The following is a 72089-nucleotide window of genomic DNA, read 5'->3' as shown; positions in this document are numbered from 1 at the left end:
AACATCTGGTGAAGCTCAGCTTACGCTGCTGACGTGCTCATGCTGTGGTTTCTTATTTTAGCAGACATTTCATTGTGTTCTGCGCCTTGTTTCCCAGGAACCTACATGTATGTGATATTGTGTACCTTTTTTCCTGGCCTGTGAGATGATGTCAGCAGCGCTCTTGCTCATCACACGGGTCACGTAGAGCGGACAGTTGGTTTGACTGGCAATAGTGACCGCTCGAAACACCGCTTCAGCCTCCAGCTACACACACACACACACACAGATTCATCTCAAAAGGTCCCCTCCCCACTTTCTTGGCTGACCTCAAGAAAGCCATCTTATCTGCAAAATATCACTGGTAGACTCCTGCCAGATTAATTAAATCTGTTAGGCAGGACGATTTTCAACAGGAAATCAGATTGATGCAACTGATTTAACACAAGTTCTGTGTCTTATTGTGAGTTTTGCATTGAGAACCCAATATTTCGCAGGGCCTGCAGTGATGTTCTAGCACTACCAAACCCCCACAGAGAAGAGCATACAGCTGTGTTTGTGCTCTCTGACCTCCTCTGGACGGCTGAGAACGTGTCCCTCGGGTCCGGTGATGCCCATCTCCAGCATACGGTTCTGCTCCTGAACAACACACAGACCAGAGTCGCTTTTCTGTCACTCTTTGCATTGTCCTTGTATTATTTGTGCTTTTTTTAACATACGTGGTGCATGAACAATGTCATTAAAGAAGACGTGAAAACTGTGTAATCATTTATTTTGAGGAACACCGACATTTTTTCAGGAAGTTCAGCTCTTTAACTCTTTCCCCGCCGTTGATGAGCTATCTTGTCATTTAGAAGACAACGCTGCACCGCCATTAACGAGTTTTTACAGCTTTTTGTGCACTATTACACATCTTCAGCACGAGTATAAAAACACGTGAACGGGACGGATTATGTAAACAGATGCATATTAAAAATAATGCAGTCGTCAGCAATAGGACTAGCACTTATGTGCAATTTAATCTTAATGGCTAGATTTTTTTTAACACGCTTAAGTAAAAGGGATTTTAAAAAAGTAACTTTTAATAAGTGCACTTTGTAAAAATCTTAAATTAAAATCTGTACATTTGAAATAATTCATTGATTAGTAATATTTTGTTATGCTTTAAAGAAGTACACTTATTTCCATATGTTGACTAACGTACTAAAGCACATGTTAAGTACTGGATTAAAATTTTAACTGTAGTGCGTTTTATGTGATATTACATTTAAAGATAATATATTGTAAATGTTGTAGATTGCAACTATCGTTATAACTGTGTACAAACAAGTATATTTAAATACACAACAGGAGATTCGTTTCTAAATCTTGCAAAGTTTTTTGTGTGGCTCTTGTGATCGATGGACTCCATACGCCGAAGACACACATTAATGGTGACGTCTTTTGATTCTCCATTTCATAACCTCTTTAATATTCATAAGGTTCACATACCTCAGCAATTATTTCTCCATTTTCAGCGTGGACCTGTGCAATTCCTCCATGCTCTCCGAGGAATGTGAAGATCTCATAAAGCTGTTCATACACATATAGAAAAATAGAGAGAAAATCGCTTTAAAATGACTTTTTTGTAACAATGAGATCAATCTAGTCTAATCTTGTTTTTATAGAAAATTAAGGCATTTTTCATCAAATTAGGTAATGGCAGAATAACATTTATATATTGGTACTTAGAACTTTTATATGCACCAATATATCATTAATAAATGGCTAAATTCTTCTACGTAAAATGCTGTGAATGGAGAGATTTGTGAATTTTTTAATAAAAAAAGAAATCACCAACAAACGCAATTTTTAAGGGTCAGATCAGATCAACATAAAAAATGCATACATAAATAAATGATAACTATAATTTCTTGGGCTTACCTCACTGTTGCTCATCTGATAGAGGTCTTTATAGGCCATATAGACCTGGAAAGAGTTCACTCCTATTGAGACACAACACATAAATCAGAAAACATCAACTCTGCCAGCTTTCACAACCATTCTTTACTTCCATGATCTTATACTCAAACTAGAAAACAAACATAAAAACTAGGGAGGGGATTTTGTCCATCATGAATTAATAGAATGGAGAAAATACCAGAATGCATGGGGAAAAACATTTAATAATATAAAGTGATGAATCACGACCAGAGATGTGGAATAATTTCAGTTTTTTAGACTAGTAGTAATACACAGCAGAACAGATTCTGTGCTCAGGTGTATGTTAAGCTGTAATAAAGCAGCATCGCTGTCAGAAATAGTACAAATGACCAAAAATAACTTGTTAAATCACAGCACATTCCCTGTGGGATACTGTACTGCTTATATTTTTATCTTCAAATGGTTTTTTTTTAGTATGCTGGACCATTTTTGTACAATTCAGAATTTTTTTTTTATCTAGATGCTTCAACTCTTTGGTCAAGGGCTTACTTTTGTATTTTTTTTCACTAAAAGTCGTACTTGAGGCACACTCAGTGAAACCATTCACTTATAAAGCGAATCTTCAGCCCAAGTCTGTGAAACTGCGGCAGCTCAAGTGAGCTCCACTGCACACTGAACGATCACAAAACACATCTGTCATATCCACGTGCAAAAACTGTGCAAAAACACCATCTTCATAAGAGTCGAAATAGCTTTGAAAGAAGTGTTTCAGCCTCCACTCTCCACACAAACGATTGGATATGTACATAACGGCACATATTTATCTAGGTTACATTTTTAATTAAAATTGTGAAATGCATGAAGTGAACATGAACTTAATAAAGAAACTAAAAGAAATATTATCCAAAACTGAACTATTTTCATGGCTGCAAAAGCAGCTGTGGGCCTTGAATTGAGGGCTGTGCATGACTCTAGTCGTTCCCTCGTTTCAATTAATAGTTCCCCCTCAGCTCGGGCCGGCCCATATGCACCTGCACACCCAGACGCTACGCCCTGGTGTGTAAGCAATCTTAAAAAAGTGTAATAGTAAAAGATCTCCCACCTCTCTCCTTAATGAGACTCAGGACCTCTTGTTTGATGCCGTCGCTCCAGTGGGTGATGTCCACATGCAGAGAGTAATCACAGCACACTTTCTCATCGGCCCACTCTCGCCAGCGCTCGAACGCCTCCAGCAGACTAGAGCCCGGCTCCGGGATCACATGATCCACTGCAGGACACACACACACACACACACACACACACAGCTCATCTGTGACCTGGCAGTCTGAAGTCTCTGGGGTAAATCTGTAGCTATAGCCAACAATACATTGTATGGGTCAAAATGTATGTCAAAAAAATCTTTAGGATATGAAGTAAAGATTATGTTCCATTAAATATTTTGTAAATTTCCTACTGTAAATATATCAAAAATGTATTTTCATTAGTAACATTCATTGCTAAGAACTTCATCTGAACAACTTTAAAGATGATTTTCTCAATATTTAGATTTTTTTCCTCCCTCAGATTCCAGATTTACAAATAGTTGCATCTCAGACAAATATTGTTCGATCCTAACAAACCACACATCAATGAAGAGATAATTCAAAATGACCCTTATGACTGGTTTTGTGGTCCAGGGTCACGTATTTTGTTGAATAACTTACTAAATTGGTGTAAATTGGAGCTATAAAGCTATTTCTTGATGATTGAGTAAATGGAACTTGATTTTATTTTACATTTTATTTAATTCATTGCTTTAAATATAATTGCAATAAAAACTTCAGTGTATTTTCTGGCGTGGGAGGAAAAAAAAGATTCCTTGATGAACCACGAGGCTCTTTTGAATCAATTCTGAAAACTTTGTTCTTTTTTTGCATCCCTCACTGACTGTCCTGACTGTCTGGAAAACTTTAATATACTTACCTTGTGTTCATTGCTTGTAAAGTGTTTCTTTTGACCTTTTATTAGTTTATATTTGCTTGTATTTTTGTATATTTAGTTAGTACCTCATCCAGTTGTATTAATTCATTGTTCATTTTGATATCCAAAGTTGGTCAACTCATTAATATGAAAAAATGTTTATATATATGTGTGTGTAAAATCCTTTTTGAATCAGATTGTGTTTCCCAGAATCAGACTGAATATTTTCGGACCATTAGTCCAGGAACATACGATCAGATCCGGTGAGGAGTCTCTCAATATTTCACTGCTTCTTCATTGTCTCCATATTATCTGCATGTATAATCTAGCACACACTTCCTCTGGGAACAAAGGGACGTCTACAGCTGGATTTTTACTCTAAAATGTATCAGTGCTAACAGTCCCTGGTAAACACAGTGATTACTGTAAAACAAGCCACTCTTACACACCAGCTGTTGTCACTTTTTCGTCATCATCTGTAGCCTGCAGCGGTCCGAAAGGACTACTGTCTTTCCACTCAACTAAAATGTCCTCGTGGGCTGCATACAAGAGCTTTGTGTGGTTACCGGAAGCCTACTATTGTTGTCAATGTTTATCCCTTTTCATTCACACACACACTTTCTTCTGTGAAGCTTACAGCTTCACTGCAAAACATATTAACATTGTAGTTTTAGTGGTATAAATGAAGACACTTAGGTTCACTCAGCAATATTAAATCATATTTTTGCCAGTTAAATGACTAATTAATGTGCAGTTTCTTGCACAGACTGATCGTTTCGCTTCTTAAGACCTCAAAATATCAGCAGGAGTCAAACGGGTTTGTTTTGTCTAGCCTGATATGTTTTAGGCTCTCACGTGACAATAGCTAAAGAACACCTACATCTTGGAGAGCCAGAGGTTGAGTAAATTAGCAGCAGATAAACATGGCAGTCTTAGTCAGACCTCACCGATCATGGTGGTTCCTCCAGCGAGAGCAGCCTTGGTGCCCTGAGAGAAGTCATCCACAGTGTTCATCCCCCTGAAGGGCATCTGTAGGTGTGTGTGGATGTCAATTCCTCCAGGGATCACCATCTTCCCATCGGCCTCAATGGTCTTCACCCCTCCTGGGACTATCAGGTTGTCTCCAATTTGCCTTCAAGTTGACAGAAGACAGTAACTCAGAAAGTCGATTTAAAATTTTCTACACTTTGGTATAAATTAGGGGTGTAACGATTCATCGATATGGATCGATACATCGATACGATGTCTGACGATACAATGCATCGATGCCACATACAAAATATCGATATCTGTAGTATAAATATAAAGTACAGGCACCATTCTGAACTGTCCACATTTTCACATAATATCCGTCTATGCATTATCGCCAACGGGTGCATTCCTCGCTGAAACTCATGTATCTAGACTTGATATAAGGAGTTCCTCTGCCCGAATGCACAAGGTGAAGTATAAAAATGCTCGGGATTGTTGGCGGAACAGAAGTTTTCAGCGCACATGTCTAAAAAATAAAGACGGTTGTTTAAAATAGATATATAATATCAAAATATCGATATATCAATCGATATACTCCTGTATCGGATCAAATCATAATCGTATCGTATTATTTTTTGGATATCGATATCGTATCGTATCATGATTTACACCCCTAGAATAAATGTGAATTGATTGAGGATTGTATAACAGTTGTATAACTCTTCTTAGTGTAAAAATGATATATAATGCATGTAAAATACTTGTTTTATTGTTTTCAAAAAAGCTTTTTAATTTAACACATACAGTACACACTGTATTTTTGAGTTACGACGTTTTGATTGAACTCTTTTTTTTAATGGACAAGAAGCTGTATTTAGATCCAGTGTGGCTGTACTGTATCTGAACGCAGCTTACTTGATGACTCCGTCCTCCATATAGATGTCTGCAAAGAAGGACTGGTCATCGTTCACAATCCGACCACCTTTAATCAGGAGCCTCTCACTCTGAGAAAACATGAGAGAGAGAGAGAGAGAGAGAGAGATCATTTAGACTGCAAAAACATTTTCATACTTTTGTTTAGATTGCAAAAATGAAGATGGTTTTAATGCAACTTGCATGTGCATGCAGTCACAAGTTCTACACATTGCTGCAAAGATTGCTTTTCTACAACAATTTACTCTAGAAACTGTTCTCATTTTTGAGAATTTATGGACTGGATGCAAACAGATATCATTTAATTTAAGGCTCCAGCAACTGGTGAAACATAAAAATGAATAGCTACATAATCAACAGCAGATTTTATTATCAATTACTGTGATGTGCCAGTAGTGTAATAAAACATGCAATGTAATACAAGAATCAAAAACACATTGCATAAAAATCAATATAGCAGGAATCTCGAGTGCAACTTTAAAACACAGGCTAAATGATTGAGCTAAATCACATTATATTTCAAATCTCAACTGCTCGATTGCTTGCATTGTTGCAAAACTATATTATGACCCAGCTCTAATCTGCTAAACGCAGCTGTGAGAAGTGAGAGGTTATTAAGAAATCTGAAACATTTAGATCATAATAAAGCTGCTTTGAAACAATGTGCATTATTCACTCACACTCACTTCACTTCACTTCACTTCATTATGGATTTGGCTTGACTTGAAGGGCGCAGATTGTTACTATTGCATAAAAAGCCTTCAAATTAAACATTACCAAGACATTCAAAACTGATTTCCGTCACTACACAATTTACAGTTTAAAGTAAATTTAAAGTCCTGCTATTTCAAATTCAGTCACTACATGAGGTTTGCTGCTGTAGCTCCATGCATCACTTCAACTTAGGGTCAAAATCACCCGAAACACTTCATAACAGCACATCACCTGAGAACTCGAAAGAAGACGTAAGCCTCAGCAGGGAACCGTCTCGTCATTATTTGAACAAAGACAACTTGACAAGAAACATTCCGTGTCTTGAAACCACAAGAAAGCACTCCAAATCATGCAAAAGAGTGCTTTTACAATGCACAGGTTGCTCTGCGTAGATACAAAGTGACACATAAAAACAGCACAGAACTAATCGTTCAGTAATGCTTGTTATATAAATCCAGAGTGAAACTACAAGAATAGGTGCACCTTAAATCTAAAGAACATGATTCGTACATGATTCATTTGAATAAATGCATGTTTGTATAAATGCAGGTTGATGCTGATAAAGCAAGGATGTAGGCCTAAATGTACAGAAAGTGTATTACTTTGACAGACAGACAGTTAGACGAATGCCAGAGTCCACTCTAAGCCGTGCACGCAAACAGTGCAGTCATTTGTTAATGGGAAGACACAGCCAAAGAACACAGAGCCAGAGGACATTAAGGCGTGGAGCATTAACCGTTAGAAAACCTCTCTGTATGCATCCAGAGCTGCAGCCTTGTTGCCTGGTGAGCAAAATATTTACCATCCGCTCATGAGAGTTTCTTCTTTTCTGCCAACATAGCAGTCGAAACACTGGAGCTCATCCATCGACATGATGACCAGCCTCTGTTACACTCACGGCTGAGTTATCTGGGATGTTATAGTCAGGGGAGTCATGCTCCTAGGTTGTGTTTTGAGGGGACACAAGTAACAGGTCTTCCAGGTCTAGTGGTCTAATGCATACATAATGACTGGATTCAAATCTTTTTATAATAAACCAAGCAAACGTGCAACTGAACACGACTTCCAGCGATCATCCTCCTTTGCTGTATCGACTATAAAACCAATTCCAATCCCAAATGAAAATAACTTTAGTTTTAACTGTAATAATAACTACTTTTCTTCATGATGAACTGAAGCAAGAACACACTTATGAATATGCTATTGATTCGGTCTCCCATAGAAAGGCTGAACTGTACCTTATTTCTGCGATTGGAAGCACATTTTGTGACAGACTCCCATCCTTTGCACAAACTTAATTAATATTTTGTACAATTTAGGATGAAATCCCCCAAGGCCTTGCATGTTAAATCTCCTTGGTTCTGCACAAATCCTATAAGCAACATGGCATAGTTTGGGTTAAAAACAGACAGATTGACTAAAAGGTGACTTTGAACCAACAATAATCTCGAACGTAGAATATTTACTTCAGTCTTTTGGAAGTCAAAATTCATTTGTGAAAACCTGTGCTGAGGTTATAGGAACTAGATCCATGTTGGTATTCATAACAGCTTTTTCCATTGCCACATCTGTAATAATAGAAATATTTTTGGTATTACGATAACATCGATGTCTTCTTTTACATTTCATTCCAATCCTAAAGTAATATACTACATTAATCATATCGCACCATATGTATGACGCACTATGACTATGGTTTTATGTTTATGCGGTGCGATACACAACACATGTAAAAAGACAATATAAGTCATTATAATTAAGGCTGCACAATTAATCGAATTTCTAATCGCGATTACAATTATGGATGCCACAATTACGTAATCGTTCAAAGCAGCAATAAATCGTTCAAAGTCCACTTACTGTACGTTATTCTGCACGCTTAATATAGGTTTTTTTTTCTTTCTACATGTTATCTTATGGGTTTTTTCCATCGTTTTAGTTTATAACATTATAAAACCATTCGTATTTTAACTTTTTTTATAATTTAAAGAAGAAACCAATCCAATGTGTATTTGTCATTTGACGTTTAATATTATTGAAAAGCACTAAAAAGTTTTTCAGTTCGAGCTTGTTTATTTTCATATAAAAACACAGCATGCCGTTGCATCAAACAATGGTATTTTTAACATCATCCAATGTAAATTGTGATAATCGTAATTAATAATCGCAGGGAATAATCAACAATTTTGTGTAGCTCTTATTATAATCAGTAATTATGTCCCCACTGGATGCAACAAATGCCTCGTTTGTAATGGTTTTTATTGGTTTTATCTCATCGCTCTGGGACACACATCACAGTATGGTGAGGGGTGTAACATTTCCTTCACACGCTTGAGGTATTCAGCCAATCACAACGCACTGGATAGCTGGCCAATCAGAGCACACCTTGCTTTTCAGATCGATGAGCTATGTAAAATATATGCGTTTCAGGAGGCGGGGCATAGAGGAGAAACAATAATGTACAGTATGTGTTTTTGAACCTTAAACCACATAAACACATTACATTACACCAAATACACAAAATAATGTTCTTTTTAGCAACATCATACGGCCCCTTTAAAAACAGCCATTGATCAGAGCTCATTAGTTCCTGTCAATCAAAAAAGTACGTGCAAACTCGTGAAAGGCTTATAGACTAAAATATGGATTCTAATTTGTCATGCATGTGATTGGTTGATTCAAACCTGCAAAACAATACAAAAATAAAAATAAAATAAAACATGAAAATTATTTCTCACAAAAGCATACCAGAGGGTTTTTACCAGAAATTTGACTTTGAGAAAAAGCAATCTCATTCACTTTGGAAAGCAGCAAGTTTTAAATATATAATATCTTGTAAGTATTTAACTGGGGCAGAGGAGCAAACAGCACTGTGCATTCAGACAGGTCTGCAGGCCTGATGCTAATGTGCAGAGATGGATGGCTCTTTAGAGTAAGTCCCTGATGTCCAGAGAAAGAGAGAACCACACCTCGCCTCTCCGCACAATACAGCACACACCGGAGAAACGCATTCAAACATATCAATCTCTTGCGCGATTCTGGCACATTTTGCACACGTCTTTTCAAAATCAAAATACTAAAGAGAAAATAATAAGCTGTGCGCAGTCTAACAACAGCATCAGCACCGCGAGGATCTCCGAGACAAAGAACATCACTGTAAAAACCAATACACTGCACTGCAAATGATTAGAAAAACCTCTCGAAGACCCATGCACACGCACTCGAGCTTTACAAACATCTCTCTAAAATCAGCCTGAGGTCATTGTGTGCTGCTGGATGCTGGCAGTGAAGCAGGCTCAGTCATGGGCGTGATTTTCTTGCTGCAGTATACACCGGCTCAGACTCAGCACAACATTTCCTTTCTCTCTATAAAAGACTGTAGGAATCAGTATAATGATAAAAACACAACCACGGTGACTTAATGATTTAGGCATTGCACTTTGAATATGCTTTTTCCAAAAAACACATCTGAACTGGAATCAGTCTCAGCTCCTCACTATCAGTTCAACACAAGATTCTCCTGACATTCACTCCTGGCCACAAACCTACACTATCTATCTAGCCCACTCCAGAAAATATGCTTTCAAATATGAATATAAATGCATGAACTTACAGTGATCTTTGGGATATTCTTTTTGCCCTGGTAAGACATGGTTGGATCTCGGTTGATGCAGATGTCTTTATTCTGTTAGTGGTTGCGCACACTGGACTTGATCGTCTGTTCTGCTGGGCTCCTCCCTCCATGTCCAGCCGGGAGTCGTGTGGGACTCTAGCCACCAGGCGGCGCCAACAACACTCATTTATTCGAATCGGTTCTCTCGAACAGCTCTTGATACTGAACCGGTTCGAAAGATGATTCATATTTTCTTTATTCTTTAATCTTTGTTATATTTTCAAGTAATCTGAATGTATTTGGACCATCTCTTACACTGTTACAGTAGCCACAGTAAAAGCTAATAATAAAAGCTCACTGATTATCACGGCTACTGCAAGTTAATAACAGAGCGAGAAGGATCGGATAAGTAGAAGGATATTGATTTTGTAAAAATCGCATTATTTTTATCCATAACAGTAAAAGGATAATAACTGTAATGATTTGTGCTACTTTCTTCACCCGGATATCAACAAACTCCACCTTTATTACTTTGAGAACGATGTATGAACCGGGTTCATTTCAAAGAACCGACTCCAAAGAATCATTTGTTAATGAATCGGATATCAATTGCATGTAAACGCTGGTGTCAAGTAGAGATATAAATAGTTAAATATTTTTGTTTAGTTTACATATTTTCACTAACCTGTGGAAACAGTGGCACTTAATGTCAAATGCTTACTGACAACTAGGATAAATTAACAAAATAAATCTGATTTGCAAAACCCTTTGAAAAAGAAATAGCCCTACTTCCCCACTACTTCTTTTTTTAATGTAGGCCTATTTATTATGTATCTAAATAATAATACACTTAACAATAATACATATTATTAATAATAATGCAATAATAATAATAATTATAATATTGTGGAAGTGTGAATTGAATGTAATGTTTTCAGACACTTAACTGAATGCCAGAATTCAACGAAAACATATCATAGTTCACATTTATACAATAAATGCATGATTTCAATACGTTTAAAGTGAAATATGGACAAAGTTAAATGTTAAATGTAGGCAGCTATGGCAAACTCAAATTTACCGAAATGTAGGCTAATGTATTTAAATAGATTTCTAATTAAATATTTGTATCAATGAAGCTGCAGTTTAGTGCATTTAAAATATTACTGTAAATCCAATACTGAATAAAAGAGTTAAAAATACAAATTAAGTAGTTTACATTTGCTTTAATATGGTATTTAACTCACTAAGTGTACAGCTTTCAAAACACAACAAAATATTGTGAAAACAATCATTTATAATAAAATCATTAATATTATATGATCTGCATGTACAGTTTTTTAATATAGTTTTAAGGTTTGAAGTACACTTCAAGTGCCTGTTCAATACAATTAAATGCACTTCTTTCTCACAAAGGAGTTTTTAAAATAAGTCTCCTACAATCCTATAAAGTCTCTACAAAGCTGCTTCACTGTCTCTAAGACTGAATCCAGTGACTGGAGTGTGTTCACAGAGCAGATGCAGAGAGAGAATGCTGTCTAGTTTATCTGCTGGGAAAGTGCATGTTTACCAGTGGGCAAAGACTTTCCTAATCAAGGACTATACTGGGAGCGTCACAGTGATGATGAACAAAAGAGGAGTGTGGTCCGGAGAACAGCTGCTGAGCTCTACCCTGCCATGTGTCTCTTTGTCTGAGTACAGCCCACCCCCCTCTACACACACACACACCACACTCATACACACACACACACACATGCATACACACACAGAGAGAGACATATATAAACGTTCACATACACACATGTATGAACACACACACTCACATACACACATATATAAACACACACACATACACAGACATATATAAACATACATACACTCACACACATGCACTCAGACTCACACACACACACACACAAGCACACTCGCACACGCATACATACACACACACACACACACACACACTCTCAGAATCACACACACGCACATGCATACACACACACACACAGACAAAAATAAACACACACACACACAAGCACACACTTTGTTTTTTGTGAAAAGTATACACACATATAGACATATATAAACGTACACACACTCACATACACAGATATATAAACACACACACACACACAGACAAATATAAATGTACACACACGCACTCAGACTCACAAACACACACACACAAACACACACATATATAAACACACACATACACAGACATATATAAACATACATACACTCACACACACGCACTCAGACTCACATACACACACACACTCAGACTCACACACACACACTCTCAGAATCACACACACGCACACACACACACACACTCTCAGAATCACACACACGCACATGCATACACACACACACAGACATAAAAAACACACCCATGCATACTCACACACACGCAACACACACACAGACAAAAATAAAAACACACACACACACACACTCTCAGAATCAAACATACGCACATGCATACACACACACACAAAGACAAAAATAAACACACACACACCCATGCATACTCACACACACGCAACACACACACAGACAAAAATAAAAACACACACACTCTCAGAATCAAACATACGCACATGCATACACACACACACAAAGACAAAAATAAACACACACACACGCACACGCACACACACACGTTTGTTTTTGTGAAAAGTATACACACACATAGACATATATAAACGTACACACACTCACATACACAGATATATAAACACACACACACACACATACACATACAAATATAAATGTACACACACACTCACTCAGACTCACATACACACACACACACACACACACACATATATAAACACACACACATACACAGACATATATAAACATACATACACTCACACACGCACACAGACTCACACACACACTCAGACTCGCACACACGCAAGACAGACATATATAAACACACACACACACACTCCGACTCACACATGCATAGAAACACACACACACAGACAAATATAAACACACACACACACATAGAAACACACACACACACACACACACAGACAAATATAAACACACACAGACAAATATAAACACACACACACACACACACACAGACTCACGCACACACACACCCACAAACATATATAAATGTTCACACACTCACATACACACAGTATAGTGAAAGTGAAAGTGAAATTTGAAGTATAGTATAGTATAGTAGTATAGTGTACTGAACATTTCTTCTGCATTTGTCTCATTTTAGATCAGCTATACTGTACATATCTTCTCACATCAGACCATATTTACTGTGTGGATCAGAAGCCTAATTTATGTCCATACTATGTTAAGCATAATTACTCCCTTCTGATAAAGTGATATGTGCCAGTTTTTAAAAATTGCTTAAGACACTTAAATGGTACCTGAAGCCCACTTTGTGAAACTATTCGCTCATACACCTAATCTTTAGAGCAAGAGTGCAAAACTACAAGCACATTACATGCTTTAAACTTAGTTTGATATTGTAAAACAAACTTGTTGCAAAACACTAAACACAGCTCTCTACAATACACACATCATTTGAAACCAACAGCTCTTGTGTTTTTATTTGGGAAACACTGCCATTTAAAACATACAGTTAGGCCCATATACTGTACAGGTCCTTCTCAAAAAATTAGCATATTGTGATAAAGTTCATTATTTTCCATAATGTAATGATAAAAATTAAACTTTCATATATTTTAGATTCATTGCACACCAACTGAAATATTTCAGGTCTTTTATTGTTTTAATACTGATGATTTTGGCATACAGCTCATGAAAACCCAAAATTCCTATCTCAAAAATTAGCATATTTCTGTCACGTTTGGTGATACAGGAAACCACGGAGATAGATCCAATTGCAGGTAAGTCTTTATTAAAGGGTTAATCCAAAAGAATAACAGTCCAGGCAGGGGTCGAAACCAAAACATCCATCCAAACATAAACAGAACAAGAAGACAAGGCACAGGCAAGACAAATTGACGAACATGAATTCACAACGACTCCGTGACACATACTAAGACAGACCGGGTTAAATACACAAGGAGAGACAAACGCTAATGGGAAATTGGCAGAGTGAGATAATTGATAACTAGTGACAGCTGGGTGCACTGATTAGGCAGGGACGTGAGGAATGTGACTAATGAAGTGACAGACACCGTGGGGAAACGAGGACATCTAGTGGAAACCCAGGGAACACAACCCAGACACTGTGACACTACCCCTCCCTCTACGGAGCGGCTTCCAGATGCTCCACGACAGACAAAAAACAGAGACCAGGAGGCAGGCGGACAGGTGGAGGCTCAGGGGGAGGGACGGAGGGACAGGGAAAAAAAACACAGGGAACAGACACCAGAAGTGTAAACCTAAACCAGGGAGACCAGGAGGGAGGTGGACTGGAGGAGGTTCAGGGGGAGGGACGGAGGGCCAGGCTAACAGATTTGACTCAGTCCTTGAAAATCACCAGTGACCTGACCCGACTCAGAAAGGTCCACGATGACTAGCCTTGTCTCTGGGAAGTCCATGGTACGTAGCCCTGGCTCTGGAAGGTCAGCGGTGACTAGCCCTGACTCTGGAGGGTCATCGGTGACTAGCTCTGACTCTGAAGGGTCCACAAACACCTGACTCGACTCTGGAGAGTTCACTGGGACCTGACTCGACTCTGGAGAGTTCACTGGGACCTGACTCGACTCTGGAGAGTTCACTGGGACCTGACTCGACTCTGGAGAGTTCACTGGAACCTGACTCGACTCTGGAGAGTTCACTGGAACCTGACTCGACTCTGGAGAGTTCACTGGGACCTGACTCGGCTCTGGAAAGTCCACTGGGACCTGACTCGACTCTGGAGAGTCCACTGGATTCTGACTCGACTCTGGAGGGTCAACTGGAACCTGACTCGACTCTGGAGAGTTCACTGGAACCTGACTCGACTCTGGAGAGTTCACTGGAACCTGACTCGACTCTGGAGAGTTCACTGGGACCTGTTTTGGCTCTGGAGAGTCCACTGGGACCTGACTCGACTCTGGAGAGTCCACTGGGACCTGACTCGACTCTGGAGCGTCCACTGGAACCTGACTCGACTCTGGAGGGTCAACTGGAACCTGACTCGACTCTGGAGAGTCCACTGGAACCTGACTCGACTCTGGAGAGTCCACTGGATTCTGACTCGACTCTGGAGGGTCAACTGGAACCTGACTCGACTCTGGAGGGTCAACTGGAACCTGACTCGACTCTGGAGAGTTCACTGGGACCTGTTTTGGCTCTGGAGAGTCCACTGGGACCTGACTCGACTCTGGAGAGTCCACTGGAACCTGACTCGACTCTGGAGCGTCCACTGGAACCTGACTCGACTCTGGAGGGTCAACTGGAACCTGACTCGACTCTGGAGAGTCCACTGGGACCTGACTCGACTCTGGAGAGTCCGCTGGAACCTGACTCGACTCTGGAGGGTCAACTGGAACCTGACTCGACTCTGGAGAGTTCACTGGAACCTGACTCGACTCTGGAGGGTCAACAGGAACCTGACTCGACTCTAGAGGGTCAACAGGAACCTGACTCGACTCTGGAGGGCCGACAGGAACCTGACTCGACTCTGGAGGGCCGACAGGAACCTGACTCGACTCTGGAGGGCCGACAGGAACCTGACTCGACTCTGGAGAGTTCACTGGAACTTGACTCGACTCTGGAGAGTTCACTGGAACCTGACTCGACTCTGGAGAGTTCACTGGAACCTGACTCGACTCTGGAGAGTTCACTGGAACCTGACTCGCTCTGGAGAGTTCACTGGGACCTGACTCGACTCTGGAGAGTTCACTGGGACCTGACTCGACTCTGGGGGGTCAACAGGAACCTGACTCGACTCTGGGGGATCAACAGGAACCTGACTCGACTCCGGGGGGTCAACAGGAACCTGACTCGACTCCGGAGAGTTCACTGGAACCTGACTCGACTCCGGAGAGTTCACTGGAACCTGACTCGACTCTGGAGAGTTCACTGGAACCTGACTCGACTCTGGAGAGTTCACTGGAACCTGACTCGACTCTGGAGAGTTCACTGGAACCTGACTCGACTCTGGAGAGTTCACTGGAACCTGACTCGACTCTGGAGAGTTCACTGGAATATGACTCGACTCTGGAGAGTTCACTGGAACCTGACTCGATTCTGGAGGGTGAACAGGAGCCAGACTCGACTCCGGAGGGTCAGCTGTGACTGTAATCCCGTGCAGCGGTGCTAGGCAAGCAGCCATCTTGGGTCCTGACCCTGGACAGGCGGCCTTCCAGTACTGTGGTGCTGGGCTGGCGACCATCTTGTGCTGTGGCGCTGGATTGACGGCCATCTTGGGCCATGACTCTGGACGGGTGGCCATCTTTGACCGTGGCTCTGGATCGGTGGCCAATTTGGGCATTGGCACTGGGTTAGCGGCCATCTTGTGCTGTGGCACTGGGCTGGCAGCCATCTTGTGCTGTGGCGCTGGATTAGCAGCCATCTTGGGCCATGACTCTGGACGGGCGGCCATCTTGGACTGTGGCTCTGGACCAGTGGCCATCTTGGGCATTGGCGCTGGGTTAGCGGCCATTTTGTGCTGTAGTTCTGGGCTGGCGGCCATCTTGGGGCAGGACTCTGGACCAGTGGCCAACTTGGGCATCAGCGCTGGGTTAGCGGCCATCTTGGCGGAAGAGACAGGAGTGGCTGGGGCATCCCACAGAAGCCTATGCTGCAAATAGTACATGAATTCCCAGAATTCCAGTGTCTCTAAATACCCCATCTCCTCTTGAGAAACTGGATCATCCAGCCTGCTGTTGAAATAATCCTTCAAGGCCGCATCGTTGTATCCCATACCCTCGGCCAGGGACCAGAACACCTGTGCCAGGGCACCCACCTCATTGCCCTCTTGGCGGAGGGCAGTCAACCGTAGATTGACATTGACAGACATGAATTCACAACGACTCCGTGACACATACTAAGACAGACCGGGTTAAATACACAAGGAGAGACAAACGCTAATGGGAAATTGGCAGAGTGGGATAATTGATAACTAGTGACACCTGGGTGCACTGATTAGGCAGGGATGTGAGGAATGTGACTAATGAAGTGACAGACACCATGGGGAAAGGAGGACATCTAGTGGAAACCCAGGGAACACAACCCAGACACTGTGACAATTTCATCCGACCAATAAAAGAAAAGTGTTTTTAATACAAAAAAAGTCAACCTTCAAATAATTATGTTCAGTTATGCACTCAATACTTGGTCGGGAATCCTTTTGCAGAAATGACTGCTTCAATGCGGCGTGGCATGTAGGCAATCAGCCTGTGGCACTGCTGAGGTGTTAGGGAGGCCCAGGATGCTTCGATAGTGGCCTTAAGCTCATCCAGAGTGTTGGGTCTTGCGTCTCTCAACTTTCTCTTCACAATATCCCACAGATTCTCTATGGGGTTCAGGTCAGGAGAGTTGGCAGGCCAATTGAGCACAGTAATACCATGGTCAGTAAACCATTTACCAGTGGTTTTGGCACTGTGAGCAGGTGCTAGGTCGTGCTGAAAAATGAAATCTTCATCTCCATAAAGCTTTTCAGCAGATGGAAGCATGAAGTGCTCCAAAACCTCCTGATAGCTAGCTGCATTGACCCTGCCCTTGATAAAACACAGTGGACCAACACCAGCAGCTGACATGGCACCCCAGACCATCACTGACTGTGGGTACTAGACACTGGACTTCTGGCATTTTGGCATTTCCTTCTCCCCAGTCTTCCTCCAGACTCTGGCACCTTGATTTCCGAATGACATGCAAAATTTGCTTTCATCCGAAAAAAAGTACTTCGGACCACTGAGCAACAGTCCAGTGCTGCTTCTCTGTAGCCCATTTCCTGCACACGCCTGTGCACGGTGGCTCTGGATGTTTCTACTCCAGACTCAGTCCACTGCTTCCGCAGGTCCCCCAAGGTCTGGAATCGGTCCTTCTCCACAATCTTCCTCAGGGTCCGGTCACCTCTTCTCGTTGTGCAGCGTTTTTTGCCACACTTTTTCCTTCCCACAGACTTCCCACTGATGTGCCTTGATACAGCACTCTGGGAACAGCTTATTCGTTCAGAAATTTCTTTCTGTGTCTTCTGTGTCAATGATGGCCTTCTGGACAGCAGTCAGGTCGGCAGTCTTACCCATGATTGCGGTTTTGAGTAAAGAACCAGGCTGGGAGTTTTTAAAAGCCTCAGGAATCTTTTGCAGGTGTTTAGAGTTAATTAGTTGATTCAGATGATTAGGTTAATAGCTCGTTTAGAGAACCTTTTCATGATATGCAAATTTTGTGAGACAGGAATTTTGGGTTTTCATGAGCTGTATGCCAAAATCATCAGTATTAAAACAATAAAAGACCTGAAATATTTCAGTTGGTGTGCAATGAAGCTAAAATATATGAAAGTTTAATTTTTATCATTACATTATGGAAAATAATGAACTTTATCACAATATGCAAATTATTTGAGAAGGACCTGTATATTTGGACACAGCCACAATTTGTATTATTTTAGCTGCTGTCCAAAAAAAATAAAAACCCTTTCACAACATCCAGCCAAGATAAGAACACTCTTCAGGAGGCAGACGAGTTTCTCTAAGTCAACAATCAAGAGAAGACTTCACCAGAGCAAACACAGAGGCTTCAGCACAAGCTGCAAACAAGACCAGATTAGCCATAAAACATCTAAAAACTGTCCGAGCACTTCTGGAAAAGCATTTTTTGGACAGGACTTAATTCATATATACTGTTCAGTATGATGATAAAATTACTATTGTTTTGCATTAACAAATGCAGTCACTAATAACCTTTATTTAACCAGAAAAGACTCTCTGAGATTAAAAATCTCTTTCACAGGAGTAACCTGGCCAAGATGAGCAGCAATACAATAGGTTTCATCACAGACTTACACAATACAAACAAACTAAACAGACAATTACATTTCACTGAATTATCTTCCATTTGCCGAATGACCTCTTTAGACTGATCCAAAGACAGCAAATTTTGTAGCTTCAGTTTCAATTGAACATGATTCCAGTCAGACGAGGCTGCATACACAAAAGCTTTCTTACCAAATTCAGATCAGAGGGAGTATAATAGTTTTGAGAACGCAGAAAATATTTCTCCACAGATTTCTGTTTTACAAGACAGCAAAGATAAGAAGGCAACATCCCCAGGATGGCTTTATAAATAATTAAGTACCAATGCATTTTTCTCCTACTAGACAATGAGGACCAACCCACTCTGTTATACAAGACAAAATGATGAGTTGAGGGTTTACAGTTTGATATAAATCTTAGAGCACCATGACAAACAGCATCTAATGTAGAGAGGAGATATGAAGGTGCAAACTGATACACTATGTCGCTGAAGTCAAGTACAGATAAAAAAGTAGTAGAAACTGATTTCTTTCTTGTGACAAATGACAAACAAAACTTGTTCCTAACATTTTTTTCCCCTTTAGTTGAGTAATATGTGAGCTAAAAGACATTGTCAAAAGTGATGCCAAGATACTTGTACTCTTTTACTAATTCAATCAATGTACCTTGTAAGGTCCGAAAAGATATTAAATTAAGTTTTTTGAGCCTGAAAACAACATATACTTGGTTTTTATCAACATTCAGAAGTTTTAAACTGGAAAGCCATGACTGAATGACATCAAAGGCTGACTGAAGCTTATACAAGGCTTGCTGCCCAGAAGAAGCACTATAGTACATGATAGTATCATCTTTGAAAAATGAAGGTTACCATCATACTCGAGACTGTTAATATAAATGGTAAATAAAAGGGGTCCCAAGACAGATCCTTGGGGAACACCTTTAGCAGTCTCCAGTGAATCGGATAGTTTACTTTCTATTTGTACACACTGAATCCTTTTAAACCAAAGAATAATATAACTCGATAAACTAATGATTTTCAATTTACGCAGCAATATTTCATGATACACTGTGTCAAAAGCCTTAGATAAATCAATAAAAAGTGAGGCACAGAAATCACCATTATCTATTGATCCCACAATATCATTTAGAACTTCATATCTGTATACAGATTTGACAGTAAAGCACTATAGGCTTGAGTTGGGCAGCTTACAAAATGTATTTTATTAACAACAGTACCATGGGCAAAATCTAATTTTTAGGTAGAAATGGTATATATTGTACTCTTATTAAATGTACAATTATTCTTCTATACTCTTAAATAGAACTGATCGACAATTTCAGTGATTCTGTGTGATTTAGTCTCAAACTGAAGAAAAGTTTGTTTTTCAAAGCACTTTGTGACTTTTCTTACCCCATACACAAAAAAGAGCAAAGCTCTGACCAAATCTGATTTCTTGTTGATCTGATATTTTATAATAGTGATTTTATAACTACTTTTAAAAAAGTATAAATGAATGACTAAGCCAATAATTGCTCCTCTGCTGCCATCTACAGGTTATAATGATGATTTGATGTATTTTTTTAATTTTACATTAGCGTTTGTTCACCACAGTATATTTTGGTAATCCCATTGAAAATAACATTTTACTATTTCTGCCACAGCACCATGGTTTGCATGGTTATCTTCACGCTAGACCATTTAAAAACAGCATTCAAGTAAGAAATGTCTTATTTAGGCTATAGACGTTATTCAGTCCAGAGAGCAGTAAGTGATTATCTGCTTTTATTTTATTCTTTGGGTCATATTAATAGCATAGATAGCAGTATAGGTACAGTATGGACACAGAGCACATTTAGGCCACGCCCACACCGGGCCAAACACAATCCAACGCTCTCCATTGACTTTGTATTGCGGGAAGAGGCCTCCTTTCATTTCTGACTTATTAAAAAAAAATAAAAACACAGACCAATGCCTAAAAGCTGCTGTGTGACAAGGTGTACAGTATAGTAAACAAGCTAAGAAACCAAACCTTAATTTTTAATTCTGTTCTGTTGGCATACAGAACTGAAATTATGACAATTGCATCACTCCAAATACAGTATATATGGAAATAACTGAGTACAGTACACACACACATTGAATATGCATGTGTGTTGTATGCATATTCAGTATATGTATATGTAAACATATATACACACACACACACACACACACTGAATATGCATACAAGCCAAGTCAGAACGCGCTTTATACAATATAGTACAATATGGATTGTCTCACAGCAGCTTCACAATAAAATCAAATACAAGTCAATATAGTCATTTTCCAGCTGTCAGTTCATGTGTGTGAGTGCTGCGACAAACCCCTGTGCTTCACTGCACTCTGGACAAGCAAAAACACACAAGAGTGTATCTGTGTGTAGTTTGGCGTGTACTGTATGTGGCTAAATATTTAATATTTGTATGTAGAAGTACAGGTGCATCTTTTTCTTCCACACTTTTTCCTTCCACTCAACTTTCTGTTCACATGCTTGGATACAGCACTCTGTGAACAGCCAGCTTCTTTGGCAATGAATGTTTGTGGCTTACCCTCCTTGTGAAAGGTGTCAATGATTGTCTTCTGTACAAATGTCAGATCAGCAGTCTTCCTCATGATTGTGTAGCCTAGTGAACCAAACTGAGAGACAATTTTGAAGGCTCAGGAAACCTTTGCAAGTGTTTTGGGTTGATTAACTGATTGGCATGTCACCATATTCTAATTTGTTGAGATAGTGAATTGGTGGGTTTTGTTAAATGTGAACCAAAATCATCACAATTAAAAGAACCAAATACATAAACTGTGTGTGTGCACTGAATTTATTTCATTCACAAGTTTCACAATTTGAGTTGAATTACTGAAATAAACTTTTCCTCGACATTCTAATTCATTGAGATGCACCTGTATTTCTATTAGATTTAAAATAGTTTTGAAAGAAGTGTTTGCTTTTGCAAGATGTGTGTGAACTTTTGTATGTTGTGTGTGTGTTTTGTGGTTTTGTGTGTAGAGTAATAGAGCCATAGGTTCAAAAACTGTAAATATTTTGAAAAACCTGTAATAAAGCAGGTTTGTTTTAACAATCGCAAAGGTCCAGTTGTTCAGAAAGTTTAATCCGGATCAGATTTATCTGAATTTGAATAATGAGTTAATTTGAAACCTTTATAAAGTGTTTTGGTAGTTTAAGTGCAACTGCAGTTGAGAAATGAAAGAGGGTTAGCAGAACAGGGATTAGCAGTAATTCCTGTCCACTAGATGGCGAGGCTTGATTAAGTCCTGTGTATGTAAAGACCTCTCTTGCAAATACATTTAACTTTGCATATACAGAAGACCTTACATTTACATTTGAAAGAAACACAGCCTTACTTTATAAAAATAAAGTAAAATTATTCTGCACAGATAGATATATACAGGTATGTACGAATATAAACTAATGAACACAAAAATAAATAAATTAAAATAAACCTTCATCTGGAGTATTCAACCTCATCACAAATAAATAAACACACACACAAACACACACACAAAAATAGTAACAAGTGAGCATGTGCAGCCAGCATGAATTTGATTATATGAGCAAATGATTAAATAATTTTGATTCTCTGGAAAGGAGCAGCTGCTTCCTGCTGTTTACTTCAGGAATATTAATGATGAAAGAGTTTCTTCTGCTGGTGAGCTGCATTCAGCCAAATGTCTATTAAATCAAGCCCATTTAATAAGAGTCTCCTGTGCATCACCTGACAGCAGTAAGTGTCTGATTCAATATCTGCACAAACAGCACTCTCAAAAACAAGCCCGAACTTTCTTCTGTTTCAATAGAATAGTGAAATGAAATATGAACCCACTAGAAAATGGTCTCACCTTTTAAAATAACCGGCATTTTCTATTAAATTAGGATATTAAATATGTTATTTATTTTATATGAAATTTTATACCACAATGTGGGACATATATATAGGTTAATACACGTATGAATTCACATTTGAATAACTGTGTCTTGTGTATTGTCAAGTAATAAACACTGAATATAACCTCTCTCTCTCTCTCTCTCTCTCTCTCTCTATATATATATATATATATATATATATATATATATATATCCCTCTGGGCTTCTTCGCCCGAAAACGGGCGAAAACTTGAACGTTTTGAAATGTTAAATTTTTTTGCTTCATCGGATGGGGATGAAACTTGGTGACTTTTGTTGTATTACCTATATGAACACACAAAAAAATCAAGGAGATGATTCTGATATGTTAAAGGGTCGTAAAAAAAAAAGTCACACTTAGCTTCCTCCCGCCCGAAAACGGGCGACATAGGAAATGAATGGGAAATACGAAAAAATAGGAAAACTCAGAGAAACTTTTGGTGGTACAAGCTACAGATCAGCAACTGTGCTGAAAAAAAGTGTACAGCAATGAAGGGGTGACACTCTAGAACATCAAGAGTGCAAATAAGACCCCCCCCCCCCACACACACACACACCCACGCACACAAACACACACACACATACACAGATAAACTGGCGACTGCAACAGCAAATTTGTAGAATATTCCACATAAAAATCAATAAATGAAAAAAAAAAACTTGCTCAAATGCACACACACACACACACACACACACACACACAGAGAGAGAGAGAGAGAGAGAGAGAGAGAGAGACTGGTAAGACTGCAACAGCAAATTTTGAGAATATGCAAAAATAAATAAATAAAAAATACAAAAAGAGACTCTCGCTCAAATGCAACACACACACACACACACACACATTCACTCACACATACACACACACACACACACACACATTGTGTTCCCTTTCTAACCAAATGCTATAGTTTGATTGTAATCATAATGCAAAACCTGTTACTTATCTAAACATTTTTGTTAAGAAAATAAAGTAATCATCTTTTAGAATATCTAAATGTATATCTAAATAAAAAAAACGAATAAGATAGAGAAATCATGTCTAAAACAACAAAAGGAATCAAAAAGCCTTTCTATATAGGATATATAGGAAGCTATAGCCAGCCTACAGGCTGGTACAGGACATTACACAAAAGTGGCTATTTTTTAAAGCCACTAGATGAAGTTCTTCTCCTGGAACATTTTTTTTTTAGGCTGGCACTCTATTTTGATGTGAAATGCTGCATTTATTGAAATTTTTTTTTTAAATAAATATAAAATAAAAAATGATATATTAATTCTAATGGAAAAAATAGCTCATAAAAATTATATAATTAATGCAAAGTATCATAAAAAAATCTAAAAATTCTAAATAATAATCAGAAAAAATTATAGAACAAAAATATATTTGATTGGTTATCCTGGGAAAAACTAAAGTACAATTTTAAGGCTTCGCCCGTTTTCGGGCGGGAGGAAGCTAAGTGTGACCCATTTACGAAGAAGCCCAGAGGGATATATATATATAAAATTTGTGCTGTCAAAAGATTAATCGTGATTAATTGCATCCAAAATAAAAGTTTTTGTTTACATAATAAATGAATGTGTACTGTTTTATAAATACAAACACATTCATTATATATTTTGAAATATTTACATGTATTCATATATTAATATCACTATATTTTATATTATATATAAATATATTTAATATATAAACAACATATTTTTCTTAAAATATATAGATGCTTGTGTTTGTATTTATATATACATAAAAATACACAGTACAAATTCATATATTATGTAAACGAAAACTTTTAGTGCTCTTAGTGCGGCGTTTGATACCGTGGATCACTGCACTATGATTGAGAGACTGAAAACAACTGTGGGCATTACTGGATCAGCTCTGGATTGGTTTTCCTCCTATCTTTCAGACAGGAGTTTCTCTGTGTCCGTAGGAACACATATGTCAGACTCTTCTCCTTTGTCTTGTGGTGTGCCCCAGGGTTCTGTGCTTGGCCCTCTGCTGTTTAGCCTGTATATGCTACCTCTTGGGAAGATTATTGGTAGTTTTGGAGAAATATCATACCATTGTTATGCTGATGATATTCAATTATATTTATCTTTTAGCCCTGATAGGTTGGACAAACTGTCCTTGTTGCACAATTGCTTAGCCTCCATTAAAAATTGGATGGCAGATAATTTTCTGCAACTAAATCCAGACAAAACTGAGGTGCTGATTTTTGCACCGGATAACATTATTACTAGGATTAGGCAGGCAATTGGGGCTCTATCATCTTCGGACTGTAATGTTGTGCGAAATTTGGGTGTCATTTTTGATAAATCTATGTGTTTTAGCAGTCATGTAAAATCTGTGGTTCGTTCCTGTTTTTTCCACCTCAGGAACATCGCTAAGATCAGATCTGTGGTTTCTAAAAAAGAGATGGAGATGCTTATTCACGCGTTTATTTCTTCTCGTCTTGACTTTTGCAATGTACTGTACTCTTGTTTAAACAAATCCTCTATGGACAAGTTGCAAGTGGTACAGAATGCAGCTGCAAGACTTTTGAATAAGACCAACAGAAGAACACATATTACACCTATACTTAAGGCTCTACATTGGCTTCCAATCAGTTTTAGAGTACAGTTTAAAATTTTAACCATTACTTACAGAGCCTTGCATGATCAAGCTCCCTCTTACATCAAGGATATACTGCATGTATACACTTCAGGTCGCTCTTTGAGGTCTTCTGGCCAAGACCTTTTAACTGTTCCTAGAACACGTTTTAAAACAAGAGGTGACCGAGCCTTTTGTGTAGTGGCTCCAAGGCTCTGGAACTCCCTTCCATTAGCCTTGAGAGCTATGGATTCAGTGGAATCGTTTAAAAATGCCTTAAGACGCATCTTTTTAGACAAGCATTTAATTAGCAATATGGTTTGTATGCTTTTGTGTATTTGTGTATACTTGTATGTTATGTGCATGAGTATATCTGTTAAGTGTATATTTTAATTAATTTTGTGAAGCACTTTGTGACTCTTTTGTCTGTGAAAAGTGCCATAGAAATAAAGCTTACTTACTTTTATTTTGGATGACTGGAGGATTTTATTTTGAATCACAGTCAACACTACATTTCTACATGATAAAAAAATATGACTAGAGTGTCACAACTTTATGCAAAGTTCCATTATGTGTAATGTAAAATGTGGTAACAGGTCTGTTTGCATAATTAAATGAAGTTTCATTAAACATACTGTAATTATTTACATAATATCAATATTAAAAATGTCAAACTATGACATGGAAGGTGTTCGGACAGAGTTATGATTGAAATAACCATATGCTCGATTAAAAGCTGTCTATTTTTAGAATTAACATCTAGTCCATCTCTTTAACCAAAAACAAAACTAGCTTAAATTGAGTTATAAATCGAGACCTTTAGTAATAAATCGCAGTTACAGTATAGATCTTCAGTCAGGACTGTTGCAAACAGCGCTATATTTCAAACTCACATTAGTCTACAAACACCTTTCATCCAGATCTCCAGAACAATTTACTGAAGATAATTAACATTTATTGTGTACAGAATGAGATAGATAGATAGATAGATAGATAGATAGATAGATAGATAGATAGATAGATAGATAGATAGATAGATAGATAGATAGATAGATAGATAGATAGATAGATAGATAGATAGATAGATAGATACCTTCTCAGGGTGTTCCGTGTCTTCATCTTCTCGGTCAGTGTGTGGAGAAGGAAAGTGTGTTTGACTCTTGGAAGGCTTCAGCTCTTCTCTGTTTGTGGCTCTTGGGCTCCTGGAGCTCTTCTGACCGACAGAGAGAGCGTCGAAATCGATGGTTTTGCTCTCATACGCTCCTTCTACGTTACAAAACAAGCCTCCGTGTTTCTGTCGCGGCACCTGGTCCGCGGTCCCCGGTCGAGCCAGATACACCGGCAGATCCCCGTCTCTGTCCGCGCTCCTGCGCTCAGCCATGATCCGGGACACAGTGAGGATCAGAAACACCGCCCGAGCAGCGCGAGCCCCTGGAGCACACGCCTCACCCACACTCACCTGATTCATTTCAAGTGACATTAATTCAGTGTCACTTGACATAATTTCTGAGTGAACATTTTTTTTTTACTTTTTTACTTTTTTTTTAATGGGTCTAGAACGTTTAACAAATCGTTAATTGGACTACATGCAAATATTCATTTTTTTTTTCAAATGTATTTTTGAATCAATTAGCCTACCATAAGTATGCAATTCATTGTATTATAAAGTGACATTTTAGCATTTTCTTTATTTTCGCTGGATATAAAGGAATTAATACATTACTTAAACATTTTATGTAGCCTGTTTATGTTTTTATTTCTTTACTTCGTCTAATCGTTACATTTAATGTTCTAGGCTTTTTTAGTTATTTTCTTTTATTTTGAAGAATACATTTAATATCCCAGATTCATGGCATTTATATATTAAAAAAATCTCCTACTGTCTTTAATTGTGTGTTAATGGTTTACAAATATTTCAATTTTATTATTATTACTATTATTATTATCATCATTGTTTATTTGGGCCCTCTCTTTGTCTATGGGTGTTCAGTTCAGGCGCTGTAGCTTTAAAACCCCTCTCATTGCTGTTCAGAGCAGAAAGCCTGTAATCATCACTGATGATGCAGCTATTGCTCCAGTCAGCACAATGACAAGACTCTGTCTGCTGATGGACTGAATCCTGATAATGACAACAGAGATCCAGCACAGGAGTCACTTGGCAACACTTTATATGTTAATATAAGTTAGCATGAACTAACAATGTAAAAGGCATTTATAAGTTATCACTGTAAAACCCGACAAGTAAACTTAACTCAAACGGTTTGAGTAAACAGATATCCTTAAGTTATGTTAACTCAAACCATTTGAGGAAACCGATTGCCTTAAACCATTTAAGTTGAAAAAACTAACAGTTATGAGTACTCTGAACTTAATTAAGTTGAGTTCCCTGAAAGAAGATATACATTGCAATTAAGTAATTAAGTGATTAATTGAGTGATAATTGAGCTTTAGTGATGAACAGCTGCTGTTAACAAACAGAATCACAGAAGAGAAACACAAGAACTACTACAACTGACTTCAGACACAGCCTTAGATGAAATCAACTGAAATAAAATACATGAAATCTCTCAAGATCTGATTAAACAACCCCACTAACAGCATCACAAGCTCCACTTATTAATAACCAGACTGACTTTATTTCTGTCAGACGTCTACAGAAGATCTTATTGAGAATGAACTAAGGTTTAGATGTTGATTTATTGTTTCATTTGAAGTAACCATGTTAGAGATCAGTGTTTGCTTTAGTTGGGCTCTTGACCCTTGACTTTTGTCTTTGTGTTTTCTCTGGCTATTGTAACCACATGTTTCACTGGCTGTTATAACCATGTGTTTCTAAAACACATTTGTTGTAATTCAAAAGCCCAGAGAAAATACTAACAGGTGTTGGTTGTTACGCAGCTTACTGGTGATGACAGTCATCAATTATGAAGCTGTTCAGAGTTCAAAATCTGACTAAAGAGGTACTGCGTAATTAGTTCAGTTTATTTTAATGGAAGTCTCTCAAAGAGCTGGTGGCTTTGTCGTAATCTGTTTACATAAAATTATCAAACACTTTATGCACATACATCTTTTTTCTATGGCAGCAATTAGTCACACACAGACATCAATGTCAATGTCAATGTCACCTTTATTTATATAGCGCTTTAAACAAAATACATTGCGTCAAAGCAACTGAACAACATTCATTAGGAAAACAGTGTCAATAATGCAAAATGATAGTTAAAGGCAGTTCATCATTGAATTCAGTGATGTCATCTCTGTTCAGTTAAATAGTGTCTGTGCATTTATTTGCAATCAAGTCAACGATATCGCTGTAGATGAAGTGTCCCCAACTAAGCAAGCCAGAGGCGACAGCGGCAAGGAACCAAAACTCCATCGGTGACAGAATGGAGAAAAAAACCTTGGGAGAAACCAGGCTCAGTTGGGGGCCAGTTCTCCTCTGACCAGACGTAACCAGTAGTTCAATTCCAGGCTGCAGCAAAGACAGATTGTGCAGAAGAATCATCTGTTTCCTGTGGTCTTGTCCTGGTGCTCCTCTGAGACAAGGTCTTTACAGGGGATCTGTATCTGGGGCTCTAGTTGTCCTGGTCTCCGCTGTCTTTCAGGGATGTAGAGGTCCTTTCTAGGTGCTGATCCACCAGCTGGTCTGGATACGTACTGGATCCGGGTGACTGCAGTGACCCTGTGATCTGGACACAGACTGGATCTGGTGGCCACTGTGACCTCGGAACAAAATAATCAATAATCAGAATATGAACCTCAACAATGGTGACAAATAAAATAAAATAAAACATGCTGCAATGCATGCTGGGTATTATTATAGTACAAAGCTAATCTATGGCTCCCAGCATGCTCTGCTGCATTTTATTTTTATCATGGTCACCATTGTTGAGGTTCATATGCTGATTGTTGATGTCTGTGGTGACTGATTGACACCATAGAAGACCAAAGTGTTCGGAAAGTTAGTCATATTAACTGATAATCACAGAACAACTGCTTCTTAGAATCATCTTTACTATATTATTTAACTAATTACACAACACCCTTTTCATCAGAGGTTACACTCTGAACAGTTAAATAATTGATGATTATCATCAATGGGTTAAATAAAAAAATGCTAACGGCATTTCTTCTGGGCTTTTGAGATGCAACTAACATGTTTCAGAAACATGTGGTTACAACAGCCAGAGAAAACACAAAGACTGAAGTCAATGGTCAAGAGCCCAACTAAAGCAAACACTGATCTCTAACATGATAAAATATTGTATCTGTTAATATTATTTAATGGACTTGAGCTATCATGAACTACAATGAACAATTAACTAACGTGGTATAGTAATAAAAGAAGTGTAATTTTTTAATTATTATTATTAGTCAATGTACCACCAGAATGATTCTGAATCGGATCCTTCCACACAGTTGCTTAGCTGTAGTCCTTATTGCATTAACTAATGTCAACATCAACAAATGGGCCCTTACTGTAAAATGATACCTGAAGACTGTCATTTTCAGTATTAAAAATAAAAATAAATGGTTGAGATCACTCTGGTGGTTTGCTGTGCTGGAAACCTGTTTGGTGTCCTGGTGGAGGTCATGTAGGAGACTGTATTGAACATGACACATCAGTCTCGCCAGAGGCAGAACACAGACAATCATCAAATATACTGTACAATCATGAGCAGAACATTTCACTGATTCAAAATGTAAGCTGTTTCCTCTTAACCTTTTAACTCACTGTAACATTTATGACCAAAAACTTAAGGATAGGGTATAAAATTGTTTTTATTCATATTCGTAAATTTATGGATTTTAAAGTAATGTAAAAAAAAAAATATTCACTGTTTACTTCATTATTGGGGTCACAGTTTATTTTAAGGTCCAATTATCACAATTAACTAACTATTTACTCCTACTTTTCCTCAATAAACTGCTAAATTGCTGCATATTAATAGTTAGTAAGGTAGTTGTTAGTTTAGTTTAAGAAATCTAAAATATTATCTTGCAGAATAAGACATTAGCATGTGCTTTATAAGTACTAATAAACAGCCAATATGCTAGTTAAAAGTGAAAACTGCCCCCACTGTTTACAAATGTGACAGATGAAAAGCACTCTCGCTTACATTATTGGAAAAGTTTGTTTGATTCACTGGGTTATCAAAGGAATATATTTTCTCACTGGGGGAAAAAATGCATTAAATATTCTCATCCTCATAACTTAATATAAGATAATGCAGCTGGAGGAAGCGCTATTATGGACCTTTATTTTAGTTAAAAAGATCTTAATACTGGATGTGTTTCATCTTTTGTCTTCTCCAGATGTGAACTGATGGACTGGAGTGCTGTGGATTATTGTGATGTTTTTATCAGACTCTCATTCTGACGGCACCCATTCACTGCAGAGCATCCATTGATGAGACACTGATGCAATGCTATATTTCTCCAAATCTGATGAAGAAACAAACTCATCTACATCTTGGATGGCCTGGTGTTAGCGAGTACATTTTCAGTAGATTGTAATTTTATTGCTTTAATAATCTGCATTTGGGTTCATAGCCTCGTATTATGAGACTCCCATAAGGCTTTTAACAAAAAACAATGTTTCCAGCTGCACAATGTAACTGGGAGACTGTTGGCCATTTGAGAATTAAAAATGCATGAGAGATCTTCTCACAGGGCTATAGGATCCAGTCCCTACACAAGCATTATCTGCTCAATAAATCATTTATCAATGTATCAATGTATCAAACTATCCTGTCATCCATGGCTGAAAGAGAGCTTTGTTGTTGTTGTTGTAATGATGATCTCAATCAAAATTTAAGAAAGCATGGAAAAAATGAGTACCTAAGCGATACTTTAATTACATTCAAAGATAAATAATGGTGTCACTTTAATGTTTTGCTATTATTTCTTTGTTGTAAACTAGCTTTAACCCCCGTAAGAGCTGATGGTTTCCAGACAGCATTAAAGACTCTTCCCCGCTCAGCACAGATCAACTCTTCTGCTGGTTTGTAATCAGTGATGATTGATAAATAACCAATTTGTGATTTCCAAGCAGCTGCTTCCGTCTGGAGTGCTGAAAGGGATCAGCAGATGATGTTTAGACTCATTTATAAAAACCCTTAATGATGATTGGCTATCACAGACTGGCTCTGGTTTGTATCTCTGATTCAGACAACATTCACCTGCAGTTTTAACCCTAACCCTGACTCATAATCTTCCCACCAGTGCATATGCCACATCTTATTGTATGTGCATAATATGTCAGAGATACTCTAGACACACAGGTCTCTCAGTGGAGGTGGCTAAAGTTACTCTTGTTAGAGGAACACAAGCTGTTAATATTGCATTGGTCTCAGAGAGAGGGGAAGCGAAGTACAACAGGTGTCAGTTTCACTGACTTTCTCTGGTTACAGAGAGGTTGTGACTGATACTTTGTGCACTCTGTGTTTTACCAGGGCAAACTAAACCGGTTAACCATCCTCAACTTACTTTAATCCATGTGAGGCTCAAATTTCTGTACAGTTAATTAGCAAAAATTCATAGTGCATTTTCATTGCAGCAACTTACCTAATGCTGCTGACATTTTTGTCTACATCTGCTCTGGTGGTGAAACAATGGCGGACTGATGACAGTCACTCAGGGGGCGGAGCTAAGGTAAGACACCATCCCAGTCTGTGCTGAAACGCTACTGTCAATCAAACTATTGTGGGAGGGCCTGGGTCTGTGTGATGTCACACAGACAAGAAGCAGAGAATGGCTTGATTTGAGAAAGGGGTAATGATTTTAGTAGATTAAAAAAAAAAAACACTGGGTGGATTTTTATCACTATAGGGTGGTTGTGTACACACACTGCCAACACACATTTCAGTTCAAACAAATTGTAAAAGTGCATGTCGCATCTGATGAGCCGTTTAAGGCACCAAAGGTCAAAGAAAGTATAGAAATTATGAAGATGTAATACATACACATAATACAAGATGAAATACATCAGTCTGGGAAGGGTTACAAAGACATTTCAAAGGAATTTGGACCTCAAAGAACCACAGTGAGATCCATTATCCCCAAATGAAAAAAAAAAAAACTGGCAAAGTGTTAAATCTTCCAAGAAGTGGTTGACCTTCCAAAATTCCACCAAGAGCAAAGTGATGACTCATCCAGGAAGTCACAAAGACCTATGGCACTGAAGGAACTGCAGACCGCTCTTACATCAGTCAAGGTCACTGTTCATGACTCCACTGTCTGAAAGACACTGAAACACAAAAATGACATCCATGTAACAGTGGCAAGGTAAACCCTAACCCAGAAGAACTTTAATGCCAGACTGAATTTTGCCAAAACATACCTTGATAATCCTCAAACTTCTGGGGGAATGATTTGTGGACTGATGAGTTGAAAGTGGAAATGTTTGTAAGACAATAATGTTTAATAACTGACTCTGCAGTTAAACTTAAAGTGCCATTTTGGTACAGTACGTACTTCTCAGAATCATATGCGCATGTCTTGAGAATTCAAGGAGTGGCTCTTTAATAGTTTAAGTCCTGTTTGTCAATTAGATATTTTGCAGTCAATCTTGGTTAGGTTTTATCGAGCTCAGCTCCTCTTACCTGAGAGGTCCCCCAAGGGTTTATTCTTGGCCTGCTTTTGTTTTCCCTTTATATGCTCCCAAATGGAATCTATTCTTCAGAAACAATGTGTTTCTTATTATTATTATACCAATGACATGCAGATTTATCTAATATAAAAAAAAATATTGTAATAACAGGAATAATTTAATTCCTTTTTGATCTAAATTCTGGATGTCCTTAAATTTCCTAAGGTTCGAAGAAAACAAAATAGACATCATCATGTCTGGGCTAAAATTGCACCCAAGCTTTGGAACTATTTACTTTTTTATGTTAGAGCAGCTCCACCTTCTGTATATCCACTTTTAAAACATGTTTGTTGTCTTTGGATTTTAATTGTACATAGCATAAGCCAACAGTTTTTTTTCATATGTATGATTTTATTATATTCATGTATGTGTTTACAGACTTTCTTTCATCATTGATCGTGTTGCAGGAAGTCGTCAGCTCTCCACTGAAAACAAGACGCTATATAAAACTTTATTTCATATAGTGCCTTTAAAGGAAGCTTCTCAAAGCACTGTACAAAGTAACATATTTTACAATAAAAACTAATTTAAATACACAAACTAGTAGAAAATAAAAATACATACATACTTAATGCAGCCCAAATACATTTTAAGGTAAGATTAAAAAAAATTGGGCCTTGTGAATCACAACTGGGACTAAAACTTTTAACCGTTTTTGCGTTACTTTTCGCACATCACTCCCAGTTTCTCTCAAAACAGGACAGGAAATCTGTCAATCAAATCACAAAACAAACATGTGTTACTTGTGTTACATGGCGTTACTTATTGGAAAAAACAACTCAGATATTTTCTTGTAAATTTAAAAGTAATGCATTACTTTACTAGTTACTTGAAAAAAGTAATCTGATTAAAAAACTTGCTTTACTTGTAATGCATCACCCCCAACATTGCTGAGAACATGCTTCTTTCTACACATTTGATTGGAGTCACAATAGAATTATATGTTTGTTAAACCAAATTTACACCGAAACATTATAATTTGGTGCCACAACATATATAACTTATGTTAATGTATTACTTTTAAAAGTACATTTCCAAGAACTGGTTCTTAGCATGTCCAAAGGTGGGAAAAAAGAAAGATTATCCTATTTCTGAGGAGGTATTTAGACTTTAATGAAATGAAGCCAAACCTGGTATACAGAATGCCCCAAAAACATATTTACAAGCCAGAGACACAGCCAATTAAAGGGAGTTAGAAAGATCATTCAGTACAAACCAGTTAGTGAAAGTCCTGCTGATATGCTTAAGCTGTACATTTGAAACAGTAGAAAAGAACAAGGCTCATGGAAGAGGTGAGTAAATACAGGGACAGTCAAGGAAGGCGGAAACTTTTTCATCTGCAGCCGTCACCACAATTCAAGTCACAATTTATAGTCATGAATAAATTCTAAACTGCAAAGTGACTCTACTGCTCAAGCTGCAGGAGGAGAAGTGTATCAACATCAGAGTTACTAGAGACAAATGTACATATCAACAAACATATATATTACACTGCAGTCAGAAAGAGGTGCTGCTGATCATCAGACAGAGAATATTATTGGACAACGGGCCTCATTCGTGAACCACAAGCAGAATTGTGAAAAAATAACTGGATAACGATTCTTATGTAGGGCCTTTAAATGACAGTTTCAAGAAGAAGAGTTTTACTTGTGAAACTCTTGCATGATGTGACTGTTTACTAAAAAATGCTTTCATCCACATAAACTCTTGCATGGTGCAACATTTTAAGACTAAAAATGTTGTGTTGCATATGATACATGATAGTTTAACTTTCATAAGCTGTTGCATGTGAATAGTTTTATTTGTGTAAATGCACATGGTGCGACAGTTTATGCAAAACTAAATTTTAAACTGTCATGTGTTACAATAATTTCAATAAGAACAGTTTAAGCAATAACAATACTCTCCATTTATTTTCCAAATGCTCATTATTTATCTTTTCTTGATTCATTCACAAATAAACGGAAGCAAGTTTAGACCAATTAAAAAATCTAATCAAAAAATAAAAGTAATTGCCACTTTTTAATCTCACAATTCTGACTTTTTCAGAATTGCGTAATATAAACATGCAATTGTGAGAAATAAAGTCAGAACTGGATAAAAAAAAAAAAAATAGAACAGCAACAAAAAAATCTGAATTGCAAACTTGCAATTATGACTTCTTTTCTCAGAACTGTGATATGAACTCACAATTGCGAGTTACGAAGTCCTGCGGGAAAAAAAATAGTTTCTTACAATCGTGAGTTTATGAATTCTGACATGCATTATATTATAATACTTATAACTCACAATTCCATGTTATGGATATTGTGTCAGAATTGTGAGATTTAAACTTAAAATTCGGATTTTTCTTGCTACAGCGAGAAAATTCTGAGAAAGCAAGCAAGTATTTCATGTTTATATCACAAAATTGCGAGAAAAAAACTCAGAACTGTGAGATTAAAAGTCAGAGTAACCTTATTTTATCCATTGGCGGAAACAAGCTGCCATATGTAAACATCTTGCAAATTTTATTTAAAACGTAGTAGTAGGATCTTCTGGTCAATTATCAAACCCCTCTTTGGTAAAGTATACAGAAATTCTCCAATCATATAGTCAGTTTAAACCCAGTACATTTTTTACAAATCTTTTGTAATCTCATTTATTCAAGTGCTTTGCCCTCAAGTCGAAATCCAATCAACAACGGATCTATAAAACCAAGTACATTTTTTTTCTATAATCTGTTACACTCAGATGTACGTCACAATACAGAAGAAAACTGTTATCGCTACTTCCGTTTGATCGCAACTTTCGTAAACTGTAGAATGTGTCAGGTAAAAAATGGTTTTAGTTGCACAAATAGTTTTTTGTGTAAACTTTTAGATTGATTTAAGAAATTGTGCTTGTGATGGAGGAATGAGGCCCGATATGAGGAATAATTTAAAAAACCAGGCTGTGCAGAATTAGTTTGCAGGTTGCAGTAGTCTACTCAACTCAAGGGTAAACAAAAACTGCTAGTGTGGATGGTTTGTAGTGGATGGTCTTGCTTTCTCTCTCAGTTTGTCCCTTTGTCCTGTCTGTGTTCAGGCAGTGAGGAAGAAGCCTCTTCTAAGGGCTCCTGATAACAGAGATGTGACAGTCGCCTCACTAACAAGCTCCTGTGAGAGGATGTGTCTCTGCAAAGACGTCCTTTTCGCTTTGAATTTCCCAAAGTGTGTGTTGGAGGAGAGACAGACAGACAGAGTGAGAAAGAAAGAAACAGGTCTGTGGGCTCTGGTTGGTAGCAGTCGCAGCAGATGCAGTAAAGACACGATCATGACGGGTCCCTGCATGGCAGAGATAATTTATAATCCTATCTAGTTGGGTTAATGATTATGTTTTGTCACACTTGTATCGATCTGTAAGTGTGATTTCAAGCATTCTGTCCCGCTCCTCCACAGAGGCTGAATCCAGTGTAGTCCATAATCACTAACTCTGAATTTCCCACTTCCACACAAGCAAAACAAAACACCTTTGAGTCAATACAACCGGATGATTGCAGTTGCATGCGACAGCTCCAGGTTGCGTCAGATCCTGTGTATGACAAAAGAGACAAAGCCTGAGATCAGATGTGCATTTTTAAAGAATAGATCTTAAAGGAACAGTTCACACAAAAATTTGAAAAAAAGCCTCAGACCAGTTTGTATTTTCATGGGAACATTTGGAGCACTTGCTCAGCAATGAATGCTCTTCAGTGAATGGGTGCCGTCAGAATGAGAGTCTGATAAAAACATCACAATAATCCACAACACTCCAGTCCATCAGTTCACATCTGGAGAAGACTTTAAGCTGCGTGCTTTAAGAAACAAATCAATCAAAATACGAGTTAAAATACGAGACCATAATCCATAATAACACTTCCTCCAGTGAAAAAGTGCTCTGGTCTGAAACACGAGAGAAATCTGCACAGATCAAGCAGCGTTTAAACAGCTCTAAACAAATATGTGGCTGGTTTTTGCCGTGAGAGAAAAAATGAGATGCACTTTTCACTGGAGGAAGCATTGTTTTGGATTGTGGGCTTGTAATTTAGCTGGAAATGACAGTTTAAGCATTTTAATAACGGATTCGTTTCTTACAAACACACAGATTTGTCTTCTCCAGATGTGAAGTGATGGACTGGAGTGCTGTGGATTACTGTGATGTTTTTATCAGACTCTCATTCTGACGGCACCCATTCACTGCAGAGCATCCATTGATGAGACACTGATGCAATGCTACATTTCTACAAATCTGATGAAGAAACAAACTCATCTACATCTTGGACGGCCTAAGGGGGAGCATATTTTTGGCAAACTGCAGTAGTTTTCTTTCAGTAACACAAAAAACGTGATGACACGAGAACAGAAAGCAAAGAAGGAAGCAGAAAAGACCGTTCACTCACCTCCGCAGGAGATGTCACAGACATCAAGGCCAAAGAATGAAGGCAAGAGAGAAGAACAGAAAAAGAAATAAAAACTGAAAGAAAGGTTAGAGAAATGTATTAATTAGGGTTACAGACCGGACATAGGAAAATGCTCAACATCCATATCAGAACAAAAAATGGAAGACATTACTGAAATATTTTCAAGTAGAGTGTAAATCATTTGGCCGACATCAGCTGAGATCTAACCGGTCTTACCTTCTCCTCTAGATCTTTAATCTGTCTCTTCTGGATGTCAGTCTTGTCCTCCAGGTCTCTGATCCTCTGCATTGAGACAAACACATCACACATTTATTGTTTATTATGTAATTGCTGCAAACCGCTTTGAGAAAGCTGAAACCATTGATTACGGTACGGTACAATTACTGCATTATTAATATAAATCTGATTTATAAATACAGTCTAAGACCACCAGTTAAATCCCCAGAAGATTAACAAACAGTTAATAGCATAGAAATGTGTTTCATGTCATATCATATTTAATACATTAGGCTTTTTTGTAGGAGACAGAGAAATATCGAGCTTCCAGAAGGAAAAAAGATTTTAATTTATTCAGAGCATTGTTATTTTATTATCATTTATTATTTTTATATTTTCTTATTTCATGTTAAAGTTTTAGTCATTATTATTATTATTATTTTAAGTTAACATTTATTTTAATTCCAAGTAATGTTTTTATGGTTTTAGTTTTAGTTAACTATAACATGTCAGAGACCCAAACTGAGCAAAAATATGCAATTTGGTGCAGATATTTTAATTTATACAGCCAAAGGTAAGATGAAATACTGAAAGCTTGTAATGTAAATCAATTATTTGTATTTTATATATAGATGTGTCCCTGCAGCACAGAAGCAGTCTGGAGTCTCTGGGGTATATTTGTAGCAATAGACAAAAATACATTGTATGGGTCAAAATTACAGATTTTTCTTTTTTGCCAAAAATCATTAGGATATGAAGTAAAGATCATGTTCATGAAGATATTTAGTAAATTTCCTACTGTAAATATATCAAAACTTCATTTTTGATTAGTAACATGCATTGCTAAGAACTTCATCTGAACAACTTTAAAGATGATTTTCTCAATATTTAGATTTTTTTTGCTCCCCCAGTTTCCAGATTTTCAAATAGTTGCATCTCAGACAAATATTATCACGTCCTAACAAACCACACATCACTGGAGAGATTACTTATTCAGCTTCAGATGATGTATACATATCAATTTCGAGAAATTGACCCTCATTATTGGTTTTGTGCTCCATGGTCACAAATATAAAAATATAACATTTACATAAAATGTATATAAACATCAGTTTTCCCTCTTCATCCTGATACATAATGCTTAGTTTTAAGATCCACAGATTTTAATGTGGGAGCAAAATATATAATGTAATGAAATACAATGATGATTGAGAGATCTTCCTCAAATCATCTTGTATAAACTCTTCAGTGTTACATAAGCAAATTACTTTTTCCAAGTAAATAGTAAAGTAACACGTATTTTTATTTACAAGAACATATCTGAGTATCTTTAACGTAGTTTTCCCATGTTAAGCGAAATTTCATTTTTTATATATCAAAAACAAATAGGCAAGCCCAGCCCACTACCACACTACAGCTCGCTACTTTCCATAAACTGTAACGTAATTAGTTACATTTTTAGAGGGCAATGCAATATTGTAATGCATTGCTTTTAAAAGTAACTTTTTCCAACACTGCCCATCTTAACATCAAATAAAGAAATCTAAATAATAATATGACTTTTAAAATTCTTCCATCGTGAGGATGCCCTCTCTGGCATGTCTCCTTGAGAATATGAAATATAAAAGACATGTTTTCTGTTTGGTAACATGAAACACATACGACGTGCATGAAGATATGAGGTAAGCGGCACCTGATGGGCCTGATGGAGCAGCTCCATCCTCTCCTGCAGCACCTGACAGTCAAACTCTCGGCTCTTCCTCAGCATCTGTCTGCGCAGTTTCTCCACCGCCGTGCGTAACTCGTCCTTCTGCAGCTCGTCCAGAGGCTCTCCGTATCTGATGACTTTATCCTGCTGCAGTGCATTGTACAGAGTCGCCTCCAGCTCCTGGATTTGCTGTTACACACACACACACACACAAACACACACACAAACAACAATTTCTCAGCTGAAGTTCATAAAAAGCAGAAATGTTCGAATGGAGAGGTTTTTTACCATATAGGCCTGATCCAGCGCCTGCTTCCTGTAGTCCAGCTCTTCCTCCAGATAACCTTTCTGTTTGCAGAACATCTCCTGCAAATCACCAGAAAAAAAAATGCAGATTCCAAAGTGTAAAATGCATTTTTGAAAAATGTTTCGCTTTCTTTAAGGCTTTGTTGCAATTAGATAAGCACAAATTCATAGTAAAATGTGTCGGGTAGTGTACAGATAATGTGTAAAGACATGGCTTGTAATCGGTACCATCTCGAGCTCCAGGTCCATCATCTTCTGATGCAGAGCAGCTTCTGTGCCTTCAATCTGCTGGATCCACTAAATCACCACACACAAACATCTGTCTACATCACACATCATCACTAACAGAGTGAGAAACGCTTGTGAAGGAAATAAAGTAGCTTAGTACTGCGACCGGTGAGACCACCTAAACTGAGACCAAATTCATCTGAAAGATCCATACTGACCAAAAAACACCTTGATAAATTACAACTGCAGAGATAATGCCATGAGATTCATGTTTTAAATGCAAGATTTAGAGTACTGTATATGAAAATAAATGATACACTCAAAACGAAACTAAAACCACAAATCTCTTAATGAGAGAGTCATGCAATCTTTTTTTCAACAGGTTCGTTTGAAACTGTTTAAACTGTCTAAAATGTAAGTCACTTAATAATAACTTCTTGTTTATTGAGCGTGACATAAATCAATATCATGTTTGCAATCAAGTTTATTTTCTCTTGCTCTGATGATATTTCTTAACTATTTAAAATGATAAAAAGATCTCATGCAAAATACTAATATCTTGCATTTTTGGGGGCAATGGTATTAATATTTTATACAATCCCCGCTTAATTTCAAATCAGCTTCACATTGTTTGAAAATAAAATTATGATTCAACGATGCAAAATAAATGTAATTCTTCTGCAAAAGACATTAGTAAATAGTTGTTATTATATGCAATGCATTAGCAATTTAGTGAAAAATTATGAAAATCAATTATATTTTAGAAAAAATTGTATAAAAATACATAAAATACATATTAATTTCAGTTTTCACTCTTTATCTCCCAATAATTTTTCTTGCTAAGATGATATATTATGACAGCTACAGCGTTTAATTTAGGAGGCAAAACATACATTTATATCATATATAAAGCCTAATACAACAAACAAATAAACTTTCCTAAAATGCATGTTGAATCATATTTGATACATTTGTCACCCGTCTGTTAAACATACCAATACGTCTTGAAAACAAGACCAGTCTGGAGTCCTACAACACTAATAATGATTCAGACATGATCTAAAACACTTTGTGGGCCTCGTTAAAATAATGCATATTTAATACATTAATATTGGCATCCTTGGTAAATATGAGCAAAGCCGGCTGTGAAAATAAATCTGCATTGTTTCTCCTTCCGATCTCTCATTTAAAAATGCACAACTTTTTAGAACTTTACTTCAATTAGAATTTTTGTGCATTTTTATTGCACATGAGCCTTTGCTCATATTTAACACGGGTGCCAGTATTAGTGGAGGGCCCTGTAATATATAATAAAGTACAGAACTCGTACCTTCTCAGCGAGCGACAGCACGGTACTGGCTTGAATAATGGCCACCTGCTCCTCGTTCCTCAGGTTCTGTATTAAAAGCATAAATACACACTGTGCATCGAGTGTCAGGTTTACATTATTAACACTACAACAGGTGTGTGTGACGTACCCCGTTATCTCCGAGTATATCCAGCAGCTTGATGAGGTCTGGTATACACACGTCCTGTTGAGAGCACATCTGGGTCACCCGTTCTCACTCTTACCGGAAGCAAGTGTCAGATTATGATTTCATATTTACCTTCACGCCCTCCTTGATACAGTAGATCTGCAGCGCGCTCACTCCCTCAGAGAACGGGTGGATGTGAAGGTTAAACGGAGGCGATCTCCTCTCACGCTCCTGTCGGGTCACATCAAACACACATTACACACTCACAGTTGTTTAAAGCATTAAAAGTTTCATTAAAGCATGCTTCCTTTTATATATCTGTACTTCCACCACTAGATGGATGCCTCCTCATCTGAGAATGAGAGACAGAGAGAGATCGTGCACATCTGTGTTTTACGTGCGGTGACTTTTATGCAAACTAGCCTCAAGGACATACATTTAATAAGACACCATGCCAAAAACGATCATCCCTGTACTGTGTATTTCAGTGGGCCTCTTGTGGCCGTTTAAACCAGCTTTGCACAACATAGCCTTAGTTTTGACAAAAAAAACAGCATTAGGTTATAACTTATGCTCTACTAAATATGTGCATATTTATAACTCGATGATGATGACATATAAACTAGTTAACATTTTAAGAGAAAAATCATTGTGTAAAATAATGACTTGTTATTGGCTCTTCTTTGTATTTCACAATTTAGACTTTTTTCTTGTAATTCCGAGTTTACATGTCACAATTCAGTCTGAAGCAATTCAATTCTGAAAATAAAATGCAAAAAAGTCGCAATTAACCTATTTTTTTACTCCAAGAAGGTAAAACAAACAGAAATGTGAGGTGAAAAAGCCATAATTACAAGATACAAATTTAGAATTGTGAGATATAAAAAGAATTCTGACTTTTTTTACTCAGAATTCTGACATTGTGAGTTTACATCTCGCAACTCCTCTCAAAAATATTCATCAGAAACGACTTTTTTTCAGTTTTATTCTGCATGTGTACCTCGAGCTCAAGGATGCGAAACTCCAGGAGTTCATTCTGATCTTTAGAGTCCTGTAGTTCCTGCTGCAGCTTTCCGTTTTCATTCTCCAGCTTTTCAACCTGACAAACAAACATCAGAAGAAGAGACAGAGTTTATAAAAGACTTTCACTGTCGCTGCTTTTCTGTCAATTAACAGCCATTACTCACACGATCCTCAGAGATCATTCTGATGTGATGATTTACTGCTCAAGAAACATTTCTGATTATTATCAATGTTGAACACTGTTGTGCTGCTTTATATTGTTGTGGAAACTGATGCATGTTTTCAGGAATCTTTGAGGAACAGAAAGTACAGAACAACAGCATTTATTCAAAACAGAAATCTTGTGAGACATTATTAAACTATTTAATGACGATGTGTCATGGTTTTCACAACAATATTGTACATTGCTAATAATCAGAAATGGTTCTTGAGCAGTAAATCATCATATTTCCATGATTTCTGAAGATCATGTGACACTGAAGACTCGAGGAATGATGCTGAAAATACAGCGGAGCATCACAGAAATAAATTACACTTTTACTATATATCGATGAAGAAAACAGCTATTTTAAATTGTAAAAATAATTTGCATTATAACTGTTTTTACTGTATTTTTAATCCAACAAATACAGCATTGGTGGGCAGAAGAGTCTTCTTAACAAAAACATTAATAAAGTTGTTATTGTTTTTACCAACAGTGTACATAGAAAAAAAATCCTACAATGTTTATAAGTTATTACAAATGTACCTACACTTACTGTACCTGCATGTACTCTAACTAAATTTATACTTGAGTCAAAAAAAGGGTTTAAATGTGTAATACTGATTTAAATTGTTGTTGCAATTTAAAAAAAGAAAATGTATTACATTTTAGTTTTTCTGAGCAAAACGTTTATATCATGCATTTTTCCCTGATTTACCAAAGAGAGCCACTAAAATGTAATTCAGTGCAACAATCTTGTCAGGCAAATGCAATCTTGTCAGGCATATTTACAACAAAAATCAGTTTATGACATATTAAAAGACTAAATACTTTCACCCCAAATACCAATTAGTTGTAATTTTACATTTTAAAAATATCCCACTATCCTAGGTTTTGTCCATTTGTCAGTAACACTGTTTTACTCATTTAAAACCCAATAAAATGTAATATGCTCACTTATTCTTTTATATAATGTAATATGTACAGGTCAGAATACGCATGTTGTTTATAGTGTTACACTGAATGACAATGTAGCATTATCTCAACCAAATTTCAAACTTTTTGAAACCTTAAAAATAGACCCTTTACTTACATTTAATGTGCTTTCGATGGACATAAATCACCTTTTTAAACTGCATACAACTTAATGTCTTTGACCCACACACACTGTTGATCCTAAATCTAAACTTGCCCCAGATGAGAAAAAGTAACGCAAAAGAAATGCAATGCATTACTTCCCATAAAAAGTAACTTTGCAACATTGTAATGCATCCCTTTCCCGCACCTTCTCCAGCAGCTCCTGATTGCGCCTGAGGAACAGCTGCTTCTCTTCCACCCATCTGGAGTCCTGTGAGGAAGAGAGCAAACCATGTGCTTTATAACCAGATACTGGGGAAATACGTCTGTTAGTGTGCTGTGCACATTTTGCATGCACTAATATCAATAGTAAAGATGTTTACCTGTCCTTTTAAAGCAAGCTCCTTTTCCAGGTCTTCAATTTTAGCTTTATACCTTCGAGCATCTGCCTGGAGCTGCTCATGACCCTGGAAAGATAACAAAACTATCAAACATAACCGTGTTTAACTTCAACTTCAGTTAATTGTGAGAATTGTGTTTCCGAAATTGTTGGGTTTTGCCATTTTGTTTCCAAACAATCTGTGTATATTCTGTATCAGTGAGGATAATATGAATGGAACCAGGCCCTTGTTGGATCCATAGTTCATCAGACTTAGTGATCATGACAAAACTACTTCAGGATTCTTCTATATGACTGAGTGTACGTATAAAGAATGTATTTTAATATGTTGGTTGCACATGATTTAGAACTGTCTGACAAAAGGTTTTCAAATATTTATAATTTTGTAATTCTGACTGCTTCACTGCTTATTATTCTAAGGAATTATAATTAAAGATCACGCTAAACTACTGAAAAAGGTTTTCTTTTCAATAATCTCAACATTTTGATGAAGATCAGTGCTATTTTAAAGTATAAATTTTTGAATATTTTGAATTTGTTTTTATTTGTATCATTTTTCACTTAAAATTACTTTCAAGTTTTAGTATTTTGTTGTATGTTTTGTCATTCTTTTAGCTTTTTTCAAAATGTCTGTACAGTATTTATTAGTATTATTATTTATTGTAGTACTTCAGCTTATGAGAGCTAACATATATATATATATTCTTCATTCTTTTTTTTCTTTTTTTTTCTTTTAGGTTTTGTTAAGGTAACAATAATAACCACAATGATTTTTTTTATTCATTTATTTATTTTTTTTGACATTTGATTCATTAGGAAAGTTGTACCACCCCACCATTTACATATCTAAATAATGGTTATCATATAAAAAGGTGCCTTCAAATTATATGCATGAATTGCATTTTTGAAAGAGTTAATACATCTGGGCAAAAAAAGAGAGTCTTGTACCTTACTTCTGTAATGTTAATAGATAAACAATAGTGCACACAGAGTATTTGAGGAATACCTTAGCCTCCATTTCAGCGTCCAGCACACCTCCTTTCTGCTCCTGTAGGAGGGCATAAGCTCTCTGAAGAGCCTGATATTCCCGTGTCAAGTGCTTAAAGCGCAATTCAGACTCTTCAGCCGCCAAACTCTTTAAGAATAAAAAACTTCTATGAGAAATACGAATAGCATAAAACAAGGGGATCCTGACTGAGAAAAGCAATCTTCCTCAATGCTCACCTCGTCTAAATCTTCGTCTGGTGTAGCCGGGGTGCGGTCCATGCGCAGGGAAGCCACCGAGGACGTTTCCGAATCCATAGACTCTTCATCATACCCATAGAATGTGTCTACAACAATATGCCTCTGCGCGCGAGAATAACAAAAAACAGTTCTAGGTAAATGCACACCTTTTAAATGAAATTTGGGGTCGCTTAATGCAGGAAAAAAGAGTGACTGGCTTCTCCATTTGCAAAAACTTACTGAAAAAATTATGCCAGATTTCCAGAAAGTGAAGATTTGGTTCTCTTGGGATGGAATCTGTGCTCTTTTTGTGAATTTTTCGCACAAGTTCAGTTCCCAACTTCGCATGGCAACATAGCTAGCTGAGATAATCACACACTCACCTTTATAGGTCTGTTTCGTTTATGCCTCTTCTTTCTCAAGAGTTTTTCTCTATCCTGAAACGTGCACAAGAAAGAGATGATAGATGGGTGTTTGGTGCTCACTGCTGTGTGTCCTGGCTGGTGTTTTTGAGAAGTACTCACTCGTGTCAGCTCATCGATCATGCTCTGCTGCTCCAGAACCTGCAGCTTGAGGAATTCAATCTCTTGATCATCAATGGCCTGATCCAGATCATTCAGAGACTTGAGTTTCTTCAGTGGAGGATGGGAGGTAATCTTCTCCTTCTGAATACAACAAAATAATACGAATACAACAACACTGAAAAAAATGGTGTAGAAGCATTTTCACTCAGTTACTGCTAGTGATTTCATAAATAATCACAAAGAGATGGCAAGTAATACATTTAATAATTTATTCATCAGATTATGAGAAATGTTGCATTGCATCAGTGTCTCACCAATGGATGTTCTGAAGTGAATGGGTGCTGTCTAGAATGAGAGCTAATAAAACATTACAATAAGTAATGGGGATTATTGTTATGCTTTTATCAGCCGTTTGGACTCTCATTCTGACGGCAGCCATTCACTGCAGGGCATCCATTGATGAGACACTGATGCAATGCAACATTTCTCAAAATCTGATGAAGAAACACACTCATCCTAATCTTGAATCTGTGAATTTCTTACTCAGTACAGTGTTCCCTGTCCATCTGAGAAATTGTGAATTCACATTCAAACATATTTAAATTGCAACATTTAGTTAGAAAAAGTTATCAAATAACCTCAGTGTTTAGTGCTAAATGCACATGTAAAAATTCAAAACAATATGTCTCTATTGTCACACGATGTGTAGTGAGGAGCAAGGAATGAGGAAACCAGAAATGCATGGAACAATCTTTTTTTAATATAATATAATCCAAAGGAATACACAGGGCAGACAGGAGCACAGGAAACACAAAGATAGACCTACAATCTCCGACCTAAACTAACTGAAAGGACTAGGGCTTATAAACACAAGATAACTGGGGAAACACAGGTGCATGAAATAATACAATCAACATGGGACATGGAACACATGGAGGGAAAACACAACATAATGAGTCCAGGGACGTGACATTACTCCCACCTCCAGGAAGTTGCGACCACACCGTGGAACAATAGAGGTAGGGGAAATGGGTGGGAATCAAGAAGGAGGTTCCGGTGGAGGACTGACCCCCGGGAGGGGGCAGGCAGACAGAGACCACGGAGGGAGGAGCCAGGGAGGAGACATGAGGAGACTAGCAGGACCCAGGCCACAGCCATAACAGCGGCCCACAGTGTAGCTGACGGAGGTAGGAGTCATGGAGGAGAAGTGGCCCCAGACTCCAGGAGGCCGACCAACGGTGGCGGAGCAGGTGGTGGAGGAGCGTGAGGCGGAGATGGTGAGCTGAAGAGCCAGGGTGACAGGGAGGATCCAGAGCTCCTAGGCAGAGCCGATGGCGCCGGCGAATGATGCAGAGATGTGGATCCAGGAGGCCGTGGTGGATCCGAGGGGATGAGGGGGTCTGACGGAGCCGAAGGAACGAGGCAAGGCCAGAGGAGTGGAGTCCCAAGGCGCAGGATGGTTGACGCCAGACCAAGGAGGAGCCGGAGGGATGGAAGAGCCATGCGGAGCTTGTGGACTGGCGGGCCACGATGGACAGGTGGGAGCTAGGAGCCATGGTGGAGCTGACTGGTCATGGGGCCAAGGCAGAGTCCTGGCCTCAGAGACTGGAGACAGAGGTGAGGGAGACCAACCATGCTGGTGGATGGCAGTCCCGCGGGGCTCCCGCTGAGGGCGAGCAGAGAGGCTTGCAAAACGACAGCGTTCGACGAGGTTGGATCGGGAGGGAGGACGGACATTTATGAGGAGCGGGCACTGGAGAATCGGAAGCCCCCTCAGGGCTGGAGGAGGGAGCCATGGACGAAGGATGGCTGGACAGAACCAGTGGAGACAATGGAGAGAGGAGAGGGGGCAGTTCAATCTCCAGATCAGATTCCCAGTCAATCAGATCCTACTCCTCATTTTGGCCCTTTTGCTGAGCCATAGTCAGCTCACTCTCAGCCGCAGGCAGTGTTGCCGGCTCACACACCTGGACTGACATCACAGCCTCCTTTTCCGCGGTGTAGCCTCTCTATTGATGGCTCAACGACCGCGGTGGGCTCAGTTATGCGCTCTCAACATGGGGAGATGGTGGGCTGGGCTCTGGGTCGGGAGTGGCATTGGCGATTAATCCCTGGGAACCAGCGAGGAACGGAGATCCATTTCTCGCCAGTGTTCACTCCACAAAGGCGGTGATTTCTGCTTGAGGGTCTAGCATCATAGAACATGCAGAGCGCATGGTCTGGATAAGAGGTGAGATGAGCCACAGCCAGAAACAGTCTGGTATGACCATCCAGCGAATTTTCTCCCTGCTCCAACAGGAGGATGAATTCGGGGAAGGAAGGGATCCATGACAACACAACGGAAACAAAAAGGACTGAGGAAAACCGGAAAACAAACGGAGGGTAGACACGCAATTTAAACAGTTTTGGGTCTGAGATTCTGTCACACTATGTGTAGCGAGGAGCGAGGAATGAGGAAACTAGGAATGCACTGAACAATCTTCTTTTAATTCAATAATCCATATGAATAGACGAAGGTAGACATACAATCTCCGACCAAAATCAACTGAAAGGACTAGGGCTTATAAACACAAGATAATTGGGGAAACAGTCAAGGATACAATCAACATGGGACTTGGAACACATGGAGGGAAAACACAACATAACGAGTCCAAGGGCGTGACAACCATGTGATCTTAAAACAAAACATCCATCTAATTTTTTTTTCTAAACTTTCAGCATTACAGTAACAGAGACTTAAAAGATTGTGCATTCAAAGTTTAGCTACACGCTGTCTGCTCAAATCATCGCGTTTGTCATGAGATTTAAATACAAGTTTAGGAGCGACTCTGAGATGCCTTTCTATGCTTTGTTAGCATTCGGTAACAAATGCATTAAATTTAATCACACATAAAAATGCAGATTACATTTGGAGAGATGTTAGAAAATAAAGAGGAACCCACCATCTCCAGATTCTCCTTGGTAATAGATTTAAGTTTATCCTCCATCCTCTGAAGGGAATGGCTGAGTTCATCATTTTTCCTACTTAATAACTTGTTCTTGTCCAGTAAGGGCTTGCACTGTTTCTCTGTTTCTCGAACACGCTTCAACTGAGGGGAGCAATTCAGGGTTAATTATTCATAAACAAAATACATAAAAATATAAATGTTTCCAAAACCGCACCATAAACGAAGATGCATGCTGAGGATTTTATAGTCCTGTAAAACCCAAAAATCATTCCACAGTTGGCACTGCTTTTTATCCTTCACTGTGACACTGAGTATCCAGGAAACATCTATGCAAACATACCAGCTCGTTTCTTTCATCCACTAAGATTGAATTGCGGTCCTCCAGCTTACGAATAGTGGCTTTGAGTTCACTCATGCGTTTCTGGTTCCTTCTCATGTCCTAAAACACATAACACCAGATATATCTGTAGCACACACACGCATAATAAAGGAAAATGTATGCACTAATATAAAGTGCTTATGGGATTAACCGATATTTAGACTGGGAACAGGATTTAAACTGGTTTATAACAAACACTTAATAACACTAACTTAAAATGATGAATTACAATAACGGACATAACACCTTTTAATCAGAAATGTGTCCTGTTTTATCATTTTTGAGATCTCAACTATATGTTTAAGACTGCACTGCACTACAAGAACGTGCATTTTATAGTTTATTTACCGGACTCCCACAATGCTCTGCTCCATCTCCAGCGCGGCCGGGGATCTCTCTTTTGGGGCTTCCCAGGTTGCACTCTGCCTCTTTTACCAAAAAAAGCTGCTCATCAAGCGCATCTTTCTGTAGCTGCAACTTCTGCACGAAGCCTGTGGCTGTTTCCAGCTCTTTCTCCAGCGAGAAGATCGTCCGGTCCTTCGACTTGATCTCATCCACCTGCACAAAGTTCATACTGCATTTTGCAAATAGAGCCTAACCGTAACTATACTGCAAAAATAAAGACTGTAAAAAAAACTACAGTAAAACCTGGCATTACAATTACAAAAAATCATGTAATTTTACAGCAAAATACTGTTAGATGTAGTTTTTGCAAGTGAAAAAGAACAAGTTATCTTATTATATTTATTCATGAATAAACTACTTTATAGTGGTTGTTAGTATATTATTATAAGGGGTAAAAATGTTAGTATAATTTGGTATACAAACATTATTTCAGTTAATAAAATAAATTCCCACTGTACATCATTATGTGCGCAATAAGCAGGGAGGTGTATATAATAACTATAATGTTTTTAAACATGTTATGTAAAATGTGAATTTATAAAGCGGATAATTCCGGTCCTTGATTCTGATTGGTTGAGCCGCGTTCGAAGCTGTTGTAAATAAGGGTGCTTTCACACTAGCACTTTTGGTGCGCACCCGGGTTCGGTTGACGTCAGAGTTCAGTTCGTTTGGACGATGTGAACGCTGTCTTCCGTACTCAGATGCGCACCCGCGAACCGTACCCGAGTCCGATTAAAAACGGTGGTCTTGGGTACGGCTTCATGTGAACTCTGGTATGGTTCGCTGCTTATGTGTACGCAATCGTATCGCTTTTAATGACAAATTATTTGATGAAAATGTGTGTTTCACTCACTTTCCTGATGAGTTTGACTGACGCGCTGCAAGCAGAGAGCTGTACATCTCATTTATGTTCGCCTTCAACGTTCTTTAGAGCATTTTCAGTACATTCGTAAGACAGACGCAAGCGCCGATATGTACCGAAGCTTTATAAACAAAACGAACAGTTCAAAAACGTAATACATAAAAGTGCAGAGAGTAATGTTGTGCATATGCCGCCTTCTCCTGCGCTGATGTTACCAAGCAACGGGGTAAACAGCTGCTGGCTTGATAACGCAAGCGAACCGTGGTTCGGACTCAAATATTATAATATGATCACAGTCCAGGGGGGGCAGGGGGAAGGGGGAGGAACCGAACTCGGGTTCGGACCAGGCAAGTGAACCAAGTGTGAAAGCACACTAACTTTACAAACAAACACCTTTGTTTACTTCTGTGTGTTGCTCAGAAACCACTGTGTATTCAAGTTTTCTGAGGAGCTAAATTTTTTGGCGGATGTCTAATGTTTTTATTAATATCAGTACACTTACTTTTATTTTCTGACACCTTACTACATACATGGAATAACCGTTTTATAAAAGCAATAATCCCGAAGAAGCCGTGGTTTACAGTGAATTTATAACAGCTAAGGTGCGTTGTTCCTTAAACCCCCTTTTTACTGTTATAAATTCACTGCTTTATTATTTGACATTCCACATTAAGAATAAAAATGCTGGGTTACCAGTCGACGAATATCTCGCTCACTGTCCCACTTGATCTTGGAGATCTGCTCCTGGTGCGCTTGATGTTCAGTGCGCAGGTCACCAGCCTTCATCTTGTCGGCTAAGATCATAGTATTCAGCGCTTCATCCGTCTGCCGTTTAGAGGATTTTAGCTCAGCTATTTCCTGCAGCAGCTTGACGCGCTCCTGGTCAAAGAAGCGACGGGCTTCCTCTCGGGCCTCGAGCGTCAGCGCAGTGCGCACTTTCTCTCCGCTACCATCGCGCAGTCCACTGAGCGCAGTCCGCAGACGCTGGATCTCTCCTTCTTTGATCTTAGCGGTTCGTGCTAACTCCTGCTCGTGCTGCCGTGTCAGTGATTCCCGCAGAGCTGCGAGCTCCTTTAACTTGTCCTCGTGCCAGCGAGCCCTCTGCTCCGTCAGCGCCGCTGTATGCCGATGCTGCTCCTGTTCGCGAATGCGCTTGCCTTCCTGCACCTTTTCTCGCTCCAGCTTGGTCACCTGCAGGAATAAGTTCATGATTGAGGCTTGTGGTAATATTGCATTTATCCAATATCTGTTTTAGGTGGACAAGAGTGGTATAGTAGGTTTAACAATTCAGTTAGGCACTCCAGAAATCAATACCTAAAATGGCTCAGAGTTACCCAAACTTTGTATTTGAAGGGCCAACAATTAACTTAGATGGAAGGCTGTGGTCCAAAACTAAATGTTGCATTGTATACAACTATAATATAACACCATTTATTAAATTGTCAGATGTTTGAAATAATTCAAATTTAAATAAAAAAATTTTTGAAATTGTAAAATTTTATTGAGGTCTCTTCTGCTCATCAAGACTGCATTTATTTGATCAAAAACACAGTATACTGTGAAATATTATTCTTATTATAAAAGTCAAAGCTGAATTTCCAGCATCATTACTCCAGTCTTCAGTGTCACATGAAATCTTCGGAAATCATTTTGATATGATGATTTATTATCAATGTTGAAACCATTTGTGCTACTTAATGTTTTTTGGAAACTTTTTTTCTCATTTATTCTAAATAGAAATATTTTCTTACAATATAAGCCTTAACTATCACTTTTTTATCAATTTACAGTAACAAAACGCTGTTCTTTATCAAATAATCCTGAAACAAATATCACAGGTTCCAATTTTACTTTATTTTTTTTATATTAAGCAGCACAACAGTTTCCAACACTGATAGTAAATCATCATATTTTCATGATTTCTGAAGATCATGTGACACTAAAGACTGGAGGAATGATGCTGAAAATACAGCGGAGCATCACAGAAATAAATGACAGTTTAACAGATATGCACATTGAAAACAACATTTAAATTGTAATTTTTTATCAAATGAGCACAAGAGACTTATGAAGGTTATGAAAATTCATTGTAAAGGTGCAGCAGTCAATTCAGGAGAGTTTGTTTTCTCTGGCCTTTCAGAAACACCATGTAAATCTGTGCATGCCGTTACCTACCTTGCATTTTTCTTGATGCAGTTCAATTTGAATATCGGTTAATTTGGACCTGAGATCTTCATTGGCTGCCTGTAAGGCAGAGATGAGTGCTTCAGGCTTCTCGCCCTTGGCACGGCCTTTCTTTGCCATTGGGTCAGATGTAAGGGTTCCTCAAACACTCTTAGTATCCATCACTTCAAGTTACACTGACGTTCCCAGCTCCGTCTTTTCCTCATTATCCTTGTAGTGAGAAAACCTGAGGGAGAAAACACAAACCCACATTTCCAGTAAGGGGAAAGACAAAATCAACATGTACGTTTGGAAAACTTAAATTGTCATGCACTGACTTCTGCCACTTCTGTGTGTCGTTGTGTTGTTAAGACCTTTTTCTTGTTATATGAAGGAAACTCTTGAGGAAAGTCTAGTCTAGTTCCAGACCCACAATGACATAGAATATGAAAATCTATAATAAAAAAAACAATTAATTATGATTAATAATAAGATTAATTATTACATATAGGTAAATAAAGGTTGATATGTGACACATTTGTCAGTTATTTCAATGCCAAAAATCGATCCTAATCTAACGAAAGGGTGAAATGCACATAAAATGGTTCAGTGTGTATTGCTAGAATATGATTTACTACATATACTGTATATATATATATATATATATATATATATATATATATATATATATATATATATATATATATATATATATATATATATATATATATATATGAGAGCATGATGACATTTTATGTGAGCTCTTTAGTGTCTACATAGCTATAGCTCTGAAAACAATAATAGTGTGTCATTTCAGAATCAGCTGTGATTATGTCAAATTATGCAAAACAGTGTACATGTTCAAGACATTTCAGTAACACTTTAGTTTAGGATCCAACTCTCTATTATAGATCAGTGGTTAGCATGCATATTACTAGCACATTAACTGTTTATTAGTACAAAGCACATATTAATGCATTAGGCCCCGCCCCTGGGCTCTTCTGATTGGTCCACTGTTTTGATGAGCCGCCCTGCGTGTAAGAGTTAAAACTCTTTAACAGTTGTTAAAAGCAGTGCATTGCAATTGAAACACGGACCCTTATTCTGCATGATCATATTTTAGATCTCTTAATCCTTAACTTACCTAAATTTAACAACTACTTACTAACTATTAATAAGCATCAAATTAGAAGTTTATTCAGCCAAAAGTCACAGTAGATGCTTTGTCAATAGTGAGAATTAGACCTTCAAATAAAGTGTGGCACAAAAATGAACAGAATTCTCTTGTGGTACATTTAAATGCACTGCATTGAAAAAAGTGTGTTTTAATTGTGTTTAACCATGCTTCACAGCCATGCACACTGCAACCGTCTTCTACAGTCAGACAAATAAACTCAAGAAGACCTTCATTACATAAACAGCATCATGATGATTAAGAGATTATGATGATGAGGCATAGTGGCGATTAAGAGATTGTGAATGAAGACTGAAGCTTGTCTCTACAGATACAGCTGTTCGTACAACACAGTAGACGAGACAGAGAGAGAGACAGAGACAGAGAGTATTTTCCTTTATTCGAGATGAAAGTGCATTATTATTATAAGCTGTGCATGATCACTTACTGTAATATACTGTGATGTCATGCATTGCTTTACTACTAGCGTGTTGGCAGAGGATGATAATCTTGGTTATGTAATTTGTGCCAGTTAATCTTTCAGTCTGCCAGAATTTATGAGTCAACAGCATTAGATGCTGGGCAGATATTTTGATTAAACTGTACATGTTCGACAGAAAAATCCATTTGATTACTGAGGTGCTTAGGCTCCAGAGAAGCTCAGTTCATCCCAACACTGTAACTCTAACATAGTATCTCTTTCTACACATCCTCATCAAAATGAATAGATCTGTCTCATAACATGGATCAATCCACTCTGGATATCAGATTCAAATGTTTCAAAGCTTTTTGCACATTATGCTGATTTTAAGGATGCACAGAGGTTGTTGTGATCATTAATCATTGCACACATGCATGAAAGACAATAATCTATTTTTCAGAAAAGCAGTTCAGGACTGAAAGCAGCATGTTGATGCCATACTGTACCAGACTATAAAACCACTATCACTAATACCATATTAACCCAGAAACGACTGAATCAAAGAGCACACACTGAAGGCACTGGGTGCCAAGTTTAAAGATGTATATTTGTGTGGGGCACAATTAGCTGCAGCTGTGATCATCTGTTCTGATTTAGCCTTCTGCATCCATAAATCCCTCTGAATGTTTCTGTGTGCTAAGTATAGGACATGCACCCCATCACACTGAATATTACAGTGGAAAACACCTTTTGTGTCTAAACCTAGAAACTTTGCATTCATTTACTGTGAAACCCAATCTGCAAAAACATCTGACACATCAACAGCACTAATAACATAGATGCATAAAATTACATTAGCTGCTGTATATATTTTGAGTCATATGGGTTTTCTATAGTGTTTTTGCCTTTGATTAACAATATGCCATTTCTTTTTTTACTTTATATATTTATGCATATTACATTAGCAAGACAGCTGTCTACTTTAGTTCAGATATGCATGCTAAGACTGTCTTTTTCTTTATTAAAAAAGCATAAGTGATGTTCCATACCGACAATAACAAGTTCTAAAGGATTTTATATATTTGAAATATGTATCAAATATTTAAAACTGCAGCTTCCTTATAATTTGGGAATGCATCTTGTGTCTTCTCTTTTACATTTCGTTGGTAACTGTGTCTATGCACTTACATTTAAATGAATCCATTTTTTCAAATCAGCAACAAAACATCAATTTCTTGAAATTTTGATTTGTACATCATCTGAAAGCTAAATAAATAAATAAATAATCTCTACATTGATGTATGGTTTGTTCGGAGGACAATATTTGTCTGAGTTACAACTATTTGTAAATCTGGAATCTGAGGGAGCAAAAAAATCTAAATATTGAGAAAATCATCTTTAAAGTTGTTCAAATGAATTTTTAGCAATGCACATTACTGAGAAAAAATGTAGTTTTGATATATTTACGGTAGGAAATTGGCAAAATATCTTCATGGAACATGATTTTTACTTAATATCCTAATGATTTTTGGCAAAAAAAAGAAAAATCAATAATATTGACCCATACAATGTATTGTTGTCTATATTGCTACAAATACACCCAGAGACTCCAGACTGCTTCTGCGCTGCAGGGACACAAATACAGTAGTGCTTTGAAAATATCTTTACATTGAATTTCTGAGCTTGTTATGATTTTTTTTATGAACAGACGCAGCATGTATAGTAGCTAACGACTGGTAATACAATTACAATATCACGTAATTGAGTTGTTCTTCATTTGTTTAATTGATTTAATTCTGTAAATCTTCTGTACTGTAGATTTAGTAAAATGCGTGTAAATTACAAGCATGCGCAACAGCGTAATGCTTGCCTTAGCAAACCTCACTAATACATTTGCATGTGACAAATCAATAGACTGAAATGTAGTAATGTGAGGTAAAGTAGTGATTAATTGTGCACCACTTTATAAGCATGAAAAATGCTTAGTGCTAACCAGGCTGCACTCAAACATGAAATGTTGCCCAAATGATATTATAAAGAAAGGCATCTCATTACTGAAGAGCTGAAGGTTGTTGGAGGGACTGGGCTGTTAATGGGACGTTACAGTCAGTTTCTCTCCCAGCTGCTCTCGCCTGTGTACTGCTATAGCACACACACACTGGTGTCATGACCCACGTTTACATCCACTGACACCACACACACAATAACACACAGTTCACTAGCCGTGGCTCACTTTGACCTCAGCAATAGAAGAAATCTTAACACTTCTGTTTCAAGGAAGTTGGAAAAGGAGGCTAGTGTAATAACACAAAATCCAGTTCAGTTTCAAAGGTTTTCTCTTCAGCCCCACAACTAACAGTCAGTTCAATTTGAAGTGATCAATAGTCAATCAATTCACACTGAAAAACTAAAAATAACACTGAGTCGAACAGCTTGTTGTGCTCTAACACCCCTCAAGGTATTTCCATTCAATTTCATGCAGATTAAATACATAAAATTACAGTTTCTCTAGTTAGTAGACCCACATGTCATTTCCTTTTTGTAAAATAGATTTGTGATATTTTGGGATAATGCCTCTATTTGGCAAGAAAAAATTATCTTGGTTATGTCAATTGTACCAAAAAAATTCAATAAAAAAAAAACACTCTAAACTTTGGATGGTTATTCTTTTAGACTTTAAATTAAAGAGATGTATTCAGTAATAATGTGTATAAGTAATAGTTAATTATTTCAATGTTTTTCAATAGTTCAATATGTTGAACAGCTACCATAATAATAAAATGCTACTATTTTACAGTAGAGACGCCAACACAGTAAAATGCAGAACACATTGGCTATAAAAATTTCTTGTTTGATTTCTTGTTGTATTTTTTTAATAAAATGTAATATATTAAGACTTATGACCGGTTAATGTATGGAGTAAAAGTAAAATGTAATATAATGCAGATTGTTAAGAACAATAACTATTTTATATACTGTATATATATATATATATATATATATATATATATATATGATCACATAATGAGGCACTGTACTGCTTTGACATATTTGACATATTTTCTGAAGGATTCCCTGCAGCCTATGAATACTCATATTTGGGATTACTCATATACCTTTAAGAACACACACTTCTCAACAGGATTTTCCAGATTCTCCAGATTCTCCAAATAACAATATGCCCATTTAGGACATCAAATGGAATTAAAAGAAAATCTTGTACAGACTGCCTGCCTGAGGCCTTCGACAGATGATTGTTCTGTGATGAGAACTGGATGCTATCATGAGTATGAGTGTAATCTGTAATGCACCGCATCAGTGTCTCCTCGAGGCCTGCAGACTGATTCACACGCGTCATGACGCGCGCGCAGGCCGAGCTCGCCCATTCCCATCCATACAAAACAACATATCCCACCAGAACCGAGCCATAGAGGCCGAGTGTTGCATGCTTTCTAGGCGTGCCCTAATTTCAATTATATAAGCCTTTCTGTGTAATACTGTCATACTGTAATACTCTCTGAAGCGCATCTCAGCGACGGCGCGTGCATACAGTTAAAACAGCAGCGACTCAAAGACGCTGTTCTTACCTAAAAAACAATCCGCCACGATGTGTCACGGTCCCCAAACCTCAAATCCGCAATCATGGTCCTACATATTTCTCAGCGCGACCTCTCAGCATCAGCAGCCGTACAATAAAACGACAAGCTCCGATGATGCTGCGTAACCCCGCCCTGCTCCCGCTGTCAGAATGATGCTGCGTAGCCCCGCCCCCTCCCCGCTGTCAGAATGATGCTGCGTAGCCCCGCCCCCTCCCCCGTCAGAATGACCTCATCGCATTCAGTTCACTCACTGCAGCACTCCTACAGAGATAGATAGATAGATAGATAGATAGATAGATAGATAGATAGATAGATAGATAGATAGATAGATAGATAGATAGATAGATAGATAGATAGATAGATAGATAGATAGATAGATAGATAGATATTGTAGAGTCTTCTGTACAATCATGCAAAGTTATCCTATTAACATTTATTTTTTTTATTTGCATTAAAATACTTGATAAAAGGATGGGGGTGTAGTTGGGGGAAATTAACTGATGGTGAACGTTATAAAAATAATTTTGAACAGTTATATTTAAAAAAAAAAAAAACTGATCCATGCTTTCTATGCCTTAATGACTGTTGTAGTATTAGAACCAAATGGATTTTTTATTCAAAGTAGATAAATGTAGAAAAAATAAATAAATAAACGTGTGGATGTACTGAGTGAATCTTTTTCTGCCATGACATCACATTGCCTTTCAACTGTTGGCTGCTAGAATGAGGAATTCAAATGAAGCCGTTTTATAGTGTGTAAAGAACAAAATGTCTAGATTCTAGACCTGGATGCATGAAAACTCTTAAAATTTCACTACCCTGCAACAAGAGATATATAAGGCTGATCTAAATCTGACTAATATATAGTAGTTTTGGTTGAAAGATCTGGACTGCAGGCTGGCCATTTCAGTACCCGGATCCTTCATCTATGCAGTCATGATGTTTAATTGATGCAGTATGTGGTCTGTCATTGTCATGTTGGAAAATGCAAGGTCTTCCCTGAAAGAGACGATGTCTGGATGGGAGCATATGTTGTTCTAGAGCTTGGATATAGCTTTCAGGATTGATGGTGCCTTTCCAGATGTGTAAGCTGCCCATGCCACACGCACTCATGCAACCCCATACCATCAGAGATGCAGGCTTCTGAACTGAGTGCTGATAACAACTTGGGTTGTCCTTGTCCTCTTTAGTCCAGTGACTAAATGGCGTCCAAGTTTTCCAAAAAGAACTTCAAATTTTGTTTCGTCTTTGATTCAGAGTTCAGAGAATCTTTATTGTCTATCAGCAATGAGATACATTTTTCTTCGATTAAAAGGCTCTCATACAATACAACATAACAATACATACATACAATCCACAATACATAGTTCATTTTAAAACAAACATTTTAGGATTAAAAAACAACCCACACATAATCACTTAACCTTGTTTAAAATAGTTACTGCATTGGGCACAAAATAATTCCTGTAAGCCTTCATCCTAGCCAAAGGAATTCTAAACCGGCAACCTGATGGAAGTTGCTGAAAAGCATCATAAAGAGGATGTGTACAATCTGTAATAATAGAAGCTGCTTTTCTCTTAACTGCCACATAATAAAGATTTGAAAGCTGAAGCTGCGAGACTCCAGTAATCTTTGATGCCTGCTTAATAATTCTTGATAACTTTTCCTTATTTCCAGCTAAAAGTAGACTATACCAAGAAACAATATTAAATGTCATGACTGATTCCACAAGTGACCGATACACTGTAGTCATGATATCCTGTTTAACATTAAATCTTTTCAGCGGTCTCAGAAGAAATAAAGGCTGACTAGCTTTCTTACAGACACCATTCACATGTTGTGCAAAGGACAGTTGGCTGTCAATCACAATGCCCAAATACGTAAAGGATTCAACCTGTTCGACTTCTTGCCCCCTTAACCTAAGTTGTTCATAAAGTGAAGAATACATTTTGAGTGGAAGAAAGCCCCCCCCCCAAAAAAAAACACAACTCTTTGGTCTTGTTTATGTTCAGTTTTAGGGAACTGTCATGGAACCAGCCAACCATGGATTCAAAAAATGGCCCGTATATGACCAGGGACTGCTTGTCTGTCATACAAGCCACCAAAGCCATGTCATCTGTGTATTTCAAGAGTGGCATACCCTTAATTCCACACATGATTTCATTTGTGTATATAGAATATAAAATGGGTGATAAGACACAACCTTGTGGAACTCCCGTATTTATAATAATACTACTAGATTTGTGGTCATACATTCTAACATATTGGGGTCTATTCGTTAAAAAATCCTTAATCCATTGCACAAGATTGAGATTAGCTTGCAATTTTTTAAGGCGGACCAACAATAAATTAATATTAACTGTGTTAAAAGCAGATGTAAAATACATAAATAAAATCCTAACAAATGAGTTGGGAGCATCCAAATGTCTAGTAACAGTATCTGGAAGAGTTAGACAAGCATCTTCAACTCCCCGTTTCGACTTGTAGGCAAACTGAAGCAGGTCTAAACACTGACTTACACTGGCAGAAAGCTCCCCTGCTACCACCCTCTCCATGCATTTACAGAGAACCGAGTTAAGTGCCACAGGTCTGAAATTCTCAATCTCTTTGGCATAGATTTTTTAGGAACAGGAATTATCATCGTCTCTTTCCATGCTTTTGGAACATGTCCAGTGTTTAATGACCACTGGAAGAGCTCTATGTACAGAGTCACTATACCACCTAATTGAGCTGAACACTCCTTCAATATACGGCTTCCAAGACCATCTGGGCCTGGAGCTTTCCCTGTCATTAACCTAGAAAAAATGAAAATGACCCTTTGCTCATCCACATTGAGAGGAGTGTGAGCATTACTATCATTAATCAGGTCCCAGACCTTCACAGAGTTGATTACATTGAACCTTGCAAAAAAATTGTTCAACTGTTCCACAAAGGAAATACGATCTGAACACTGCACTCGAGCTGAAACCTGCTTTCCCATCATCATATTAAGATTCTGCCATGCAGTCTTTGTATTCCCTCTTGTAAATCTCTCCTCCATTATATCTTTATATCGGAGCTTAGCTACCCTTGTTTTAATCTTAAATTCCTTCCTCACTTCATTTACAAGCCTTTTGTCACCTTCAATAAATGCCTTTTTTTTAATTGTTACCGTATTTAATTTCTTTACTAACCCATAGCTTTTTGTTTGGATAAAGTTTGACCTCCTTAGTTGGGATAACATTACCAGCACAAAAAGACATATATGAGCAAACTGAGTCATTAATTAAGTCCAAATTCCCCTCGCTGCTCCGGAAAAACATCTCCCAGTCAGTTGCTTCAAAACACCACCTCGGAGTTTCCACAGAATCATTATTCCAAACCTGAATGGTCTTTGTTTGAATCTTATGTGATTTCAATCGCTGTCTGTATTTTGGCAACAGTAATATTACATTATGCCAAAGGGAAGAAAGGGATTTAGAAACGTATGCACCAGGTATATTACCAAAACACAAATCCAGAGTTCTGTTCAAGCGTGTTACAGCTGTAACATATTGTGGAAGAAATGATCCAACATCACAGCTATTAAAATCTCCAAGCAAAAAGATGGGCTGATCAACTGCTCTGGACACAGTGTTGTTATAACTGTCCGCAATACGTTCAGCTGCGAGGGAATTATCAGGGTCAGGACCATTTTTGACAGAGTATGTCGCAGTTTTAGAAGTTGAAGTCGAGTGTATGTCATTAAGCCACAGGTAGTTGAATGTGAGTCAGATGGTAAGCTCCCCCATGCACAAACAGGTTGAGCAAAAAAAAAGTCCACTATAGCAGTTTTCATAATTTAAAAATGACATACATCATATAAGGAAAGACTGCACACCAAGTGCACACAAATTTAAAACAAGACAAAACAAATAAAACAATAAATACACACAAACAGAGCCTTAACCGTGAGTCGCTCAATCATAGGAGGGCCCCGCTTGCGCTTCTCGATCATGTTTAGATATGACTTTTTTGACCTATAGAGTTTTAGCTGGCAACGGTGAATGGCACAGTGGATTGTGTTCACCGACAATGTTTTCTGGAAGTATTCCTGAGCGCATGTTGTGATTTCCATTGAAATAGCATTCCTGTATGTGATGCAGTGCCGTCTAAGGGGCCGAAGATCACGGGCATCCAGTATGGTTTTCTGGCCTTGACCCTTACGCACAGAGATTGTTCCAGATTCTCTGAATCTTTGGATGATATTACGCACTGTAGATGATCATAACTTCAAACTTTTTGCAATTCCTTTCTGATATTGCTCCACTATTTTTCGCCGCAGCATTGGGGGAATTGGTAATCCTCTGCCCATCTTGACTTCTGAGAGACACTGCCACACTGAGAGGCTCTTTTTATACCCAATCATGTTGCCAATTGACCTAATAAGTAGCAAATTGGTACTCCAGCTGTTCCCCCTCCCTACGGCCCGCTCCTGAGGGCCGAGGACCCCGACATCGTGGTGGTCTTCCTCTTCCCCGTGGAGCCTGTCTGTTAGGGTGATTAGCGTGGAAGGTGTCCAGCAGGTTCAGGTCCAGGATGTCGTTGCGTGGGACCCATGAGTGTTCCTCTGGACCGTAACCTTCTCAGTCCACTAGATACTCAAGTTGTCCACTACGGCATCTGGAATCCAAGATCTCATGAACCTCGTAGGCAGCACCATGATGAGTGGAAGGGGGGCTTCGGCTGCAGCTATGCCAGGCTCTGTGGAGAGGGAAATAGAAGGATGGTGAGGTTTGAGGAGTGACACATGAAATGTGGGGTAGATACTTTACTAAGGAGGGAGTTGTAGCTTGTAGGTGACCAGGTTGATCTGCTCTGTGATGGTGAATGGGCCAATGAATCTGGGACTCAGTTTGTGGCATGGTAGACGCAGGCGGATTTCTCTGGTTGACAGCCAGACCTTCTGTCCTGGTTGGTAGGCTGCAGCTTCGGAACGGTGAAGGTCGGCTGTCATCCTGCATCTACTTAGGGCCCGTTGTAGCTGATGGTGTGCCGAGTCCCAGACCCTCTTGCTCTCTCGGAACCAGTAATCGACGGATGGTATGTCTGAGGGTTCTCCTGACAATGGAGTGAGTCCGGTGGAAGGTTGTCGCAGGGAGTTCTGTGCGTACTCGGCCCACCCCAGGAACTGGTTCCAAGAGTCCTGGTGAACATGACAGAAGGTACGGAGGAAGCGACCAATCTCTTGGAATTTCCTCTCTGTTTGCCCGTTCGACTGAAGGTGGTATCCAGATGACAGGCTGATGGCCACACCTAGGAGGAAGTGAAAGTCCTTCCAGAACTCGGGAGATGAATTGGGGACCTCTGTCGGAAACGATATCCTCAGGGATGCCAAAGCACCGGAAGATGTGGTTGAACATCAGCTCTGCGGTTTCCATGGCCGTGGGAAGTCCCTTTAAAGGAATCAGACGGCATGATATAGAGAATCTATCAACAATTACAAGAAAACATGTACAGTCTTTCGAAGGCGGTAGGTCCGTGATTAAGTCCACCCCTAGGTGTGACCATGGACGGTTAGGAACGGGCAGAAGGAGGAGTTTGCCAGATGGTAGATGACGTGGATTCTTCGAGGTGGCGCATTTCCTACATCCTTGCGCGTACCTTCTGATGTCGGATGCCATGTTGGGCCACCAGAAGCATTCCCTCAGCAGTGAGAGGGTTTCATTGACCCCCAGCTGGCCAATGCCTAGTGAGGTGTGAGCTGAGTGGATGAGTGGAGTGCACCGTGTCCTGGTGATGTATTGCAAGCAAGGTGGACAACCCGGCGGAGCATTGGTGGAGGAATTGGAAGAGGGCAGAGCCTCCATTGACCAAATGATTGGGCTGACAATTAATTTTTCAGAGAGTACAGCTTCAGGTTCCTCCAGGTTTTCTTCAGGAGTGTAACAACAGGATAAGGCATCAGCCTTGACTTTCTTGGATCCGGGTCGATAGGAAATTGAGAAAGTAAAGCAGGGAAAGAATAGTGCCCATCGGGCTTGCCTGGGGTTAAGCCTCTTGGCCATACGCAGATACTCAAGGTTCTTGTGGTCTGTGAGTACCAAGAAAGGGTGTTTGGCTTGCTCCAGCCATTGCCTCCACTCATCAAGTGCCAACTTGATGGCTAGAAAGTTCTCGGTTGCCGATGTCATAATTAGCCTTCGCCGGGTTGAGCTTGCAGAAAAAGAAGGCACATGGATGGAGTCGGCACGGGTTCCCCTGCTGCTGGGAGAGCACCGCTCCTACCCCTGTGGTGGAGGCATCGACCTCCACGATGAAAGGCCTGTCGGGATCGAGATGGACCAGGAGAGGAGCGGTGGTGAAGGCCTCCTTCAGGGTATTGAATGCCTCCGTGACAGCTGGGGTCCAGGACAGAGACTTGGGCTTATTCCGGAGGAGACTGGTTAGAGGATTGGTGATGGAGCTGTAATCCTGGATGAAGCGGCGGTAGAAGTTTAAGAAGCAGAGGAATTGTTGGAGTCTTTTATGGTAGTGGGGGTTGGCCAGTTCCTGATGGCATCCACCTTCCCCTCATCCATCCAGATGCCACTGCTATCGATATTGTAGCCAAGGAACTGCACTGAGGTCTGATGGAAGGAGCACTTCTCTGCTTTCAGATATAGTTGGAACTCCCTCAGGCATTTCAGGACCTCCGCAATGTGGTGTTGATGTTCCGCCAAGCTCCGGGAGAGTAGGACAAACTTGTGGAAAAACTCCCGGAGCACCTCGTGGATAAAGTCCTGAAATACGAAGGGAGCGTTAACTAGGCCATACGGCATCACAAGATACTCGTAGTGTCCAGTATGGGTGACAAAGGCTGTCTTTGTCATGATACAAGAGGTGGAAGCAAAAATGCAAGTAAACTCTTTATTATGAGTAAAATAAGACACAGAAAAGTACTGGAGCTCGGGTGGGCTGGTGGTGCAGGGACTAGATGGTCAGTGTGCTGATAAGTAGTAACAAGCGGTAACGCCCACTCACACATAGAACAACAAATACACGGGACACGAAGAAACCAGTGAATTCAAGAACCGTTACAGTACCCCCTTCTCCTAAGATTGCCTCCTGGTGTTCCTTACCTGTCGATTGTTATCATTAATAAGGTAGTGATCCAGGATGTCTCTAGCAGGAACCCAACTTCTCTCCTCTGGACCGTAACCCTCCCAGTCCACCAAGTACTGGAATCCGCGTCCCCTCCGAGTCTAGAATACTATTAACCGAATATTTAGGTTCCCCCTCTATGAGCCGCTGCGGGGGGGGGGGGGGGGGGGGGGATGGGGCGGTGGTGACAGGCGGATTAATATGGGAATGAAACACAGGCTTTATTTTGGAAACATGGAAGGCGGAATGAATCATCCTGTACACTGGAGGGAGTTTGAGGAGGACTGTCACCGGGCTAATGACAGTGAACGGGCCGATAAATTTAGGAGCAAGTTTATTAGAGATGGAACGGAGAGGAATGTTCTTGGTAGAAAGCCACACTTTTTGACCAACGACGTATACGGGAGGCCTAGACCGGTGGCGATCGGCTTTAGCCTTGGTGCGCGCTCCCGCTTGGAGTAGAGTCTCGCGGGCTCTAGTCCAAGTGCCATGACACCTCTGGACGTAGGCATGAGCGGAGGGAACCGCGACTTCATATTCCAGACTAGTAAAAATTGGTGGCTGGTAACCTAGACTACACTCAAACGGAGATAGTCCCGTGGATGATACTGGTAACGAAGTGTGGGCGTACTCCACCATTGACAGTTGTTGAATCCAAGAGGAAGGATTCTTGGAAACCAGACATCGCAACGTTCTCTCTAAATCCTGGTTGGCTCTCTCAGTTTGGCCATTGCTCTGGGGATGAAACCCTGAGGACAGACTAACAATTGCGCCCAGTAATCTACAAAACTCTTGCCATAATTTGGACACAAATTGAGGTCCTCTGTCAGAAACCACATCCGTCGGGAGGCCATGTAACCGAAAGATGTGGTTAACGACTGTTAACTCTGTCTCCTTGGCTGAGGGTAATTTGGGCAAGGGGATGAAATGGACCACCTTCGAGAACCGGTCCACCATGGTCAAAACTACCGAGTTACCCTGAGAGGGTGGGAGGGCGGTGACAAAATCTAGTGCGATGTGGGACCAGGGTCTCGAAGGGATCGGCAGCGGTTGAAGGAGCCCATCTGGGGGTCGATTGGAAGTCTTACCAGTGGCACAAACTGAGAAAGCCAAAAACTGTGAACGTCGCGAGCCATACGTGGCCACCAAAATCGTTGCTTGACTAAAGATGTAGTGCGACTGACTCCTGGATGGCAAGCCACATTGGAACAACGTCAGACCGTAATCCCTCTGGCACAAATAAACGGTTTGGTGGACAGTTGACTGGGGGCGTTACCCCTTGTAAGGCTGTCTTGACCTTCGATTCGACCTCCCATGAGAGTGTGGAGATAATAAGGGTCTCTGGAAAAATGCACTCGGGAGTAGACGTGCGATCGGAATGGTCAAAAATGCATGATAATGAATCGGGCTTAATGTTCTTGGAGCCCGGGTGGTACGAGAGAGTAAAGTCAAAACAACTGAAAAAAGTGCCCATCGAGCCTGCCTAGAGTTCAATCTTTTAGCGGTTCTAATGTATTCCAAATTCTTATGATCAAATAAAAGGTACCCCGACCCTTCTAACCAGTGACGCCATTCTTCCAATGCTAATTTGACTGCCAACAACTCTCTGTTACCAATATCATAATTACGTTCGGCAGGGGACAAACGGTGAAACAAAAACGCGCACGGATGCATCCTGTCATCTGCTGGTTGCATCCTGTCATCATCCTGTCACCTCTGACGCATCGACCTCCACCACGAATTGACGTGATGGATCAGGGGTAATTAAGATGGGGGCCGAAACAAAACGGCTCTTCAGTTTGGCAAACGCAGCCTCCACTGCGTCTGACCACCTGAACATCGTTCTGGGGGAGGTCAAGGCAGTCAGAGGCAAGGCTAGTTGGCTAAAATTGCGAATGAACCGCCGGTAGAAATTGGCGAACCCCAGAAACCTCTGTAGGGCCTTACGGGAATCTGGACTTGGCCAATCCACCACAGCCTTAACCTTCTCAGGATCCATACGCATTCCCTCGACACGATGACACGATGTACCCTAAGAAAGGGACAGACTGTGCATGAAAAGCACATTTCTCCGCCTTGACAAAAAGCCCATTCTCTAGCAGCCTCTGAAGCACTCGTCGAGCGTGCTGCACGTGCTCCTGAAGAGAAGAAGCAAAAATCAATATATCATCCAGGTAGACATATATGAACTGATCGACCATATCTCGCAGCACGTCATTGACGAGAGCCTGGAAGACTGCTGGTGAGTTGGACAAGCCGAAGGGCATGACCAAGTATTCAAAGTGCCCTCTGGGGGTGTTAAAAGCAGTCTTCCATTCATCTCCCTTCCTGATGCGGACCAAATAATAAGCATTACGTAAGTCCAATTTAGTGAAGATCGACGCTCTCTGCAACCTCTCGAAGTCTGAAGACATCAGCGGTAAAGGATAAGTATTCTTTACCGTGATGCTGTTTAACCCCCGGTAGTCAATACAAGGCCGCAGAGATCCGTCCTTCTTCCCCACAAAAAAGAACCCCGCCCCCGCTGGAGAAGAGGAAGGGTGAATGAACCCCGCTGCTTGAGAATCAGAAATATATTTCTCCATAGCCTCTCTTTCTGGAGCAGAAAGTGAATATAACTTAACCTTAGGCGGAGACGTACCTGGCAGTAACTCTATGGCACAGTCATAGGGACGATGCGGAGGGAGAGAAGCAGCTCGAGACTTACTGAACACTTCCCTCAGGTTCTGATACTCCGTGGGCACGTTTGACAAATCCACTGCTTTCTCCTGAAACGCAGAAACAGAAGAACAGGCAGACACAAGACAGGACTCATGACATTTACTACTCCACTCCAACACTGATCTCTGCTGCCAGTCAATTTTTGGGTTGTGTCTGATGAGCCAAGGGTGTCCTAAAACAATGGGTGCGAGGGGGGAGTCCAGAATGTAGAAGGAGGTAGTCTCAGTGTGTTTGCCAGATACGATGAGTGAAATGGGTCCAGTGGTGAACGAAATGTCAGGTAGGGCTTGGCCATTAAGGACATGAACAGAAATGGTGCCGGTGAGAAATGGTGCGGGAATCTGAATCTTGAGTGCAAATGTGTAGTCCATGAAGTTACCTTCTGCCCCGGAGTCCACAAGTGCTTGACAGCTGTGAGTGTTGGCTGACCATCTTAGTCTTAGCGGGAAGAGCGTAGATGTTGATGAGGTCTTCTCAGCGGAGATCCCACCCGACAGTAGCCTCAGATTTACTGCCGGGCTTGCCCTTTTACCGGGCAGTTGTAAGCGAAATGTCCTGCCGTGCCGCAGTAAAGGCAAAGGCCCTGGGATCTCCGCCTCTCCTTTTCCTCCCGGGAAAGCCGAGCTCTCCCGACCTGCATGGGCTCATGATCGTAGACGGGCTGACCGCATCCCTGCTGCTGGATCACGTGCTCTCAGCTAATACAGAGAATCGAGTGGGTAATCCAAGACGTTCGACTCGAGAGAGAGAGTCGGGAATCCACACGAAGTGCCAGTTCAATCAATCCATTGAGTGTGGTAGGTAAGTCCAGAGCGTAGATCTCTCTCAGGACGCGGTCAGCCAACCCATGCAGGAACATGTCCCACTTTGCCTCCTCGTTCCACTGACACTCAGCTGCCAAAGTCCGGAACTCGATAGCGTAATCCGATACAGATCTTCCGCCTTGTTTGAGGTCCCCGAGGATCCGTGCCGCTTCTCTCCCAGCGACCGAGCGGTCAAACACCATTCTCATTTCGGTGGCGAGTGTCTGGAATGAGGCACAGCGTGGATCTTGGTTCTCCCACACCGCCGTCCCCCATAGTGCTGCCCTCCCAGTCAGTAGCGTGAGTACGAATGCCACTTTGCTTTGTTCAGTGGCAAAGGTCCTGGGCTGCAGAGAGAAATGCATCGAACAGCGTGTTAGGAATGCTCTGCAATAGTTAGGCTCACCGCTATATAACTCTGGGACCGGTAGGCGGGGCTCTGACTTGGAAGTGCTCTGTGGTGGTCCGGGAGGAGCGGCCGGTGTGGGTGGTGCAGTGGAAGCTCGTAGATGTTGCAATTGCTGGGTGAGCTCAGACACCTGCACCACAAGAGCTTGAATAGCCCGTCCCAACTCAGTCATGTTCCTCTCCTGGGCATCCATCTGTGAAATGCTGGCCTTGATGAATTCCTCCAGAGGAGAAGAGGATCCGCTTGCTGCTTCCATCGTCTGGTCAGATCGTTCTGTCATGATACAAGAGGCGGAAGCAAAAATGCAAGTAAACTCTTTATTATGAGTAGAATAAGACACAGAGAAGTACTGGAGCTCGGGAGGGCTGGTGGTGCAGGGACTAGATGGTCAGCATGCTGGTGAAGACAGGTGACGGTGAACATCCAGACGAGACGACGAATACCACAAGGACAGCGAACAGGAACTGGGAACCCGAACAGGACTGGAATGGCACACGACGAACACTGTGGACACCAAAACAACGATCTGACAAAGAGAGGAGAGTGCGGTGAGTTTTTGTAGGTGAGTGAATTGGCAGCAACTGGTGCGGTGAATGAGATCTGCTGGCGTGCTGATCAGTAGTAACGAGCGGTCATGCCCACTCACACATAGAACAACAAATACACGGGACATGAAGAAACCAGTGAATTCATGAACCGTGACAGTCTTTCACTCGTCACCTTCATGTATTCGGATGAGGTTATATGCACTGTGGAGGTCCAACTTGGTGAAGACAGTGGCACCACGGAGATGTTCCAGGGCTGCCTGGACGAGATGAAGAGGGTATCGGAATTTCACGGTGATATTGTTGAGGGAGCGATAATCAATACATGGCCGCAAGCCTCCATCCTTTTTCTCCATGAACAAGAAGCTCGAAGCAGCAGGGGAAGTAGATGGACAGATGTAGCCTTGCGCCAGCGCCTCCTTGATGTATTCCTTTATGGCCTTCTTTTCCGGGATGGAAAGGGGGTAGATCCTTCCCCTTGGCACTGGCTCACCCGGAAGCAGATCTATGGCGCAGTCCCATGGCCAGTGTGGAGGCATCTTGGAGGCAGGTTTGGAGCAGAAGACGTCACTGAAGGGGGCGTAGCATGATGGGATATTCACAGATCGTTTTTTAACTGGACTCTCAATGGAGGTGGTGCAGACAGGCAGTGATTCTGGAAGAGGAGTGGATGGAACCGGAAATCCAGGAAGACAGCTTTGGAAACAGTAATCGCCCCACTTCAGGACTTCGCCGATCTTCCACGAGATTACCGGATTATGCTGCTCTAACCACGGGCGCCCTAGAATCACGTCAGCGGTGGATTCCTCCAGAACCAGCAGATGGATGTCGCTGGTGCAGAGGGTGATGGTATGCTGGTGATCATCCGACGCAACGCGTCAACGAGGTCCTGGAAGAGGTCTGGGAGGCTCATACTTGTGTCGATCGTTCTTGGTCCGGTCTTCTGTTACAGTACACAGGGACCGGAGATAGAGAATGACAGGGAATGATGTTTATTCGACACAAGCAGAGGTGAAGGAGAACAATGGTGAATATAACTGAAGATGGAAGGTGAGCAATGGGTGAGGATACGGTGCAGAGGTCTTGGGAGGTGAGATGATCCGAGAGGTAGTAGCTTGAGACGATGGAGGAGGATGACACACACACACACGATGGGACCATCACTGACTCTAAATTGAACTTTGATGCAAATTGTGTAAAAAGGGACACCAGCATCTGTTATGTTTAAGTAAGATGTGAGAACTCGTAACACTGCATACCTAGTTTACCTATGGGTACAAATAAAGTGAACCTGAACATGATTTAGGTATAAGCCTCCAGCAGATTGGAATAATTTAGCTTTAAATTTACAATCTTTGACTTCATTTTATATGTTCAAAATATATATGTTGTTTTGAAATTTCTTGTATTTTTTTAGATGATATATGTGTTTATATTTATATGTGCTAGGTATAAATATAAATATTATAAATATAATTATTAATACTTCCTGTGTTAATATTGTTGTAGGGTGTGTTGTTTTGTTGTTGTTTTTTGTGTTTTGGGATTCTTGTGTACTATGGAAATGAGATAATGCATCTCAAGGGCTTTATCCCAAAGAATACAATTTGTTGCAGATTATAAATGTACAATTATTTGTCATTCTTTAAAGAACATGCCATACATCAAATGGGCAAAATGTGCAACATTATACAAATGATTTAACAACCTGAAAAAATATTGTTTTAGTACTTACCATAAAAATCCTCCTTCTGAGGATGTGCTTTGTTTTGTGTCCAAACACAAGGAAAAGTTTAAGAAGATAAATAATTTCATTCACTAGCACTGGTTTGCAAGATCATCTGAGAATCACACTCTTTTCTAAAGGGATACTCTACCCATAAATGAAACAAAGGCTGCTCATGTGGTTCCAAACCTCATGCATTTCTGCAGAACACAAAATAAGATGCTTTGAACAATGCTGGAAACCAAACAACACTGAAGCTCTTCGACTTCCATTTCATCACATACAGAAAAAGAAATGTCTGGCCAAAATATAGGTGTTATAAACTGTGAAGCACAATGAAATAATTTTTTGAAATAGAAAATATGCATAGTTTCAACCTTCATTCAGTTGCCTATGATTTAATAATGTTTCAGTTTTTATATTTTAGTATTGTAATTTTGGCACATTTGTAAAGTTTTTTTATTTTTATTCAGATGTTTTCACTAAATTTTTTTTTTTTTTTTTTGATGTCCACTCAAAAGCTCACACACATTTTTTTTTAACTATATGTATTAACAAATATACATTTTTGTCCATTTGTTGCATGTTTTAAAATATATTTAAAGAGGTCATATGATGTTGCTAAAAAGAACATTATTTAGTATATTTGGTATAATGAATTGTGTTTATGCGGTTAAAGGTTAAAAAAAAACAAATTATTTTCCACAAACTGTACATTATTGTTTCTCTTCTATGCCCTGCCTTTCTGAAATGTGTAGATTTTTACAAAGCTCAGTGGTCTGAAAGCGAGGTGTGCTCTGATTGGCCAGCTATCCAGTGCG

The 72089-nt window shown here is 39.3% G+C and overlaps 2 protein-coding genes across 3 annotated transcripts in view; both read right to left on the bottom strand.

Moving 5' to 3' along the window:
- The window catches only part of LOC132117545 (dihydropyrimidinase-related protein 3), a 23978-nt gene extending 13743 nt beyond the window's left edge, over positions 1–10235 (bottom strand). Inside the window, exons 1-8 of one of the 2 annotated variants that reach the window (XM_059526899.1) lie at positions 10094–10235; positions 5749–5837; positions 4809–4993; positions 3005–3169; positions 1903–1964; positions 1471–1551; positions 550–618; positions 126–246 (exon numbers count right to left, since the gene is read on the bottom strand). In XM_059526899.1, coding sequence (XP_059382882.1) covers positions 126–246; positions 550–618; positions 1471–1551; positions 1903–1964; positions 3005–3169; positions 4809–4993; positions 5749–5837; positions 10094–10132 — 811 coding nt within the window. In that variant the 5' untranslated portion in view covers positions 10133–10235. Of the gene's footprint in view, positions 1–125; positions 247–549; positions 619–1470; positions 1552–1902; positions 1965–3004; positions 3170–4808; positions 4994–5748; positions 5880–10093 lie in introns of those variants that run through there. The other variant, XM_059526898.1, reaches the window with a different exon arrangement.
- Positions 10236–35709: 25474 nt separating this feature from the next.
- On the bottom strand, positions 35710–58096 carry LOC132117544 (janus kinase and microtubule-interacting protein 2-like). Its single transcript, XM_059526897.1, has 22 exons — positions 57951–58096; positions 52781–53015; positions 51299–51796; positions 49687–49896; positions 49300–49398; positions 48954–49100; positions 46012–46152; positions 45871–45924; positions 45488–45610; positions 45270–45398; positions 44247–44330; positions 44072–44134; positions 42562–42660; positions 41694–41792; positions 41565–41618; positions 41417–41482; positions 40087–40155; positions 39841–39918; positions 39538–39741; positions 37845–37910; positions 37608–37681; positions 35710–36760 (listed from the first exon to the last, which is right to left on the bottom strand). Exons 2-21 carry the CDS (start codon positions 52907–52909, stop codon positions 37631–37633), a joined length of 2463 nt encoding a protein of 820 aa, XP_059382880.1. The 5' UTR covers positions 52910–53015; positions 57951–58096; the 3' UTR covers positions 35710–36760; positions 37608–37630.
- Between the last annotated feature and the right edge of the window lie 13993 nt (positions 58097–72089).

Source organism: Carassius carassius, chromosome 36 (genome assembly GCF_963082965.1).
Source record: "Carassius carassius chromosome 36, fCarCar2.1, whole genome shotgun sequence".
Lineage (NCBI taxonomy): Eukaryota > Metazoa > Chordata > Actinopteri > Cypriniformes > Cyprinidae > Carassius > Carassius carassius.
The sequence above is the reverse complement of the archived record's forward strand: the minus strand, read 5'-3'. Positions and strand labels throughout refer to the sequence as shown.

Bases quoted from the DNA above. Each gene is read 5' to 3' on its own strand.
- LOC132117544 (XM_059526897.1), bottom strand. From the start codon at position 52,909: ATGGCAAAGAAAGGCCGTGCCAAGGGCGAGAAGCCTGAAGCACTCATC. The intron at 42,661-44,071 runs GTGCGGGAAAGG...TTTGTTTGTCAG, and splicing joins ATCAGGAGCTGCTGGAGAAG to GTTGAAAAGCTGGAGAATGA. The intron at 41,793-42,561 runs GTACACATGCAG...GTGACCCGACAG, and splicing joins TTCGCATCCTTGAGCTCGAG to GAGCGTGAGAGGAGATCGCC.